Source organism: Zea mays, chromosome 1 (genome assembly GCF_902167145.1).
Source record: "Zea mays cultivar B73 chromosome 1, Zm-B73-REFERENCE-NAM-5.0, whole genome shotgun sequence".
NCBI lineage: Eukaryota > Viridiplantae > Streptophyta > Magnoliopsida > Poales > Poaceae > Zea > Zea mays.
The window spans coordinates 151,098,847-151,170,161 of NC_050096.1; the positions used below are offsets into that span (position 1 = coordinate 151,098,847).

Sequence of the window (71,315 nt, forward strand, 5' to 3'; positions counted from 1 at the left end):
ACGGTACCGAAGCGAGCAGCGGGGCAGACCTCGGTGGTACCCTCGGGGATCGAGGTTCGAGAGACCTCCCCACAGGCACGGTTGATCATGGCTCGGAGTGGGTAAGTATCTTAGGATATCTTCGTCCTGGCTCCTCCTTCGTATGTCCCGATCCTGATTTTCCTTTTCTCCTTAGCAAGCGGAGGCATGGTTCGACCAGTCTGGCTCCCCAGAAGGTCCTCAAGACGGCGTCGGCTTTCTGCAGCTAGTGCCGCGCCAGGCCTCGCCGGCCAGCTGACCTCCTCGCAAGACGCCCCACAGCGGGGGGCTCAGGCGGCACCAGTTGCCGTGGGGCGAGCTCCCGAGGCTGACTCCTCTGTCGAGGCGGCCATCGCGTTGGGGGAGGCTGCCGGCGCGGCTGTGGACTCGGGCCCACCAGGCATGCTGCCGGCGGTGGCGCCGGCTGCTGCCGAGGCCGTTGTCGTTCTGGCCGTGGAGCCACCCGTCGCCGCCGATGCTGAGATGGCCGAGGCGTCTCTACTTGGTGCCTCGGAGGAGGGGGGCGCGGAACCACGACCTGTCCCATCGAGTGATAGCCTTGTCCCTGCGCGGCGCGGTTCCGACGGGCGGCGCCAGTTGCTTCGGTTCAGGACCCGTGGGGCCTCGGATCCCCTCTTCGTTCTTGACGACGAGCGGGAGGAGCAGTCTTGGGACGGGCTTCGTGAGTGTGCCGAGGCAACGGTGGGGTCGCTCCGGTCGACCTTGGAGGTCCTTTGCAGGGACGTTCCCAAGATCCTCTAGGTAATGATTTCAGACATACCTTTCACGTGATTACGGTGCTCTTTGTGACTCCCCGCTTCCTTCCCTCAGGATCTGATGGATCTGAGCGCCGCCAAGTCATCGTTCATCCGCCGCGAGGTCGATGTCTAGGGTTCGCTGCGGTCCCTGAGGACCACGCTTGCCAGGGCTACCGCGCGCCTCTCCCAACAGAGCACCGAGGTGGCGGACCTTCGGTTGCTCTATGCCGATCTGGGAGCAGAGGCAGCAGCGGCACGCGCAGAGGCGCAGCGGCAGCAGTCGGAGCTTGACCAGGTCACCGGCGAGCGGGAACAATCTCGGGGCCGGGCAGCCGAGGCCGAAAGCCGGGCTGAGGCTCTTGGAGTCCAGTTAGCTGAGGCGTCTGCTCGGGCCGGAGCCCTTGCAGCAGACCTAGCCATGGCCCAAGCCGCATCCTCGGAGCAGCGTGCCCGAGCCGAAGGTATGTCTTGGCTGTTTTAAGATTCCGATTCGGCTTCGTTCCTCAACTCGTGTTTGAAGTCTTCCCCTTTGGCTGTTCGCAGAGCTCGAGTCTGCCCTTGATAAGTCCGCCAAGGCGCTTGCTCAGGCGGCCGAGCAGAGGGAGGCCGACCACGCGGCCATGTCCGAAGCCATCTCGGCCTCCTGCCGGGTCTTTGGCTTTGACGACGTCCCCTCAGGAAGTTCCCCTCAAAGTCGCCTGCAGGCCTTGGGTGACCATGCACGTGGCAGACTTTGCGAGGCGCTACATCACGACGTCAGGCGGGCCTTTGCCGTGCTCGCTTCCCACTATGACGTGGATCTGAAGCGGGTCAGCGAGGGGTATTGCCTCCCTGACGAAGATGAAGCCGCCCTGGCTGAAGTCCAGAGGCTCAACGTGGCCACCGCGGGCCCAAGCGCGGTGCTGGCAACCACCTTCGAGGCAGAGATCCTCCCGCTTGCGCCGTCGTCCGAGGCCGGGGCAGATCTTGCCGAGGGTGGGGACGAAGCCGAGGGCGCGACTCCTTCTCCGGGTGACGCCTGATTCTGCCGGAGCAGTTTTCTTTGAATGCATATGCGTCTTTTGCGGCCGTTGAGGCCCAAACACCTTATTATCGTAATATAAGGTTGTGTTTCTTTTCCTTCTGTTTTGCGTGTCTGGACCCGTTCGTCAGTAGCAAGGTAGCTTGCCCAAGTAAGAGTCATTTTTCGTGGTAGGCGACGAGTGAGGTATCCGTATCCCAGAGGCGTAGGAGTCCCTCGGCTCGGTCGGCCTTGCCACTTACATGCACCCTTATTCATTTCTTGGGGTCCTGTTACTGATATAGCCGGGAGACGCGAAAGTCTTTTTGATGGAAGACTTTTTTCGAGGAAAATTTTGACACAGAGGGGGTTCCCCCCTTCTAGCCCCCGAGGGAGGGTCGGGCTTTGACGAGGCAAGGTTGACCCTTCCTTGATGGTTAGACTTTGTACGCGGACGAGATGTACGAACAACTTGAAAGCATCTTAAGGGTAGAAGCGACGTAGCTGTCGGATGTTCCAAGCGTTGTTGTAGACCTCGCCTTGACTGTTGGCCAGCTTGTATGTCCCGGGCTTCAGAACCTTGGTGATGACGAACGGCCCTTCCCAGGGAGGCGTGAGCTTGTGCCGCCCTCGGGCGTCTTGTCGCAGCCGAAGCACCAAGTCGCCCACCTGGAGGTCTCGGGACCGAACCCCTCGGGCGTGGTAGCGTCGCAGGGACTGCTGATACCGCGCCGAGTGTAGTAAGGCCATGTCCCGAGCCTCTTCCAGCTGGTCCAGTGAGTCTTCTTGGTTTGTTCGATTGCTTTGGTCGTCGTAGGCCCTCACCCTCGGGGAACAGTATTCTAAGTCTGTGGGCAAGATGGCCTCAGCCCCATAGACTAGAAAGAACGGTGTGAAGCCCGTGGCTCGGCTCGGCGTTGTCCTCAGACTCCAGACCACCGAGGGGAGTTCCTTCATCCATCGCCTGCCGAACTTGTTGAGGTCGTTGTAGATGCTCGGCTTGAGTCCTTGCAGAATCATGCCGTTGGCACGTTCTACTTGCCCATTCGTCATGGGGTGAGCCACGGCGGCCCAGTCCACCCGGATGTGGTGATCCTCGCAGAAGTCCAGGAACTTTCTGCCGGTGAACTGGGTGCCGTTGTCGGTGATGATGGAGTTCGGGACCCCAAAGCGATGGATGATGTTGGTGAAGAACGCCACCGCCTGTTCGGACCTGATGCTGTTTAGGGGTCGGACCTCGATCCACTTGGAGAATTTGTCGATGGCGACCAGCAGGTGCGTGTAGCCCCCGGGTGCCTTCTGCAAGGGACCAACGAGGTCCAGACCCCACACAGCAAACGACCAGGTGATGGGTATCGTCTGCAGAGCCTGAGCGGGTAAGTGGGTCTGCCTTGCATAGAATTGACACCCCTGGCAGGTGCGGACAATTCTAGTGGCGTCGGCCACCGCGGTCGGCCAGTAGAAATCTTGTCGGAAGGCGTTTCCAACAAGGGCTCGAGGCGCTGCGTGATGACCGCAAGCCCCCGAGTGTATTTCTTGTAAGAGCTCCTGACCTTCGGCGATGGATATGCATCGCTGGAGGATGCCTGAGGGGCTACGGTGGTAGAGCTCCTTCCCGTCCCCCAGCAAGACGAACGACTTGGCGCGCCGCGCCAATCGCTGAGCTTCGGCTCGGTCGAGGGGCAGCTCTCCTCGGTGGAGATATTGCAGGTACGGGGTCTGCCAGTTTCAATTAGGCGTGACCCCGCTCCGCTCTTCCTCGACGCGCAGTGCCTCACCCTCGAGGGCCGAGGGTGCCTCGGGCTGAGCCAAGGGTGTCTCGGACTGAGCCGAGGGTGCCTCGGGCTGAGCCGAGGGTGCCTCGGGCTGAGCCGAGGCCTTCTCGGGCTCGAGCGTGTCGTCGGTCTTGACTGAGGGTTGATGTAGGTCTCGGGAGAAGACGTCTGGGGGAACCGTTGTTCGCCCCGAGGCTATCTTAGCCAGCTCGTCCGCAGTCTCGTTGTATCATCGGGCGACGTGGTTGAGCTCGAGCCCGTAGAACTTGTCTTCCAGGCGCCGAACCTCATCGCAGTAGGCTTCCATCTTCGGGCTGCGATAGTGGGAGTTCTTCATGACTTGGTCGATGACAAGCTGCGAGTCACCGTGAGCGTCGAGGCGTCGGACCCCTAGCTCGATGGCGATGTGCAACCTGTTAACCAGAGCCTCGTACTCAGCCACGTTGTTGGACGCCGGGAAATGGAGGCGCAACACGTAGCGAAGGTGCTTCCCAAGGGGCGAGATGAAGAGCAGGCCCGCGCCTGCCCCTGTTTTCATCAACGACCCGTCGAAAAACATGGTCCAGAGTTCCTGTTGGATCGGAGCTGCTGGAAGCTGGGTGTCGACCCATTCAGCCACAAAGTCCGCCAAGACTTGGGACTTGATGGCCTTCCGAGGGGCGAACGAGATTGTCTCGCCCATGATTTCCACCGCCCACTTTGCGATCCTACCCGAGGCCTCTCGGCACTGGATGATCTCCCCCAGGGGGAAGGATGACACCACAGTCACCGGATGAGACTCGAAGTAGTGTCGCAACTTCCGCCGCGTCAGGATCACCGCGTACAGCAGTTTCTGAATTTGTGGGTAGCGGATCTTGGTCTCAGACAGTACCTCACTGATGAAGTAGACCGGCCTGTGGACGGGCAATGCATGCCCCTCTTCTCGTCTCTCAACCACGATCGCGGCGCTGACCACCTGAGTGGTAGCGGTGACGTAGATCAAGAGGGCTTCTCCGGCAGCGGGGGGCACCAAGATGGGCGCGTTCGTGAGGAGCGCCTTCAGGTTCCCGAGGGCTTCTTCGGCCTCAGGTGTAACACCCCTGGTGTTACTGTAACTAAAACTTGAGCATGGCATCATGGGCATTGACATTGCATATGTTTGACACACCTAGAGTGCATTCACTAGGCAAAAATTTCAAACAAGTTGTATTGTTTTAAGTGTTTTGCAAGAAGAACCCTGGTCAAAGGACTTAACCCTAAATAGTGGTTAAAGGGGTAGAACTTAACCCAAGTTAAGAAAACCTAAATACTTTAGGGTAAAAGTCATAAAATGACCCTAAAAATAAACTTGAATCACTTTTGTACCCCTGAGATACCAGAAACCCTAATTGGAACCCTGGAAAACCCTGAAACCAAACCCTAGGGGCTTATATGCAAAATTAGTCCACTTTTGGGCTAAAGTGCAAAAACCAAGTCAAATAGGTTTCTTAAGTCCCTTGGTTCACAAAAATGTGTACTTGAAAGCAAAACCCAAGGTTTTGGACCTAAATGTAAAATGGACCTCATTTGAGTTTTGCTCTAAGTCTGAAAATCAGTGAATGGGCTCAACTTTGGGGCTTTGTAACTTACAAAGTATAGGGTTTTTGCCCTAGGTTACCACATCAAAGTTGAAGACCAATTATAGGAGAACAACTTTGCTAAAGAGTGTGAGCTTAGTTGTTAAGAGAAATTTGGAGAAAACCAAGCCTAAAGTTGGGTTGTCAGGCTGTTATGTCTGAATTTTCAGACTAGCAGTGAACTGACCTCGACTTCAAGCTAGGTTTTGAGCATGATCCAGTGCTCAAATGTGATCAAGTCCTATAGTTGAGTTGTAGCTGGTATGTAGCACTACAACTTTGGTACAGAGACTTGGACCTATTGTCACATGAAATCTGGAGAAAACTGACTCTAAAATCGCTCGGTCAGAAGCCCTGATGGAGCAATGCCATGGTACAGTACCCCGAGCTGATAAGGTCGCCAGCAAACCGCCGCCGATGGTTTTCCACCGTGATTCACGTCGCCGGCGTCACGATTCGCGCTCGGGTGTGTGGATAACTTCGCGGCGTCAAAAGATCTTCACCGCCCATGCGCTGGACGTCACTCCGGTGACTCACCGTCGTCGTCCTCTACTGCTTTGCGGCTTGCACGGATTACCTCGCCGGTGACCGCCGCCTCCCGGCCATGTGCCGCGTGGCTCTGTCTTTACACCGTGCCGTCGTGACTCCTCTAAGCCATCCCATCGTCGATGGGGAGCTCGCCACGCCATTTGCCACGAATTCACCGCACCCAGGTTCTTCTTCACCTCCGGCCGCCAGCACTGCTCGGTCAAATTCGCCACCGCCGCTTACCCTCGCTATAAATTGACCCCTCCCCGAACTCCGTAGGCTAGTAAGCTGTCCAGCCACCACGAATCAACCACAGTCATTCACTGGAATCCGCGAATTTGGAGTTCTCCCCAAATCAGGTTTCTGCCACCGCAAGAACACCTCACCGCGGCCAGCCCCTCTCCGGTCAGCCCCCGTCCCCTGCTTTCTTGTTTAAGCACTTGCATAGCTTCGTGATGCTTATCAAGTCATCAATTTGAACTGTGTGACCACCCATCACCGGGAACGCGTAGTTCTTGAATTCATCCGCACGGTTACCGTGGCCAGACCCAATTAGCTCGTCAATCTTGAAATTAACTTGGGGGAAATGATCAGTGGAGGTTCAATCTGGTGTATGTAGCTCGAAGGCACTGATCACAATATAAATCCGCCAGTACAACCTCGCCGGAGTTCGTTCCCCGCGCGGTCGCCGTCGCGGACTTGAAACAAAGAATAAAGAAAAGTACAGGGGTTTAGCTGCAATCTGTCAGTGACTTAGCACAATAGTAAACGGACCTATTCCTGTTTAGCCGTTAGGCCGAGGGCCTTCGTGCAAAGTCGCCAGCGCGGAGCGCGCGGGCGCGCTTTCCTCCCTGGTCTTGGGCCGCTGGGCTGAATCCGGCCCAGTTCCCCTTAACCTTTTTCTTTTTCTTTTTCCAGCAGAGCTTTAAAAATGTGTAGAAAAATGTAGAAAAAATGCTAAAATTGTGAAACTAATTTTCCTAGGTTTGTTATTTTCTATGGTATTTAACAAAAATAAGTTGGTGATTTTTAGTGGAAGTAAGAAATTTTAGGGTATTTAAAGTAGTTAAAAGTCTTGATTATAGATTTTTAGAAAATAATTGATAAGTCCTAAAATGCCCAAAATTTTTATATGAATATTATACATTATTTAGAAGCCTTGGGTAGAGTTTGAATTGATTTGGACCTTGTTTGATCACCAAACCCCAAAACACCCCCCCTGCCCTATGAACTCCTTTACCGACTCCGGAAACCCTAAGTTCCCGGAACTCCGTGAAGGCAAGTTGTATTCAAGACATAAATAATAAGTATATGTTGTCTTTGCATCCTCATGAGCATCCCATGGCATCCATTCTTATACATACGTATGGTTATGATTAGAACGAGAAGAAGAGATAGAAGTAACTGAAGAGCAAGTGCAACCACCTTTGGACACTCAGGCCAGGAATAGTTTCTGCTTCGACATTTGTGGATCCGAGCCTGAATCACCTGTTAACGAAGGCAAGCCCCGGTGCATTTGCCACCTCCCTTGATGTTTTTAAAATCTTTCTCACTTACTTGCTGCATTAAGTTATAGGAGTTGATTGTTAAACAATTCCTGCATTTCCTTCCTTGATTTTGATTACCCTCCTTGAAACCCTGTTTTTACAAAAAGGTTTTACTATGCTTAGTATTGCTTTAGAAAAACAAAAGGATTTGTTTTACAAAAGATGTTTGGCAAAAGTGGTTGGGATGTTTTCAAAAACAAAACTTGATGGTGGATCCATCATGGCCATGATGGGTCCAACATCGGAAAAGATGTACCTCTGTCAGGTACCAAGCTTTTGGGTTAAAAAGATTAAGCTGAGACCGGGCGGGTGACTTGCACGAGAAAGAGAGTCTCGATGTAGTGTCTCCGTCTGAGTCGATTAAGGACCGTCTCGATGTAGGCCTGCTGACCGAGGACCCTTTAACTGGTCACATGCCTCGTCATGGGTAAGCCTTGCCTCGGGCAGACTAAGGCCGGAATAAGATACCACGAAATGGGAGTGGAGCGGTGGCGAGAGTAGCGTGTACCCTCCGTGGCAAGAGGCTGGACGGTGGTGTATCTGTGCTCTCGGTTTGCGTGAACCTGATCCGGTCTTAAGAACCCCGGTGGCGGGTTGACATATGCAAGGGTTAAGTGCTACATATGTCGTGTGATTGGAGATCCTCAGCTGAGTATAATCGATTCGGATCGCCGTACCTCCGCGGTTATGGAGACTTGGCCACTGACTTACACGTAGCATTCCACTAAAGATGATGGGTTTTTGTTAAGAAATTGGCTAGTGCAGGACCAGTGATTGAACTAGGGTAGAAAGAACTCTAGTACAGGTAATTTTACTTAACTTGACAAATTAAAACTGGATTTTTAAGGATCCACTTTAGTAAGCATTTCTGCAAAACAGAGTCTTTGAATATTGAAAAGCCTTACCTTGACTCCCACATAACCAGCATACCCTTGAGAGTCTTTTCTTTAGTCGGGTAAGACTTGCTGAGTATTCCATACTCAGGGTTTATCCCTTTGTTGTTTTTAGGTGAGGAAGTAGCAGACTTTTGCTACTTCTGTGCCAAGGTGGTTCCAAAAGAAGAAAATCAAGACTGAAGTGCGGGAGGACTCGGTCCTCCGTTTAGGATCTTTTGCCTTTAGCTTATCGGGAGGAGTTTTTGCCTCCCTGGTTTGTATAATATTACTCCTATGCACTCACTTTTAGGCTGGTCTGTAATAATATAACTCAAGCTTACTTTTGAAATAAATGTAAAGTTTATGTAATTCGCTTCCGCATTTCTTCATCTCCAATGTTCTGTAATGTCTACAAGATGGGTGAGACGTTCCTGGTAAGGTAAGGAAAGATACCGAACTTGTCAAGTAGTTCAGGGGCACCTACAGGGTTGTCTGATGTCCGTTGGACAAGGACAACTGTAGGTGGGCCTAATTACTTGGGAGGTTCCGTCACAGCTGGTATCGGAGCGTAGCCCTTCTTGGCAGATATTATGAAGCATCTTCAAAAGGATTTTTAAGAGTCTTACCTAAAAATTCTTTTCTCTTCTTACCTAAGTACTCTGAAGAAGTCTATTTTAAAGACCAGATAGGAAGAGTGCAACATATAGAAGGTTGAATCGACTAAGGTTGATTCTGTAATTATACATGCATCATACTAAGAATCTTACTAATAACATTTTCCCCCTTAGAAAAGATGCCGCCACGTACCAGGCTAACGGCACGCAAGTCCACGGGACCAATTGGGGTGCCTCGGCATCAATTGGCTCCCCGACATGAAAGTAGCAGCAGTGGAAGCAACGACCCGATCGGAGACCTTGAAGCTCGTGTGAGTCGACTTCAAGCAGCACTTCAACATAGGACTGATGCTTGGGTCGCTGACGGTGATAGAATCAACGAACTACGAAGGGACATCCGACATCTGCAGGATCAACTCGCTGATCGAGACTTAGCTCTTGACTGGGCCGTCCAGTCTCGTTTGCTAATGTGTGCTAAGGAAGCAAGGGCTCAGGCCCGAGTTAAAGAACTTAGCTCGACTGTTGATAACCTGCAGGTTTACTGCAACACTTTGCACGAGGAAGTCCATATATTATACTCACAACTACACCCAAGTGAGCCAGCACCACCTGCTGAGGCAGAAGCTGGACCATCTCACGTTGCGGGACGTGCGCTGGGTGGGGAGTTAGACCTTTTTGAGCCTCCTCCTTCCTTGAGGTTGGTAGATGTCTGGACTCCCACACCTGACGATGAAGCCGCCAAGACTGATGGCAAGCAGGAATAAGGGTGTAATAGAAGTAGAGTAGTGTATGGTAGGGTGTACTGTTGTATAATGGGTATTGTATACTGTTAATAGGTTGAACTTTTGTATAATGGGTATTGTATCCTGTTATGTAATATTGAGTCTGTATCATTACTCTTCATAGTAATGTAAAACGGAAGGTTTCCTTGGGCATATTATGTTTATTCAAATGTTTTTGCCTCAGATGCCGACCAGGACTCGTGCACAGGATGCAGCCGGAACATCCGGGGGTCGGGACGTTACCCCGAATCCGCCTCCCGTTCCACCCACGCTTGCCGAGGCAATTGCTGCCTTGGTGAACGCCACAGCCGACAACACCCGCTTCCTGAGGGAGATGGCGGGTCAGCAACAGCTTCAACAACAAGCAGGAAGAGGATTCCAACAAGGCCCCCGTGAGACCACTTATTTGGATTTCTCTGAGACTCGTCCGCCTCTCTTCATCAAAGCAGAAGACCCGCTCGAGGCCGACGAATGGATACGGGTCATAGAGCAGAAGTTTGGCCTTCTACGCTGTTCGGAAGTACAGAAGCCACTATTTGCAGCACAGCAACTCCGAGGACCTGCCAGTACTTGGTGGGGGAACTTTGTGGCCATCCAGCCGGACAACCATCAAATTACATGGAACGAGTTCAAAGCAGCATTCCGCGAGCATTACATTCCTGAGGGAGTGCTGCACATGAAACAAGAAGAGTTTATGAAACAGAAGCAAGGGGGAGATACTGTTAATCAGTATCTCAACAAGTTCAATCACCTGTCACAGTACGCAATTGATCAGGTGAATACGGATTTGAAAAAGAAGAATTGTTTTATGAGAGGACTGAACGACCGGATGCAGCGAAAAATGGCTGCATGTATTGATCTTACTTATGGAAAGGCTGTCAGCACAGCCTTATCTGTGGAGGCCAAATATGCAAATTCTGGAAAGACTAAGGGATTCGGTGGTGAGCGGCCTAATCAGGGCCAGGCGAAGAAACCACGGTTTGTGATTCGACCCTCAAACCAAAATCGCCCTTTTTCTCGTCCACCTTCATTTCCCTTCAAGCAGCCTATTATTATCCGCCCCAACAATGCCCCCACTACCCCAAAACAGCCGGGTGCCCCAGGCACTCGATTCCCTGCGCTGCCAAGTTCTTCAACTGGATGTTTTAACTGTGGCAAATCTGGGCATTTTATTAAAGATTGTCCCTATCCAAGACAAAATCAGGCTAATAATCAGCAAGGATCGGGAAATTCAGCTCCAGGCAAGGGAAGTACTTCGGGCAAGAATACCAAGAAAACGGGGCGAGTATATTATACGCAAGTGGCTACCACACCGGAGGGAGAGCCGGTGATGATGGGTACGTTCCCTGTGGCCAGTCACCCAGCAATTATTCTTTTTGATTCTGGTGCTTCACATACATTTATTAGCAAGAAGTTTGTGGAACAACATCATATTGCATACCATGAATCAAAGGAGGGATTTAAAATTCATTCACCTGGGGGACACATTTATACTAAAGAAGTGGCCTATGGAGTGCCAGTAACAATGGCCGGACGGAACTTTCCTGCTAACATGATTGTTCTGAAGGGCCAGGATATAGATGTAATTTTGGGAATGAATTGGCTAACCCAATATAAGGCAATCCTCAACACTGAACTCAGAACCGTCAGGTTGAGCTATAACCAAGAAGAGATTCTTTTGACTCTCCCCGCAACCAATCCAGCCAAAGCTTCTGGTAGAGTCTATGAAGCCATTGTACCGGAGATCAAGAACATTCCGGTAGTATGTGAGTTTCCAGATGTATTTCCGGAAGATTTGCCTGGACTACCCCCTGAAAGAGAGGTAGAATTTGTGATTGAGCTAAAGCCCGGTACGGCTCCGATTTCCCGAAGATCGTACCGTATGCCCCCTAATGAATTGGCAGAATTGAAGATTCAATTACAAGACCTGCTGAATAAGGGATTTATCCGGCCAAGCTCGTCCCCGTGGGGTTGTCCCGCCATCTTTGTGAAGAAGAAGGATCAAACCTTGCGCATGTGCGTGGACTATCGGCCCCTGAATGAGGTCACCATCAAGAATAAGTACCCTCTTCCAAGAATCGACATCTTATTTGATCAACTAACTGGGGCGAGGGTATTTTCTAAAATTGATCTCAGGTCGGGCTATCATCAAATCCGTATTCGGCCCGAGGATATACCGAAGACCGCGTTTACTACGCGATATGGATTGTTTGAATACTTGGTAATGTCTTTCGGGCTCACAAATGCTCCTGCCCATTTCACTTATCTAATGAACTCGGTATTCATGTCTGAATTGGACAAGTTCGTGGTAGTCTTCATTGATGATATCTTGATATATTCCAAGAATGAAGAAGACCATGCTCAGCATTTACGGATTGTATTGACGCGCCTAAGGGAACACCAGCTATATGCCAAGTTCAGCAAGTGCGCGTTCTGGCTGGAAGAAATTCAATTTTTGGGGCACGTATTATCAGCTAAAGGAATTGCGGTAGATCCTAGCAAGGTCAAAGATATTCTGGAATGGAAACCCCCAACAACCGTTCACCAAGTCCGGAGTTTTCTTGGACTAGCTGGGTATTATCGCAGATTCATACCAGATTTCTCTAAGCTTGTGAAGCCAATCACAAGTTTGTTGAAAAATGACATCAAGTTCAATTGGTCTTCTAAGTGCAATGAAGCCTTTGAGCAACTGAAGACACTATTGACCACTGCTCCGGTATTAGCTCAACCGGACATCACTAAACCTTTTGACGTATATTGTGATGCATCTGGCAGTGGGCTCGGCTGTGTACTGATGCAAGAGGGCCGAGTGATTGCGTATGCTTCAAGGCAGTTGCGCCGACATGAGGAGCACTATCCAACTCATGATCTGGAGTTAGCTGCTGTGGTTCATGCCCTAAAGATCTGGCGTCACTATCTGCTGGGAAATATCTGTCACATATATACAGATCATAAATGTTTGAAGTACATCTTCACCCAGTCAGAGTTAAATATGAGGCAAAGACGATGGCTTGAGCTCATCAAAGACTATGAACTGGAGATCCATTATCACCCAGGCAAGGCCAATGTGGTGGCAGATGCATTGAGTCGTAAGACTTCCTGCCACTGTCTTATGGCAAAGATCTTCGAGAACACTTTATGTCATGAAATGGAAAAGCTAAACCTGGGGATCATTCAATAAGGAACTCTAAATCAGTTAAAGCTTGAGTCAATCATTTTGCAAAGAATAATTGATGCTCAAAAGGATAATCTGGGTATGAAGCACATACGAGAAAAGATAAGGGCTGGAACAGCCAAGTGTTTCAAAGAAGACGATCAAGGTGTGATATGGTTTAAAAACCGCATAGTAGTGCCAAAGAACGAAGAGCTCCGCCAGCAAATTCTGGATGAGGCACATCTTAGTCGCTATTCTATTCATCCCGGAAGCACTAAGATGTATCAAGACTTAAAGCAACATTACTGGTGGACTAAGATAAAGATTGAAATTGCACGCTATGTGGCTAAATGTGACACTTGTAGACGTGTCAAGGCCATACACATGAAAACTGCCGGTCCATTGCAGTCATTATCAATACCAACATGGAAATGGGAAGATATAAGCATGGACTTCATTGTGGGATTGCCCAGGACCGCAAAAGGATATGACTCTATCTGGGTGATTGTTGATCGACTTACTAAGATTGCTCACTTTCTGCCGGTCAAGACAAATTCCCCGGTTACTGTCTACGCCCAATTGTACATTGCTCGTATTCTTAGCCTGCATGGTGTTCCGAAGACCATTGTGTCGGATCGTGGACCCCAATTTGTAGCCAAGTTTTGGGAAGCGCTTCACAACTCCTTGGGTACTAAATTACTCCACAGTTCGGCTTATCATCCTCAAACCAGTGGGCAGACTGAGAGAGTGAACCAAATACTTGAAGATATGCTACGGGCATGTGTCCTGGATTTCTCACTAAAATGGGATGAATGTTTGCCCCTAGCAGAGTTTTCATACAATGATAGTTATCAAGAAAGTATTAAGATGGCACCCTTTGAAGCTTTATATGGACGACGGTGTCGGACTCCGCTAAATTGGTCTGAACCTGGAGAAAGATACTTCTTTAGACCTGATATGGTGAAAGAGGTTGAAGAAAAGGTTCAGAGAATTATCCATAATATGAAGAAAGCTCAAGCACGGCAAAAGAGTTATGCAGACAAACGGCGAATGCCCTTATATTTCCTGGAAGGAGACTATGTCTACTTGAAGGTCTCACCAATGAAGGGTGTATCGCGTTTCGGAGTTAAAGGAAAACTTGCACCACGATATATTGGTCCTTTTCTTATTCTGGAAAGATATGGGCCAGTGGCGTATCGACTTCAGCTCCCCGAAACATTGTCTGCTGTGCACAATGTGTTCCACGTGTCACAATTAAAGAAATGTCTTCGGGTTCCTGATCGAACCATTGAAATAACTGATGTTGTCCTGGAACCAGACTTAACATACTCGGAACATCCTCTTCGAGTTCTGGATCAAAAGGACAGGGTCACCCGAAGAAAGACTCTCAAATTCTACAAGATACAGTGGAACCAGCATTCGGAAGATGAGGCTACATGGGAAACCCAAGACTTCTTGAATAAGAATTTCCCAGGCTTTTTAGCCTCATGTAAGTTGTAAAGCTTGTATAGCTGTTGTAATAAAGAAGTAACCCCCACATCACCCCTGCCTTGTACCAAAAATAAGGAAATAAAAATGTGATGCGTTTCCTTTACCATTACTTACCCTAGGATTTTAATCTCGGGACGAGATTCTTTTATGGGGGGAAGGATGTAACACCCCTGGTGTTACTGTAACTAAAACTTGAGCATGGCATCATGGGCATTGACATTGCATATGTTTGACACACCTAGAGTGCATTCACTAGGCAAAAATTTCAAACAAGTTGTATTGTTTTAAGTGTTTTGCAAGAAGAACCCTGGTCAAAGGACTTAACCCTAAATAGTGGTTAAAGGGGTAGAACTTAACCCAAGTTAAGAAAACCTAAATACTTTAGGGTAAAAGTCATAAAATGACCCTAAAAATAAACTTGAATCACTTTTGTACCCCTGAGATACCAGAAACCCTAATTGGAACCCTGGAAAACCCTGAAACCAAACCCTAGGGGCTTATATGCAAAATTAGTCCACTTTTGGGCTAAAGTGCAAAAACCAAGTCAAATAGGTTTCTTAAGTCCCTTGGTTCACAAAAATGTGTACTTGAAAGCAAAACCCAAGGTTTTGGACCTAAATGTAAAATGGACCTCATTTGAGTTTTGCTCTAAGTCTGAAAATCAGTGAATGGGCTCAACTTTGGGGCTTTGTAACTTACAAAGTATAGGGTTTTTGCCCTAGGTTACCACATCAAAGTTGAAGACCAATTATAGGAGAACAACTTTGCTAAAGAGTGTGAGCTTAGTTGTTAAGAGAAATTTGGAGAAAACCAAGCCTAAAGTTGGGTTGTCAGGCTGTTATGTCTGAATTTTCAGACTAGCAGTGAACTGACCTCGACTTCAAGCTAGGTTTTGAGCATGATCCAGTGCTCAAATGTGATCAAGTCCTATAGTTGAGTTGTAGCTGGTATGTAGCACTACAACTTTGGTACAGAGACTTGGACCTATTGTCACATGAAATCTGGAGAAAACTGACTCTAAAATCGCTCGGTCAGAAGCCCTGATGGAGCAATGCCATGGTACAGTACCCCGAGCTGATAAGGTCGCCAGCAAACCGCCGCCGGTGGTTTTCCACCGTGATTCACGTCGCCGGCGTCACGATTCGCGCTCGGGTGTGTGGATAACTTCGCGGCGTCAAAAGATCTTCACCGCCCATGCGCTGGACGTCACTCCGGTGACTCACCGTCGTCGTCCTCTACTGCTTTGCGGCTTGCACGGATTACCTCGCCGGTGACCGCCGCCTCCCGGCCATGTGCCGCGTGGCTCTGTCTTTACACCGTGCCGTCGTGACTCCTCTAAGCCATCCCATCGTCGATGGGGAGCTCGCCACGCCATTTGCCACGAATTCACCGCACCCAGGTTCTTCTTCACCTCCGGCCGCCAGCACTGCTCGGTCAAATTCGCCACCGCCGCTTACCCTCGCTATAAATTGACCCCTCCCCGAACTCCGTAGGCTAGTAAGCTGTCCAGCCACCACGAATCAACCACAGTCATTCACTGGAATCCGCGAATTTGGAGTTCTCCCCAAATCAGGTTTCTGCCACCGCAAGAACACCTCACCGCGGCCAGCCCCTCTCCGGTCAGCCCCCGTCCCCTGCTTTCTTGTTTAAGCACTTGCATAGCTTCGTGATGCTTATCAAGTCATCAATTTGAACTGTGTGACCACCCATCACCGGGAACGCGTAGTTCTTGAATTCATCCGCACGGTTACCGTGGCCAGACCCAATTAGCTCGTCAATCTTGAAATTAACTTGGGGGAAATGATCAGTGGAGGTTCAATCTGGTGTATGTAGCTCGAAGGCACTGATCACAATATAAATCCGCCAGTACAACCTCGCCGGAGTTCGTTCCCCGCGCGGTCGCCGTCGCGGACTTGAAACAAAGAATAAAGAAAAGTACAGGGGTTTAGCTGCAATCTGTCAGTGACTTAGCACAATAGTAAACGGACCTATTCCTGTTTAGCCGTTAGGCCGAGGGCCTTCGTGCAAAGTCGCCAGCGCGGAGCGCGCGGGCGCGCTTTCCTCCCTGGTCTTGGGCCGCTGGGCTGAATCCGGCCCAGTTCCCCTTAACCTTTTTCTTTTTCTTTTTCCAGCAGAGCTTTAAAAATGTGTAGAAAAATGTAGAAAAAATGCTAAAATTGTGAAACTAATTTTCCTAGGTTTGTTATTTTCTATGGTATTTAACAAAAATAAGTTGGTGATTTTTAGTGGAAGTAAGAAATTTTAGGGTATTTAAAGTAGTTAAAAGTCTTGATTATAGATTTTTAGAAAATAATTGATAAGTCCTAAAATGCCCAAAATTTTTATATGAATATTATACATTATTTAGAAGCCTTGGGTAGAGTTTGAATTGATTTGGACCTTGTTTGATCACCAAACCCCAAAACACCCCCCCTGCCCTATGAACTCCTTTACCGACTCCGGAAACCCTAAGTTCCCGGAACTCCGTGAAGGCAAGTTGTATTCAAGACATAAATAATAAGTATATGTTGTCTTTGCATCCTCATGAGCATCCCATGGCATCCATTCTTATACATACGTATGGTTATGATTAGAACGAGAAGAAGAGATAGAAGTAACTGAAGAGCAAGTGCAACCACCTTTGGACACTCAGGCCAGGAATAGTTTCTGCTTCGACATTTGTGGATCCGAGCCTGAATCACCTGTTAACGAAGGCAAGCCCCGGTGCATTTGCCACCTCCCTTGATGTTTTTAAAATCTTTCTCACTTACTTGCTGCATTAAGTTATAGGAGTTGATTGTTAAACAATTCCTGCATTTCCTTCCTTGATTTTGATTACCCTCCTTGAAACCCTGTTTTTACAAAAAGGTTTTACTATGCTTAGTATTGCTTTAGAAAAACAAAAGGATTTGTTTTACAAAAGATGTTTGGCAAAAGTGGTTGGGATGTTTTCAAAAACAAAACTTGATGGTGGATCCATCATGGCCATGATGGGTCCAACATCGGAAAAGATGTACCTCTGTCAGGTACCAAGCTTTTGGGTTAAAAAGATTAAGCTGAGACCGGGCGGGTGACTTGCACGAGAAAGAGAGTCTCGGTGTAGTGTCTCCGTCTGAGTCGATTAAGGACCGTCTCGATGTAGGCCTGCTGACCGAGGACCCTTTAACTGGTCACATGCCTCGTCATGGGTAAGCCTTGCCTCGGGCAGACTAAGGCCGGAATAAGATACCACGAAATGGGAGTGGAGCGGTGGCGAGAGTAGCGTGTACCCTCCGTGGCAAGAGGCTGGACGGTGGTGTATCTGTGCTCTCGGTTTGCGTGAACCTGATCCGGTCTTAAGAACCCCGGTGGCGGGTTGACATATGCAAGGGTTAAGTGCTACATATGTCGTGTGATTGGAGATCCTCAGCTGAGTATAATCGATTCGGATCGCCGTACCTCCGCGGTTATGGAGACTTGGCCACTGACTTACACGTAGCATTCCACTAAAGATGATGGGTTTTTGTTAAGAAATTGGCTAGTGCAGGACCAGTGATTGAACTAGGGTAGAAAGAACTCTAGTACAGGTAATTTTACTTAACTTGACAAATTAAAACTGGATTTTTAAGGATCCACTTTAGTAAGCATTTCTGCAAAACAGAGTCTTTGAATATTGAAAAGCCTTACCTTGACTCCCACATAACCAGCATACCCTTGAGAGTCTTTTCTTTAGTCGGGTAAGACTTGCTGAGTATTCCATACTCAGGGTTTATCCCTTTGTTGTTTTTAGGTGAGGAAGTAGCAGACTTTTGCTACTTCTGTGCCAAGGTGGTTCCAAAAGAAGAAAATCAAGACTGAAGTGCGGGAGGACTCGGTCCTCCGTTTAGGATCTTTTGCCTTTAGCTTATCGGGAGGAGTTTTTGCCTCCCTGGTTTGTATAATATTACTCCTATGCACTCACTTTTAGGCTGGTCTGTAATAATATAACTCAAGCTTACTTTTGAAATAAATGTAAAGTTTATGTAATTCGCTTCCGCATTTCTTCATCTCCAATGTTCTGTAATGTCTACAAGATGGGTGAGACGTTCCTGGTAAGGTAAGGAAAGATACCGAACTTGTCAAGTAGTTCAGGGGCACCTACAGGGTTGTCTAATGTCCGTTGGACAAGGACAACTGTAGGTGGGCCTAATTACTTGGGAGGTTCCGTCACATCAGGGGTCCAGGTGAAGCACTCGGTCTTTCTTAAGAGGCGGTACAGGGGTAGGCCTCTTTCGCCGAGGCGCGAGATGAAGCGGCTCAGAGCCGCAAGGCATCCCATGACCCTCTGTACGCCTTTCAAGTCCTTGATGGGCCCCATGTTGGTGATGGCCGTGATTTTCTCCGGGTTGGCTTCGATGCCCCGCTCGGAGACGATGAACCCCAAGAGCATGCCTCGGGGGACTCCGAAGACGCACTTCTTGGGATTGAGTTTTACGCCTTTTGCCTTGAGACACCGGAATGTCGTTTCAAGGTCGGAAAGGAGGTCGGAGGCTTTCTTCGTCTTGACTACGATGTCATCGACGTAAGCCTCGACCGTTCGACCGATGTGTTGGCCGAACACGTGGTTCATGCACCTTTGGTATGTCGCACCCGCATTCCTCCAACCAAACGGCATAGTAACGTAGCAGTACATGCTGAAAGGTGTGATGAAAGAAGTCGCGAGCTGGTCAGACTCTTTCATCCTGATTTGGTGATACCCTGAGTAGGCATCGAGGAAAGACAGGGTTTCGCACCCAGCAGTGGAATCCACGATTTGATCGATGCGAGGCAGAGGATAGGGAACTTTCGGACATGCTTTGTTCAGACCAGTGTAGTCTACACACATCCACCATTTCCCTCCTTTCTTTCTCACAAGCACAGGGTTGGCAAGCCATTCGGGATGGAATACCTCTTTGATGAATCCTGCTGCCATCAGCTTGTGGATCTCCTCGCCTATGGCTCTGCGCTTTTCTTCGTCGAATCGGTGCAGAGGCTGCTTCACGGGTCGGGCTCCAGCTCGGATATCCAGCGAGTGCTCGGCGACATCCCTTGGTATGCCAGGCATGTCCGAGGGACTCCACGCGAAAACTTCGGCGTTTGCGCGGAGAAAGTCGACGAGCACTGCTTCCTATTTGGGGTCGAGCTCAGAGCCGATCCAGATCTGCTTGGAGGCGTAGTTGTTGGGGTCGAGAGGGACATATTTGACCGTCTCCGCTGGCTCGAAGTTGCCGGCATGGCGCTTCACGTCTGGCGCCTCCTTGGAGAGGCTCTCCAGGTTGGCGTTGAGGGCCTCGGATTCGGCGAGGGCCTCGGCGTACTCCACACACTCCATGTCGCATTCGTACGCGTGTCGATACGTGGGGCCGACGGTGATGACCCCGTTGGGGCCCGGCATCTTGAGCTTGAGGTAGGTGTAGTTGGGGACGGTCATGAACTTGGCGTAGCATGGCCTCCCCAGCACTGCGTGGTAGGTTCCTCGGAACCCGACCACCTCGAACGTGAGGGTTTCCCTTCGGAAGTTGGAGGGAGTCCCGAAGCAGACGGGCAGATCGAGTTGTCCGAGGGGCTGGACGCGTTTCCCGGGGATGATCCCGTGAAAAGGCGTCGCGCCCGCCCGGACCGAGGACAGATCGATCCGCAGGAGCCCGAGGGTCTCGGCATAGATGATGTTGAGGCTGCTGCCTCCGTCCATGAGGACCTTGGTGAGCCTGACGTTGCCGATGACGGGGTCGACAACGAGTGAATATTTCCCCGGGCTCGGCACGCGGTCGGGGTGGTCGCTCTGGTCGAAGGTAATGGGCTTGTCGGACCAGTCTAGGTAGACTGGCGCCGCCACCTTTACCGAGTAGACCTCCCGACGCTCTTGCTTGCTGTGCCGAGCCGAGGCATTCGCCACTTGCCCACCGTAGATCATGAAGCAGTCGTGGACCTCTAGGAACTCCCCTGCCTTGTGATCCTCCTTCTTATCGTTGTTGTGGGCCCTGCCACCTTCCGCAGGTGGCCCGGCCTTGTGAAAGTGGCGCCGAAGCATGGCGCACTCCTCAAGGGTGTGCTTGACGGGCCCCTGATGATAGGGGCACGACTCCTTGAGCATCTTGTCGAAGAGATTGGCGCCTCCAGGAGGTTTCCGAGGGTTCTTGTACTCAGCGACGGCGACAAGGTCCGCGTCAGCGGCGTCGCATTTCGCTTGCGACTTCTTCTTGCCTTTCTTCTTGGTGCCGCGCTGAGTGGACGCCTCGGGGACATCTTCCGACCGGCGGCCCTGGGGTTGCTTGTCCTTCCAGAAGATGGCCTCAACCGCCTCCTGGCCAGAGGCGAACTTGGTGGCGATGTCCATCAGCTCGCTCGCCCTGGTGGGGGTTTTGCGACCCAGCTTGCTCACCAGGTCACGGCAGGTGGTGCCGGCGAGGAACGCGCCGATGACATCTGAATCGGTGACGTTGGGCAGCTCGGTGCGCTGCTTCGAGAATTGCCGGATGTAGTCCCGGAGAGACTCTCCTGGCTGCTGGCGGTAGCTTCAGAGATCCTAGGAGTTCCCAGGGCACACGTATGTGCCCTGGAAGTTGTCGGCGAAGGCTTGGACCAGGTCGTCCCAGTTGGAGATCTGCCCCAGAGGCAGGTGCTCCAACCAGGCTCGAGCGGTGTCGGAGAGGAACAGGGGGAGGTTGCGGATGATGAGGTTGTCGTCGTCCGTTCCACCCAGTTGGTAGGCCAGCCGGTAGTCCGCGAGCCACAGTTCCGGCCTCGTCTCCCCCGAGTACTTTGTGATAGTAGTCGGGGTTCGGAACCGGGTCGGGAACGGCGCCCGTCGTATGGCCCAGCTGAAAGCCTGCGGACCGGGTGGTTCGGGCGAGGGACTCCAATCCTCCCCGCTATCGTAGCGTCCCCCACGCCTGGGGTGTTAGCCTCGGTGCACCCTCTCGTCGAGGTGGGTTCGACGGTTGCGGTGGTGGTGCTCGTTGCCAAGGCGACCCGGGGCCGCAGGCGCTGTGCTGCGCGTGCGCCCGGTGTGGATCGAGGCTTCCCGCATGAATCGGGAAGTCGCGGCGCGATGCTCCGAGGGGTACCCCTGCCTTCGGGAGGCAGAGCTTTCGGCCCGTCGGACCGCGGCATCCTCCAGGAGATTATTGAGCTCTCCCTAGATACGCCGCCCTTCGGTGGTTGATGGCTCCGGCATCGCGCGGAGAAGTATCGCTGCTGCAGCCAGGTTCTGGCCGACCCCACTGGAAGCCGGTGGCGGCCTTGCCCTGACATCATCGGCAAAGCGGTGCTGGATGCCCTGGGGTAGATGACGCGCTTCTCCGGCCTGAGCTCGGCCTGCCCATTCCTGCCCGATGTCCCGGCGGAACGGCTCAAGTGTTCCTGCTCCCTCGTCGAGCCTGGCCTGCATCTCGCGGATTTGCTCGAGCTGTGCGTCCTGACCCCCCGCAGGGACTGGGACCACAACTAGCTCCCGAAGGATGTCAACGCGAGGTGCAGGCCTAGGGGGATCACCGTTTTCCGGTATACCAAGATGGTTGCCTTCGCCGGGACCCCCTAGATCGACATGGAAACATTCACGACTTGGGCCACAGTCCTCATCCCCGAAGCTGCGGCTACCGTCGGAACAGTCGGAAAGGCAGTAGTCGCATGCGGTCATGAAGTCCCGCATGGCACTGGGGTTACCAAGTCCGGAGAAATCCCAACAAAAGTCGGGCTCGTCATCTTCCTCGGAACCCGAGGGCCCGTAGGTCGAGACGGCTGTTAGCCGGTCCCAGGGTGACCGCATACCGTACCCCGGAGGGTTTGGACACGCCTCTATGAAGGCTTCTACCGAAGCGAAGTCGCTTGGTGGGTCGAGGCTGAATCCAAAAGGCATGAGATGGGAATCGGTCGGTACCTCCTGGTCGACGGGCGGTGACAAAGTCGCGTCAGGGGCAGACTGCACCGTCGTCTCGGGTACGAGGGTGACGCCCAGCAAGTCCTTTGCGAGCGTGCTGGCGTCGCCCGTCCGCTTGGAGTTGGCGTGTTGCGGGGAAACGACGCTCGTCTTCGTCTCAGACGCGAGGTCGATGCCCGACGTGTCCCCCGTTGGGGCGCCGGCGCCGTCGACTCGCTCGACAGCCGACGAGGTGCCGCCTCCTGCTTAGCCTTGGTTGCCCCGCCTCCTCCTCCGTCGGCGGGGGAGGCTACGGGACAAACCCGAATGTTGTTCTTCCGCCATGTGGGGAAGACGTCGTCGATTCTGCCGCCAGCGGGCGGGTTGTCAGCCGCCATTGTCGCTGTCGCGCGGCGGGGGAAGGAGTATCATGTCATAGCTGCCGTCGAGGGACATGAACTCAAGACTCCCGAAACAGAGCACCGTCCCGAGCCGGAAAGGTTGCTGGAGACTACCCATCTGGAGCTTGACGGGAAGCTGTTCGTCAACACGCAGCAGGCCCCTACCTGGCGCGCCAACTGTCGGTGTTTCGACCCCGGGGGGTCCCTGGACCGAAGAGTAAATTGTCGCCGCGTGCCCCAGCCCAGATGGGTCGGCGCGAGACGGAGCACGGAGGGGGGAGAACAAGGAGACAGGCGTAAAGGGGAAACCTGCGGCCTTCGTGTTTGTCCCGCGCCCAGGTCGGGTGCGCTTGCAGTAGGGGGTTACAAGCGTCCGCGTGGGAGGGGGCGAGAGGCCTGCACGCGCCGTCCCGTCCTCCCGCGCGGCCAACCCTCTCGTACGAGTGCCCTAGGCCTTCCTTTTATAGGCGTAAGGAGAGGGCCCAGGTGTACAATGGGAGATGTAGCAGTGTGCTAACGTGTCTAGCAGAGAGGAGCTAGCGCCCTAAGTACATGCTGTTGTGGCAGCCGGAGAGGTTTTGGCACCCTTTTCATGTGATGTCGTGGCCGTCGGAGGAGCGCTGGAGCCTTGCGGAAGGACAGCTGTTGGGGCTGTCGAGTCCTTGCTGACGTCTCCTTGCTTCCGTAAGGGGCTGAGAGCCGCCGTCGTCACGGAGCACGCGGGGCGCCATCATTATTTGTTTACCGGGGCGAGCTAGATGGGACGCCGATCTTGTTCCCCGTAGCCTGAGCTAGCTAGGGGTAGGATAATGATGGCCCCTCTTGTGACGTGGTCGGTCCGAGCCCTGGGTCGGGCGAGACGGAAGCTCCTCCAAGGTCGAGGTCGAGTCTGTCTTCCGAGGTTGAGGTCGAGTCCGAACCTCGGGTCGGGCAAGGCGGAAACCGTCGTCCGAGGCCAAGGCTGAGTCCGAGCCCTGGGGTCGGGCGAGGCGGAGTTCGTCGTCTTCCGGGGCCGAGCCCGAGTCTGAGCCCTGGGGTCGGGCGAGGCGGAGTTCGTCGTCTTTCGGGGCCGAGCCCGAGTCCGAGCCCTGGGGTCGGGCAAGGCGGAGTTCGTCGTCTTCCGGGGCCGAGTCCGAGTCCGAACCCTAGGGTCGGGCAAGGCGGAGTTCGTCGTCTTCCGGGGCCGAGCCCGAGTCCGAGCCTTGGGGTCGGGCGAGGCGGAGTTCGTCGTCTTCCGGGGCCGAGCCCGAGTTCGAGCCCTGGGGTCGGGCGAGGCGGAGTTCGTCGTCTTCCGGGGCCGAGCCCGAGTCTGAGCCCTGGGGTCGGGCGAGGAAGAGTTCGTCGTCTTCCGGGGCAGAGCCCAAGTCCGAGCCCTGGGGTCGGGCGAGGCGGAGTTTCTATGGCGCCCGAGGCCGGACTTGGCCGCTGTCAGCCTCACTCTGTCGAGTGGCACAGCAGTCGTAGCGACGTAGGCGGCGCTGTCTTCTTGTCAGGTCGGTCAGTGGAGCGGCGAAGTGACTGCGGTCACTTCGGCTCTGTCGACTGAAGGGCGTGCGTCAGGATAAGGTGTCAGGCCACCTTTCATTAAATGCTCCTGCGATACGGTCGGTTGGCGTGGCGATCTGGCCAAGGTTGCTTCTTGGCGAAGACTGGGCCTCGGGCAAGCTGAAGGTGTGTCCGTCGCTTGAGGGGGTCCTCGGGCGAGACGTGAATCCTCCGGGGTCGGCTGCCCTTGCCCGAGGCTGGGCTCGGGCGAGGCGAGATCGTGTCCCGTGAGTGGACCGAGCCTTGACTTAATCGCACCCATCAGGCCTTTGCAGCTTAGTGCTGATGGGGGTTACCAGCTAAGGTTAGGAGTCTTGGGGGTACCCCTAATTATGGTCCCCGACAAAATTCTTCCAAGTTCACTAGTGGCCATAATTCAGTCTGCAGTAGCGACTGACAATCCAACTTTGAGTCCATTTTACTCCAAATTTTGTATGTGATCAAGGCTTAGTCACTTAAGCAAAGTTATACTCCTATCATAGCTCTACAAATTTTATGTGTTGACCTAGGGCAAAATCCTTGTAGATTTAGAGATATAGAGCTCCAAAGTTGACCCAAAACACTAAATTTCAGACTTAGCTATCTAGTGCTCATGTGACCCTTTTGCAAATAAGTCCAAATTTCCCCACAATACTAGAAAATCCTCCAATGTAAAAGTTACTTGGTTTGTGATGTTCTATCACATTTCTATTTGCAGTGTGGTCCAAAAGTGCCGAAAACTTACATTTACCCTCCTAGGGTTCCAATTAGGGGTTTTTAGGGTTTCTTTTAGGGTTTTGAGTACTTTAGGGTTTTTGTGCCACTGAAGTCCATCAACTTTGATATCTTCTGAACATTTCTAATGACTTTTGAGATTTTTACTCATTTTGGCTTCACTTTCATCCATAAGCCCTAATTCAGGGTTAAGTACCCTACCCTAGGCTTAATCACACATCAAGTCACCTCATCACAACTTCCTTTGAAATTTTTACCTAGTGAATGCATTTTAGGTGTTACAAGCAACATGAAATGTCAATGCACATGATGTTATGCTCATGTTTTAGTGCCAGTAACACCAGGGGTGTTACAGTGGGGGTCGGGGGGGCACTCGAACGTCGGGCGCGGTCTCCGGTGAGCGCGCCGCCGTGGGGGATGACTGCCCGCCGCCGTGGCGAGTTCCCAGGTTAGGAATAAGCGTGTGCGCCATCAGATCTTGATGGACGGTGTGGATTAGAAGTAGTGTGTCGGTTCGGCGTGGGCTTGTCCCGGCCGTTGGATCGTCGATGTGGGGGCGAGATCGGATCCCGCGCATAATAAATAGTAGCCCTTGATCATAGATCCGATGAACTAGATCACGTACCGATTCATTAAAGACCAGATCTAATCCTGAGCGCTGAACCCAGATCCAACGGTCAGAATAGATCCATACCCCTTCGTTGCGTGCACTTTCTAAAAGAAACCCTCGTCTTTCCCGTAATCAACCCGCCGTCTAGTGCAAAGTTCTCTGCGTCTAGGGTTTAATTGTGTCGTAGCCCTTGCACATTCCAGAAAAATGGTGCACAGTCCAGAGAGTTAATATAATAGGGAAATTGAATTAGAAATGGAATTTTAGTGTAAAAATAAATGCTAGAATTGTTTAATTCATAGAAAATTCATATGAACTCCAAATTGATCTATTCCAGTTTCTAAAATTTTGTAATATTATTGTTTATCACCTAGTGTCTCTGTTTTGACATGAAAACAGTAATAAGATTTATTTCTTAGTTAATCTTGTATCAAATACATAAAACCTTTAGAAATTCATAACTTAAAATCTATAACTCCAAAATTAATGATTCATGTTCCTAGAATCTTATTTTAATGTGTAGATTATTATTATGTATTTTGTTTACATGTTTGCTGTGATGTTAATTTTCTCTATATACTATGTATGTTTATATTGATGCGAGTAGACGAGCAAGCCACATCGGATCCAGGGCTTCAGCTGGTAGAGACTGCTGAGGAGGAGCTCGTTGAAGGCAAGTTGTGCCCTTGATCACTTCCTTTTTACCTAGTAATGTTTTTATTAATCATAATGATCTGCATAGGTTAATTTTGATGGGATCCAATAGGTGTGATATTTTGGCCCCTGGGATGGGATATCCTGGCCCAAGGCTTAATAGAATCAATAGAGTATTCATACCAATAAGGTGCATCTTCTTTTTCAGAAGCCTATCTCGAAAGAACCTCCAAGTTAAGTGTGCTTGGCTTGGAGCAATTTGGGATGGGTGACCGACCGGGAAGTTTTCTCGGGTGCGCATGAGTGAGGACAAAGTGTGCAAAAAAGACCTGTGTTGGTCTGTGGAGACAATATATGATCCTAGAGAGCTACCAGGAGTAAGTATCGCCGGTCCAGGGATTGGACGGGGAGTTACAAGTGGTATCAGAGCCGACCCTTGCGGTTTCACGGGCGTATGTGGGCTAGGGGGTTCGGGTATATGGCGCATGGCGCATGTGGGCCCGGAGTGGTCACATGGCATGGCATATGACGACACTAGACATACAGACGTGGCCAAGATGGGAGGTTCCTAGATTGGGGTTGACCGACGAGGACGTCGGTCTTCTAAGGGGGGTGGATTGTGATATCCTGGCCCCTCGGATGGGATATTTTGGCCCAAGGCTTAATAGAATCAATAGTGTATTCATACCAATAAGATGCATCTTCTTTTTCGGAAGTCTGTCTCGAAAGAACCTCCAAGTTAAGCGTGCTTGGCTTGGAGCATGTTGGGGCGAAGGCGAAGACGCTACCCTTCGCTCCAGCATTCGTCTATCCCGCTGCACCGACGGAAGCAAAACAACTGTCGAGGTCCACCCTTCGTCTTCTACACTACAAGACGAAGGCCCACGACGACGTCGCCCCGTCCCACGTCCTCACCCGACCTGGAGGCCCACGTGGGATTCGGTCCATTGTAACAGGCCCCGCACAGAGAAGTGTGTTACAGGCCCGATTTGTAATGGCTTTTCTGTAATGACAGTCTGTAACCCTCCTTTATAGGAATATTCCGGGGATAGTCCAGGTGCCTGAGGGTACATGCATCCTTACATCGAGACGTTGGGCACTCATGCACCTATAAATACCCCCATACAGTGCCCTTGAGAGGCTGGATCAACAGAGCAATTGCCATCTCAAGTCAAAACCTTGTTTACGTTACTTTCACTCCCCCGTTGGATCAACTTGCCCAGGAGAGCAAGTTCCAACAGAGCAATTTGGGATGGGTGACCGACCGGGAAGTTTTCTCGGATGCGCATGAGTGAGGACAAAGTGTGCACAAAACACCCGTGTTGGTCTGTGGGGACAATATATGATCCTAGAGAGCTACCAGGAGTAAGTATCGCCGGTCCAGGGATTGGACGGGGTGTTACAATAGGTTACCCTAGTTTTGGCTATCTTTATACCTTGTTTTACCACTGAATATTTTTGGGTAGTATATACCATTGCTTTATGTGGTTTTGGGTATAGAGATATACATCACTCATGATTACACTTTTTATTGTCAGTTTATTATTTATTGTTCATGATAAGATCATTATGTTAATGGGAACATGGAGAACCAACCGGGAAAACAGTGCTACCACAAGGGTGGTATGGGACGGCCATTAACTAGGAAAGCTAGTGGATGACTACCTTACCCGATAAGGGCAAGGGAAGTAGGGGAGTGGTCAGCATAGGAGGTCCTTGGGTTGATCTTACTGCGATGGCGGTCAGGCGAGGGATCCCTGCATTGGAGCTTCCTGTAGCGGGTTTTCTGAAGCCAGTGGAACTTTGTAAAGGCCTCGTAGTGGTACCTTGCCTCGCTTCCTTGGTAGAGGTGTATGAGGTTCGATCAACCCCGTGGCAAATGGGTAACAAGACTTGTGGGTAAAGATGCGTAACCTCTGCAGAGTGTAAAACTGGTATACTAGCTGTGCTCACGGTCATGAGCAGCTCGGACACTCACGTTATTAATTTATGGAATTAAATTTAATTTGTCATTTGCATCGCATTGAGATTATTTTATTATTACTTTTATTAATTATTACTATGGTTTGGTATTTAATTACACTTAGTAACTGGTAATAAAATTTTGACCAACTTATAAAAGCAATGCTCAGCTTCAACCTTTATTTTATTGTTCAGCCTTACACTTTACATGAACTCACACCATTGGTGAGTTCATACACATTATTCCCCACAACTTGTTGAGCGATGAACATATGTGAACTCACTCTTGTTGTCTCACACCCCCCACAGGAGAAGAATAGGTAGTCGAAGAGGAGCCGCCTAACACTGAGGCTTTCGACTTGATCTAGGTGGCGTCTCCCAGTCAGCTTTGTGGCGCCATGGAATAATATTTAGTTCGCTTTATTTTACCATTTATTTTGTAAGACTTCTGTTATGTAATAAGTATATCTATGATATTTGTGACATTTATCTCTATGCACTCTGTTATTATGTGCTGTTTTTACTTGGCGCATATATGAGACGTACACGACTTTATCCCTTAAATCCGAGTGTGACAAGTACCATATAAAAAATTGCCGAAACATATAAAGACCCATGGTGTAGAGAGGTATACTTGACAAATAAGAGCTAATCAAATAGGCCTGAAGTTTACAGAAATAGTGAGTACTTTTGTGATTATTTTGTAGATCACATTCAGTAAACAAATATGCCTGAATTGCTCAACAGTACTTGTAGATTTGACCGTAGGCAGGACCACAGGAGTAGGGCCCGATATGCTTCGGCGGGGAAGGTTTGCTGCTAGAATAAAAGATCTTTGGTCGAATGGTTCCCGCCTATTTGGAGAGCCATTTTTTTTGGAGTCTCTGAAACTATGATTAATATTTAAGACTCAAATTTTACAGAAACTCATAGGAGTTTCTCTAACATGATCAAGTTTTGCATCCATGTCACCTTCAGTCAACATTCAGTTCTTCGTGAAGATAGAAGGAATGAAGAGGAAAAAAGGAAACAGAATCAAGAAAGAAGGTACTGCAACGTTAGAACCGGAACGATTGCACTAACTACATCTTCTTCCTGGATATACAATTACAAGTGTGTTGCATGAGTGAAGCTTCTCTGATGCGTGGAGAGTTAATTATAGGGGCAGTATATGTTGTTGCTGCTGCCTAGGAGCTAGCACATGCACAGCTATGGATGACCGAACGATACATGGGGTCTAGCGCAAGCCGGCAGCGGTGGCAATGGCGAGGCAGTTGCTGGAGAGCTTGGCGAGCTCCGCGTCCTGCTTAGCCATGAGCGGCGTGAGCTCCTCGCGCTCCTCGAAGCCCTGGTCGCAGGTGTCAACGTCGGTGCGCACGGTGTCGAGCATGGTGCTCGTGGTGTCGCGGTCGCCGCCGGCGAGGGCCTTGTCGGCCTGGTCGAGGCTATAGGCGATGTCGTCGAACGACTCCACGCAGTCATGCAGCGGGCCGCGCGCCAGCTGCTGCGTCTTGGGGTCGTTGGCGAGCGCGCCCGCCGCGGCCTTGGCCTCGGCGGCCTTGGTGCGCACGGCGCCCATCGCCAGCCGCAGCACGCCGGCGCCGTCCAGCCGCTTCCCGCCGGGCAGCTGCGGCTGCGGCTGCTTCGCGATGGCCGACATGCACAGGTCCGGGTAGTCCGTCTTCAGGCACAGGCTCCTCACGATGTCGGCGCCCGGAGCGATCGGCGTCGGTTTCGGCGGCGCCGGCGCCTGCGTGGGCTTCGGCTTCGGCTTCGATGGCGCAGACTTGGCCGGTGCTCCTGGCTTGCTATGGCCTCCGGGCTTGCGCGGAACGCAGACGGCGCCCGCCGGTGGCGCCACCGCAGCGGCAAGGACGAGGGTGAGGAGGCAGGCGAGGAGCGGCGGCGGCGGCGTCATGGCGAAATGGAGGCAACAATATTAATTTTGTTTACTTAACGATGATTTAATTGAATGTGAGGGAAACGAGGGGATTGACTGGCCGCATTTTCCCAGGAAATGTGGCAGCGATAGTAGCCAGTGAGGCTTCCGGTGAGAAAATAGCATGGGCAAAAAATAGCAAATGATGAGTGGCGATGACTGTTATACCCCGTTTAGATGTAATTATTGGAGCATGGAATTAGAAATTGAAATTTGTTTTCCAAAATTATATTGTTTGGTTGCACATGAAATTATCTGTTACTCACTTTAAATTTCTGGAATACAAAATAACTAAAATGGAGAGGGGAAATATGGTGAAACTAATTGCGAGAATTATGAGTGGTGATGATTAGCTATTATCTGTTTCTCAGTTTGAATTTCTGAAAAATGGAGGGAGGAAATATAGTGAAACCAATTGTTGATCCTTGTTCTTCGATGTTATACATCAATAACAAAGCAACACAATTGTTAATGATTAAAGACCTTCGTCTTTCGAAGCATTATCTCCCCTGGGGTATAATGATTTTCAGACGAAGGTCATGATTGACATACCTTCATCATTTTAATGGGTGAAGATGTAAATAAATACATATAAAACATGAGAAGAATATAAACAATCATTTCAAATCATTAGATTATTTATACTCTTATTAAACATGAATAAACATCAATAATATTTATATTATATTTGTACTTTCGGCTTGATAAAAGATGAAAAGAAGCTAGAGTGACGCAAGAGTGATTACAATTCAGCGTGAACAGTACGAAGGTACTGTTCATCTATTTATAGGCACGGAACGCAGCCCGGACAAAATTACATTCGTGTCACTGATAACTAATTATAATCATAATACAAATTATCAGGGAGTATGTAGTCTTTTTCTCTTTAAGTCGGTGCCATCCTTCGTCTCTAGCATGCCACCATGCCGAAGCTCCTTCAATCGTAGCTTCGGCTTTCATCTTCATGACGCGTCTGCTTGCATATCGTCCTACCGAAGGTGTTTTTGCTTAGAGGACCTTCGACGGAGAAAAAGGCCCCCAACAGTAGCCCCTTCGCGGTGCTAGATCGTTTTTCGTAACGAGCTCGATCCACGAAAAACTCGAAAGCTTCAGAATGCCGAAGGTCCGAAAAACACCTTCCCTGAGCTCATTGTCGAGAAACGATTATAATATTTCAGGCGTCAGGCGGTCCACCGTTCAGCGAGTGCGAGCGGCCTGGCGGTTCACCTTCCCCCCTGTAGCACTATATAAACAGATGAGTTGGTGAGGAGTTATTCATTGCCATTGCACTGTTGTGCTGTTAAAAAATTTGACCATAGATGAAGCTTTCTGCATTGCGCTCTCGAACAAACGCTTCATCGTTTAAGGTTAGCTTCGTCAAAAGATGAAATTGAAATGGCCAGAGTGCAATCAACTGATACAGTGTCTCACGAGGGAGACGAGGTCAACACAGTTGAGACAGCACCAATTTCAGAGGTGATGAGGCAATCAGGTCTTGTTGTGCCAGAGGGGCCTGCTGCCGAAGTTACTCTGGCTGCCGAAGCTGAAGGAATCACATTTGAAGAGAGAAGTGGTGATGAAGACGAAGAAGATTACACCATCTTGATCCCAGAAAAACCTAGTCATCTTGACTTTGGCAGATCCACCGTGACGTCATATGATATGGTCATTATGAAGAAATTGGGTTACTTTGGTGAAGCTGAGAGCAGGCTTCTTCGCTTTGCTGGTGAAGAAGTGGTTCCAGAGCCAAAGGATGATGAGGTTGTTGTGTTTAAAAGCTTCTTCAGGGCCGGGCTTCGGTTTCCTCTCTATGATATGATAGGCGAAGTTTTGAAGCATTTTGAAATATACCTTCATCAGTTGACACCCAACGCGATTGTTAGACTTAGTGTCTACATCTGGGCCCTCCAAAGCCAGGGGATGAGCCCTAATGCCAAAGCTTTCTGTCGGGTGCACGAGTTGCATTACCAGACAAAGGCCAGGGCGGATGGTCTTCACGAAAATTTTGGCTGTTATAATTTTGTGTATCGAAAGGATACAAAGGCACCAGTTCTTAGCTACCGCACGAAGTGGCCAACTGGTTGGAAGAGTGAGTGGTAATATATGAAGGCTGACGAGAAAAAGAGGGAGAAGCTGATGACCATGGTTATGAGTTCACTGACTTTGAGCTTCAGAATGACAAGGCCTTTGTGCCATATGCAGCTTGGCTCTCCATGCCAGGTAGCTGAAGTTGAATTTAGAGTTGTGGCGGCAGAAATCAGCACTAGAAATCTAGTGCAAGAATTTTTGGCGAATAGAGTGTTCCCGACCTCTAGTGGCTGGGGGATGCCCAAGAAGAAGGATGGAAGTAAGAAGCATGAACTTATTCGGCTCCCCTACCGGTTCAAATTTGAGAAAGAATTCAATAAGCCATGCCAAGAGTGGCTGGAAATGATTGAAACTATGTGCAACGAAATCCTTGGTAACTATACCAAAAAGGAGGACCAACTAATGACTGCTGCCTTCGGCACCCGGCCAAAACGAAGGTTGAATCGCATAATGGACGCGCTAGATTTTGAATATCCGGATTATGAGACATTTGATAAGGGTGCCGAAGGTTTAAAGAGGAAGAGAATTGTTAGCATTTTAAATAGATAGGATGCCAGAATGGTTAAGGAGGATGAGAAGATTTCAAAGAAGGCAAAATCTGCTCCCGAGCCGAAGGCGACAGTCTCAAAAAAGAGGAAGCCTAAGAAGAAGCCTGAAGTAGCTGAGCCGAAGGTAACTGAGGCAAGAGAAGAAACTCTTTCAACGCCTCCTACTGCTGAAATAGCATAAATTCTAAAGGTAATGACTGAATCCTTACCCATCAAGCTGCTAAGTCCTCTGGGACCAGAACTGACGAAACTTTTACAGAAGAAGGATCAACCTTTAGCCATAAAGGAGAAGACTGAAGGTCAAAAACGAAGAATTGTTAATGTTATGCAAGCTATTGAGTGGACACCACCGCTGGCCTCGACATCCAAAATAGTGCCTGTTGCAACTGCCGAGGCTACTGCCGAAGCAGAAACCGCTGCCGAAGCTACCAATCTTGCGAGTACACTGTCGGGAATTGACAAACTTCTTTCGGATATGGCTGCGGAAGAGAAGGCTGCAACTACAGAGAAGGTCATGGACGCAGTGCCTAACAAAGGAAAAAAGGTTGCTGATGCTACTTCAGAAGAAAAAGATTTCGACCTTTGGAACCTGGTGGGTCAAGAATTGTCCGAGGCCGAGAAAAAGGAGCTAAAGGAATATGGAATATCCTGTGGCTACCAACCAGGATCAATGCTTTTTGGTGGAATTGACGAAGAAGCCTTGGGATGTATTCGCAATCGTGCTGGAGCAAAGATAATCAACACTCTATCAAAGAGTGTCGGTTTCCCGAAGCTTGAGTCTGATATTAGCAGCTACCGGCAGCAACATATCGTCGGCAGTCTCTTTTACTCCAATTTCAAGGTAAAATTCTTTTGCCTAGATTTCTGTTATCTTTGTGATGAATTAAAATTTTCTGAAGTCAACTTATTTTCACAGAGTATGTTGTTAAGCAAAGCATTAAGAATGCAACAAGACCTTGAGGATAAGAAAAATGAAATCATAATTGAGGGCTTGGAAAGCAAGATTAAAGATTACGAAGCTTCTCTTGAAAAGAAGGACTTCCTGCTTCAAGCAACAGAAGGTTCCCTTGCAGAGATTCAAGCTGAAAATGCTAAGTTAAACGAGGAGCTTCTCCAAGTTGAAACAGCCTTAAAAGAAAAATCAGAGTGCTTCAAACAAGAGAAGAAGGAACTGCAAGCAAAATATAAAGCCGAAGCTGATAAGAACACAAAGCTGCAAGAATCTTTGAGGGACCTTCAGAACAAATGCTTGGAATTTGGCAGCCGCTGCGTGCAACGGTTAAAAGGAGTCTTCAGTTCAGTTGGGGCTAGTTCTGAAGAAGTTCTCCCTTCGGCTGAAGATATATCAGATACCTTCAAGCACATTGAAAATGAAGTTGATGCACTCGATGAAGTAATAACTGGGCATGGTGACTTCTGTGCTCTATTAGCTTCTCGCGGCATAGCTGCTGCATTCTTGAAGGCCAGATGCACGCATGCGAAGACAGTAAACAAGCCAACCTTCAGCCTGTCGCCATCAGACCTGATTAATATTCCTGGTGAGGCTCGAAGTTTCGGAAATAGATTTAGAGGCGGACGAGAGTTGGCTGGAGACGAAGCTCGGAATCTGCTTAAATCAGTACGAAACTTATACATGATGTTTGCCTTGATTTTTATCATCACTTTTACCTTATATCATCGTTTGTCTATAGGATGGCGGTGTCGAAGGTTAATAATCCAAAGCACATTCCGAAGGTTGCTGGCCTGAAGCTTCCCTTTATGCCTTCCTGTATAGAGCTTAGGAAATATTTGCATTATTTTTGCAAAAAATTGTAATCGAGATTTGAACTCAATATTGTATATATCTATCCATACCTTGTAATATAATTTTACCTTTCCATCCGTGTATGAATTGCTTTGATGTGGACGAAATTCATGTCTTTTGAGCCGAAGGCGAAAAACACCTTCCCTTTGCGTACACATCGAAGCATTTCCTTACATAAAATGTTTGTATTTATATTTGAAACAAAGCTTCTTCGTGTTCAACGAAGCACTTTGTCGCCGAAGTCGGATTATCTCTGTCCAAACTATTGTTCGTGCTTCATGTCATCATGATGATAATCTTACGAATGTATAATGAATGTCTGTATGAATGCAATGAATGATGTAATGTAATATGCAAATGTATGAACCAAACGTACACGAAGCCACACCCAGACTCTGCATCCCCTTAGGAATGACTTTCGAGTCTTTAAGCTCTGCATTCCCTTAGGAACGACTTTGGAGCTTCTTCACCTTCTATTTCGGTGCCATTTAAGCTCTGCATCCCCTTAGGAACGACTTTGGAGCTTCTTCACCTTATATTTCAGTGGCATTTAAGCTCTGCATCCCCTTAGGAACGACTTTGGAGCTTCTTCACCTTCTATTTCGGTGGTATCTGGCTCTACATTCCCTTAGGAATGACTTTTGAGCTTTGGAACTTACTATGCGCTCCCTTAGGAATGACTTTTGCAGCTTCGGAACTTACTCTGTGCTGCCTTAGGAACGACTTTTGCAGCTTCGTCATCCTTGGAGTGATTACAGCTCTGCATCCCCTTAGGGACGTCTTTTGAGCTTTTCCCTATTCTCTTTTGCACTCGATGGTGCAGGTTATGATATTTACATGTTACATTTTTGGGGGATTTTGGCCCTTGTATTGCATAGGGCTAATTAAGAATGGAAATTACAAACTATGGCCCCATTAAAAACCTTTCTCCCCTCCTGAAAGGAAAATGGTGCCATAGGAAAAAAATAAATAAAAAAAAAAAAATTACATCAATTACACATAATATCGCCGAAGCTCATCTGCATTCCAAGATCTGGGTATGTCGTTGCCGTCCATATCCTTCAATCTCTAAGAACCGGGTCTTGACGAAGACACTACTAGAAAAGGACCTTCCTATTTCAGTTGTAGCTTGCCCACTGTATCTGGGTTGGCTACCCTCCGAAGCACCAAATGGCATGTCTTGATATTTTTCAATCGAACTTTCCTATCACACCATTTTATTGTTTTGGCCTGATACTTATTGATGTGCTCTATGACCTGAAGTCTGGTCCCTTCTATAGAGTCTTTTGTTATTTGAGAATTAGCTTCGTCCTCCGCTGATGTTGTGGTTCTTATTGATCCTGTTCTTGCTTCTTCTGGTGTTATTGCTTCGTCACCGAATAGGAGCTTGAAAGGTGTAAAACCTGTTGACCTTGAAACAGTTGTGTTATGGCTCCACACCACTTTGATAAACTCATCTGGCCACTTTCCTCTAGGCTGATTAAAGATTAACTTCATTATTCCTGTCATTATAATTTCATTTGCTCTCTCTACTAACCCATTTGATTCTGGATGCCTTACTGATGCAAAATGTATTTTTGTTCCAATTCAGTCACAAAAATCTTTGAACGTTTCAGCATCGAATTGAGTTCCATTGTCAACGGTTATTGCCTTCGGCATGCCGAAGCGACAAACAATATTTTGCCAAAAGATTTTTTGTACTGTGGCCGAAGTTATTGTGGCTAAGGGCTTTGCTTCGATCCACTTAGAGAAATATTCCACTGCTACGACAACATATTTCAAATTTCCTTGTGCTGGTGGAAGTGGTCCTAACAAATCGAGACCCCATATTTCAAATTTCTAATTCTTCCTGTAGCTTCTCTATTCCTCATTATGTCCTTCAGAGGTTGCGATGATATGCTTGAAAATAATGCCGAAGCTTCCTGGAGGCCATCAACACATCATACAATACCTTCTCCAATTCTATGTAGTTTTTCTTTGACAAACTGAGTACTTTGGTGATGAAGTATACCGGTGCTTGTCTTTTTACTTGGCCATCTTGCTTCTCCTGTACAAGTGTTGCACTGACCGCAGCATGGGAAGTAGCCACATATAGAAGTAGCGGAGTTCCTGATGAAGGTGGAGTTAGGGTTGCCAAATCTATCATATATTGATTTAACTCTTCGAAAGCCTTCTGTTCAGCCGGACCCCACTGAAAGACTTCAGCTGACTTCAGTATTTCAAAGAATGGTAAGTTTCCCTCTGCTGATCTTGATATAAATCTATTTGTCGGCGTTTCGAGAACGGGGGGTCCCTGGGCCGACGAGTGAAATGTCGCTGCGTGCCCCAGCCCAGATGGGTCGGCGCGAGGCCGAGCGCGAAGGGGGGAAAAAAGGAGGCCGGAGACGGGCGTGAGAGAGGTGGAAATCCCGCGGCCTTCGTGTTCGTCCCGCGCCTAGGTCGGGTGCGCTTGCAGTAGGGGGTTACAAGCGTCCACGCGGGAGAGGGAGCGAGTGGCCTCACGCGAGCGCCTGTCTCGTCCTCGTCCCCACGCGGCCAGCCCTCTATAAGAGGGCCCTGGTCCTTCCTTTTATAGGCGTAAGGAGAGGATCCAGGTGTACAATGGGGGGTGTAGCAGAGTGCTACGTGTCTAGCGGAGGAGAGCTAGCGCCCTAAGTACATGCCGTCGTGGCAGCCAGAGAGGTTTTGGCACCCGGTTCTTGTGGTGTCGTGGCCGTCGGAGGAGCGCTGGAGCCTGGCGGAAGGACAGCTGTCGGGGCTGTCGAGTCCTTGCTGACGTCCTCTTGCTTCCGTAAGGGGGCTGAGAGCCGCCGTCGTCACAGAGCGTGCGGGGCGCCATCATTGCCTATCTGGCGGAGCGAGCCAGATGGGACGCCGGTCTTGTTCCCCGTAGCCTGAGTCAGCTCGGGGTAGGGTAATGATGGCGCCTCCTGTCGACGTGGTCGGTCCGCGCCCTAGTTTGGGCGATGTGGAGGCTCCTCCGAGGTCGAGGTCGAGTCTGTCTTCCATGGCCGTGGTCGAGTCCGAGCCCCTGGGTCGGGCGAGGCGGAGACCGTTGGCTGAGGCTAGGGCTAAGTCCGAGCCCTAGGGTCGGGCGAAGCGGAGTTCGTCGTCTTCTAGGGCTGAGCCCAAGTCCGAGCCCTGGGTCGGGCGGAGCGGAGTTCGCCGTCTTCCGGGGCTAAGCCCAAGTCCGAGCCGTGGGTCGGGCAGAGCGGAGTTCGTCGTCTTCCGGGGTTGAGCCCAAGTCCGAGCCCTGGGTCGGGCGGAGCGGAGTTCACCGTCTTCCGGGGCTGAGCCCGAGTCCGAGCCCTGGGTCGGGCGGAGCGGAGTTCGCCGTCTTCCGGGGCTGAGCCCCAGTCCGAGCCCTGGGTCGGGCGGAGCGGAGTTCGCCGTCTTCCGAGGCTGAGCCCGAGTCCGAGCCCTGGGTCGGGCGGAGCGGAGTTCGCCGTCTTCCGGGGCTGAGCCCGAGTCTGAGCCCTGGGTCGGGCGAAGCGGAGCTTCCTATGGTGCCTGAGGTCGGGCCTGACTGCCTGTCAGCCTCACTCAGTCGAGCGGCACAGCAGTCGGAGCGGCGTAGGCGGCGCCGTCCTTCTGTCAGGCCGGTCAGTGGAGCGGCGAAGTGACTGCGGTCACTTCGGCTCTGTCGACTGGAGGACGCGTGTCAGGATAAAGGTGTCAGGCCACCTTTGCATTAAATGCTCCTGCGATTTGGTCGGTTGGCGCGGCGATTTGGTCAGGGTTGCTTCTTGGCGAAGACAGGGCCTCGGGCGAGCCGGAAGTATGTTCGTTGCTGGAGGGGGGCCTCGGGCGAGACGGAGATCCTCCGGGGTCGGCTGCCCTTGCCCGAGGCTAGGCTCGGGCGAGGCGTGATCGAGTCCCTCGAATGGACCAATCCCTGACTTAATCGCACCCATCAGGCCTTTGCAGCTTTGTGCTGATGGGGGTTACCAGCTGAGAATTAGGAGTCTTGAGGGTACCCCTAATTATGGTCCCTGACAGTAGCCCCCGAGCCTCGAAGGGAGTGTTAACACTCGCTTGGAGGCTTTTGTCGCACTTTTTTGCAAGGGGACCAGCCTTTCTCGGTTGCGTTTTGTTCCGGTGGGTGCGCGCGAGCGCACCCGCCGGGTGTAGCCCCCGAGGCCTCGGAGGAGTGGTTTGACTCCTCCGAGGTCTTAATGCCTCGCGCAATGCTTCGGCTGGCCTGGTTATTCCCTCATGCGAGCTGGCCGTAGCCCGGGTGCACGGTCGGGTTCCAAGTTCTCGGGCTGGTATGTTGACGCTGTCAACGGTTTGGCCGGAGCCGGGTTTGCGAGAGCAGCCCCCGAGCCTCTGCACAGGGCGAGAGGACGATCAGGGACAGACTCGACTTTTTTACATACGCCCCTGCGTCGCCTTTCCGCAAGGAGGAGGGGGAAAGCGCCATGTTGCCCTCGGTGGGCGCCAAACATGGTGTCTCCGGTGAGCTGCTGGCGGGTAATCCGAGCAGACGTCCGTGCCCCATTTGTTAGGGGTCGGCTAGAGGCCCAGAGGCGCGCCCAAAAGTACCTGCGGGTGATCTGCCGGACCCGGTCCCCTATCGACGGGGTCCGAGGGCTTGATGCCTCCCTCTGATGGGATTCCGTTACAAGATCGTTCCCGCTGGTCTCGGAAATGTCCTAGGGTACCTTGGGAGCGTAGCCCGAGCCTTGGTTATGTATCGAACGTACCCATGGTCATCCCTCACTCTGTGTCTGAGGCGGCTGTGAACCCTCCGAGGGCCAGCCTACGAACCCCTGATCAGTTGTGGGCGCGGAGCCTGAGCGGCCTGAGGCAGCCGTTGAACCCTTCCGAGGGGCCGGCCTTCGAACCTTTGACCAGTAGTGGGTGTGGAGCCCACGTGCTCTGAGGCGGCTGTTGAACCCCTCCGAGGGGCCAGCCTTCGAACCTCTGATTAGTAGGGAGGCTCAGAGCCTGTTTCCTTCACGGAGAAGGGTCCTTTTCGGGGTATCCCCCTTTCCCGGTCCCTATTGTAAGAGAGAGAAAGAGGAAAAGGAAAAGGACACGAAATCGAATGACGCGGCGTACCTTTTTTGACGCTGTCATTATGGCGAAGGCGAGGCGTCGCTCGCTTCCCCTGCCAGAGACGCCGCATGTCCCGCCGCGGAGTTAATGCGACGGGGCGAGTGGTTCGCGGGGCGGCCGTTGCGCGTGCGCGAGCCGTTCGAGGAACGGAACACGGGCACGTCGTCTTCACGCCGTGAGAGAGGGCTCTCTCACTGCCCCAGGATGGGACGTAAGCTTGGCTGACGACGTGACCGCCGCTCCCGCCCGCCTGCCACCGCCATCACTGCCGGCCCATTTTTGGCCGTATTGACCGTCGCGCCTGGCTGGCACTGCTGGGTCGTACGCAGGGTTGCCTCGAGTCGCGGTACTGGTTCCGCAGTCGAGGATGCGTGGCAGTGGTGCGAGTGGCGGTGCAGTTGCTTGCACGTAGCGACCAGCGCGCCGGTTGCATGACGCGTGGGCATGGGCTTCCATGCTGGGCGCGTTGGAAGTCAGAGAGGTGCGCCCACTTGGTGCGGTTGCATGCCGCCTGCATGGCTGCCCGCCCTTTCACCCGCTGTCTGGGCGAAAGTGGAGGGACGCTTGTAACCGCTGGACGGTTGCATGCACCGCGCGCGGCGTCATGGGCTGCCCGCCCTTTCACCGGCTTGCATGACATGTGGGACCCAGCCCCCGTGCCGTAGGGGGAGGACCTTCGAGCGTGTTGGAGAAGACTCAGCCCATGACGGCTGGGGACGCAAGTAGGGAGAGTCGGCTTTAAAAGGAGGGTGACCCCCTTGAAAGGCGGCCATGTCTTCGCGCTCCCTTATGCATCGTATCTTTCCACCTTCCGAGCCCCCGGATGGGGGATGCCCGCAGTCCTTCCGCCTTGTCGTTGGGGGGACGCAACTCCGTGGGAGTTGGTACCTTTCAGCCATCGTTCGGCTTCAAGGATTTTCATCAGTCAGCCCGGCTGCATCCCCTCGCCGGTGGTCACCCGAGATGGTGACCACCAGGCCCTGGGTGGGGAGAAGCAAGCCGGGCTGCGATCTTGGTCCCACCCTCAGCTTCAAGGATGTTCATCATCCTCGCTGGGGTGGAGGCCGGGCTGAGCCGGAGCTCTACCTCCCGCGCGGTTTTGTGGGTCAGCCTCTCCTTCAGCGTTCGAGGGAGAGGGCGCTCACTGGACCTGCGAGAGGGACGGACTTCGACAACGCGGGGCTGGTCGACGGCGGGCGACGTCAGCCTCGGCGCGTTAGGCTCGCCGGCTTGGCTCCCGGTGCCCCCTCCTGCCGCGAAGGCAGTTGTCGCGCCGTGCGCTCGGGAGGACCGCCCAAGATGTCGCGCGCTGCCAGGGCGGCGTTCGTGTTCTAGGGCGGTCCTGCCTTTGCACCTGTATGGCGCCTCCACGCGGAGGTCGGTGCCCCACTCGTCCGGGAGGATCTGAGTGGGGATCTACCGGAGGGCTGACGGCCCCTGTCGTCGGTGCCGAGGTGGAGGCGGCTCGAGAAGTCCCCGTTGCCGACGGGATCACCGCCACCATCCGCGCTTCGGGCCTCCGGCTCTTTGTACTTGTCCTCGCCCCTCGAGCATTGGCGTGGGCGAGGGCAAGGTTGTAGCAGCGTCCGCCTTGAGGCCATCGCTGCTGCAGTTCGGCCACCCGGAGCGAGGGCCGTTGTCGTTGCTGCCGGAGCGGGCGACGGCGAGCCGCCCGTCGGTCTTCTGTTGCTCCGCAGGCCCCCCAGTGAGTGGGGTTGTTCATACCTGCGGAGGTGGAACCGGAGTTCCGTTTGTAATGGCACCTTGAATGCCAGTGTTTTTGTTCATTGTGGCTGTCGAGGCCTGAACATGTTTGTGTTTTTGGCACGGAGCCGTGTTTTTTCCTCATTTTTGTGCACTAAGACTCGCCTGTTGGTTGTCTAAACCGCTTCACCAAGCGTGAGTCGCCCCGTGCAAAGGTGACGAGTGAGGTATCCGTATCCCGGAGGCGTAGGAGTCCCTCGGCTCGGTCGGCCTTGTTGTTCGAGGCTTCTCTTGCTTAGTTAAAGGAACCCCTCGACCGCTCTTCGATGAGCCGAGGCCAGGGGTAGCGGTGTCAGCACGGACAGAGGCAGAGTTGGCTCGAAAAGAAGACTTGGTCGGCCAGAGCCTGGCCGGGTCGTCCGTTAGCGGGACCGACGCCGGAGTCAATCTGCCAAGGCCTCGGGCCGGGCTGATGTCTTCTGGGGACAGCTGGCCAAGGCCTCGGGGTGACCAGCCGAGCCGCCTGCTCGAGCCGGATTCTTGGAGGAGACCCAGGCGGCGATGGCCCGGGCGTGATGTTGAAGTCGTCCTTCAGAGTGGAGATCCTCGGACCACGTCACCGTCGGAGGCTAGGTCGGACCTCGCCGAAGGTGTAGTCGACGCCGAGGGTGCTGCTGCTCCCTTCAGCCGTCAAGATCCGAGCCTACAGGATCGGGTCATCTTGTAGTGTGTGTTTTCTGCGGCCGCCGAGGCCCAAACACACCCTCGCCGTGTTGTAAAGCTGCGCTTCTTTTCCTCTTGTTTCGAGTATCTGGACTTTTTCGTCGGTAACAGAATTGTTTGTGCGAGCGAGAGTTGCTTTTCACGGAAGGTGATGAGTGAGGTATCCGTATCCCGGAGGCGTAGGAATCCCTCGGCTCGGTCGGCCTTGCCGCTTACGCGCGCTCTTGCCCGTCCATAGGATTCTGCCACCGACGCAGTCGAGAAGACCCGAAGAACCGCTTCGGCAGAGGAGCTTTCGAGCGTGAAGACTTGTTCGGTCCGCGGAATCACTTATCCGAACGTGAGTTACTTATCGCAGAAGGTGATGAGTGAGGTATCCGTATCCCGGAGGCGTAGGAGTCCCTCGGCTCGGTCAGCCTTGGCTGCTTACGTGTACTCCGTCGTTTTCAGGATCCACCTTCGAAGTAGTCAAAAAGCACGAAAGACATTCTGGCAGAAAGGATCTTTTTTCGAGGAAAAAATTCGACGCAGAGGGGGTTCCCCCCTTTTAGCCCCCAAGGGAGGGTCGGGCTTTGCCGAGGCAAGGCTGACCCTTCCTTGATGACTAAACTTTGCGTGGGAGCGAGGTATATGAACAACTTGAAAACATCTTAAGGGTAGAAGTGACGTAGCTGTTGGATGTTCCAAGCGTTGCTGTAGACCTCGCCTTGGTTGTTGGCCAGCTTGTACGTTCCGGGCTTCAGAACTTTGGCGATGACGAACGGCCCTTCCCAGGGAGGCTTGAGCTTGTGCCGCCCTCGGGCGTCTTGTCGCAGCCGAAGCACTAGGTCGCCCACCTGGAGGTCTCGGGACCAGACCCCTCGGGCATGGTAGCGTCGCAGGGACTGCTGGTACCGTGCCGAGTGTAGTAAGGCCTTGTCCCGAGCCTCTTCCAGCTGGTCCAGCGAGTCTTCTCGACTAGCTTGGTTGCTTTGGTCGGCATAGGCCCTCGTCCTCGGGGAACCGTATTCTAAGTCTGTGGGCAAGATGGCCTCGGCCCCATAGACTAGAAAGAACAGCGTGAAGCCCGTGGCTCGGCTCGGCGTTGTCCTCAGGCTCCAGACCACCGAGGGGAGTTCCTTCATCCATCGCTTGCCGAACTTGTTGAGGTCGTTGTAGATCCGAGGCTTGAGCCCTTGTAGAATCATGCCGTTGGCACGCTCCACTTGCCCATTCGTCATGGGGTGAGCCACGGCGGCCCAGTCCACCCGGATGTGGTGATCCTCGCAGAAGTCCAGGAACTTTCTGCCGGTGAACTGGGTGCCGTTGTCGGTGATGATGGAGTTTGGGACCTCGAAACGATGGATGATGTTGGTGAAGAACGCCACCGCCTGCTCGGACCTGATGCTGTTTAGGGGTCGGACCTCGATCCACTTGGAGAATTTGTCGATGGCGACCAACAGGTGCGTGTAGCCCCCGGGTGCCTTCTGCAAGGGGCCGACGAGGTCCAGACCCCACACAGCAAAAGGCCAGGTGATGGGTATCGTCTGTAGAGCCTGAGCAGGCAGGTGGGTCTGCCTCGCGTAGAACTGACACCCTTCGCAGGTGCGGACAATTCTAGTGGCGTCGGCCACCGCCGTCGGCCAGTAGAAACCTTGTCGGAAGGCGTTTCCAACAAGGACTCGAGGTGCTGCGTGATGGCCGCAAGCCCCCGAGTGTATCTCTTGCAGGAGTTTCTGACCTTCGGCGATGGGGATGCATCGCTGGAGGATGCCGAGGAACTGCGGTGGTAGAGCTCCTTCTCGTCTCCCAGCAAGACGAACGACTTGGCGCGTCTCGCCAACCGTCGAGCTTCGGCTCGGTCGAGGGGTAGCTCCCCTCGGTGGAGATATTGCAGGTACGGGGTCTGCCAGTTTCGATTAGGCGTGACCCCGCTTCGCTCCTCCTCGACGCGCAGTGCCTCTCCCTCGGGGGCCGAGGGTACCTCGGGCTGAACCAAGGATGCCTCGGGCCGAGCTGAGGGTGCCTCGGGCTGAGTCGAGGGTGCCTCGGACTGAGCCGAGGGTACCTCGGGCTGGGCCGAGGGTGCCTCGGGCTCGGGCGTGTCGTCGATCTTGACGGAGGGTTGATGCAGGTCTCGGGAGAAGACGTCCGGGGGAACCGTTGTTCGCCCCGAGGCTATTTTAGTCAGCTCGTCCGCAGTCTCGTTGTAGCGCCGGGCGATGTGGTTGAGCTCGAGCCCGTAGAAGTTGTCTTCCAGGCGCCGAACTTCATCGCAGTAGGCCTCCATCTTCGGGTCACGGCAGTGGGAGTTCTTCATGACTTGGTCGATGACGAGCTGCGAGTCACCGCGAGCGTCGAGGCGTCGGACCCCTAGCTCGATGGCGATCCGCAACCCGTTGACCAGAGCCTCGTACTCAGCCACATTGTTGGACGCCGGGAAATCGAGGCGTAGCACGTAGCGTAGGTGCTTCCCGAGGGGCGAGATGAAGAGTAGGCCTGCGCTGGCTCCTGTCTTCATCAGCGACCCGTCGAAGAACATGGTCCAGAGCTCTGGTTGGATCGGAGCTGTTGGGAGCTGGGTGTCGACCCATTCAGCCACGAAGTCCGCCAAGACCTGGGACTTGATGGCCTTCCGAGGGGCGAACGAGATTGTTTCGCCCATGATTTCCACCGCCCACTTTGCGATTCTACCCGAGGCCTCTCGGCACTGGATGATCTCCCCCAGGGGGAAGGATGACACCACAGTTACCGGATGAGACTCGAAGTAGTGTCGCAACTTCCGCCGCGTCAGGATCACCGCGTACAGCAGCTTCTGAACTTGTGGGTAGCGGATCTTGGTCTCGAACAGTACCTCGCTGATGAAGTAGACTGGCCTCTGGACGGGCGATGCATGCCCCTCTTCTCGTCTCTCAACTACAATCGCGGCGCTAACCACCTGGGTGGTCGCGGCGATGTAGATCAAGAGGGCTTCTCCGGCAGCGGGGGGCACCAAGATGGGCGCATTCGTGAGGAGCGCCTTCAGATTTCCGAGGGCTTCCTCGGCCTCAGGGGTCCAAGTGAAGCACTCGGCCTTCCTTAAGAGGTGGTACAGAGGCAGACCTCTTTCGCTGAGGCGTGAGATGAAGCGGCTCAGAGCCGCAAGACATCCCATGACTCTCTGTACGCCTTTTAAGTCCTTGATGGGCCCCATGCTGGTGATGGCTGCGATCTTCTTCGGGTTGGCTTCGATGCCCCGCTCGGAGACGATGAACCCCAAGAGCATGCCTCGAGGCACCCCGAAGACACACTTTTCGGGATTGAGCTTCACGCCTTTCACCTTGAGACATCGGAATGTCACTTCAAGGTCGGAAAGGAGGTCGGAGGCTTTCCTCGTCTTGACTACGATGTCATCGACGTAGGCCTCGACCGTCCGGCCAATGTGTTGGCCGAACACATGGTTCATGCACCGCTGGTACGTCGCGCCCGCATTCCTCAAGCCGAACGGCATGGTGACATAGCAGTACATGCTGAAGGGCATGATGAAAGAAGTCGCGAGCTGGTCGGACTCCTTCATCCTGATTTGGTGATACCCTGAGTAGGCATCGAGGAAAGACAGGGTTTCGCACCCAGCAGTGGAATCCACGATTTGATCGATGCGAGTCAGAGGGTAGGGAACCTTCGGACATGCTTTGTTTAGACCAGTGTAGTCTACACACATCCGCCATTTCCCTCCTTTCTTTCTCACAAGCACAGGGTTGGCAAGCCATTCGGGATGGAATACCTCTTTGATGAACCCTGCTGCCATTAGCTTGTGGATCTCCTCGCCTATGGCTCTGCGCTTTTCTTCGTCGAATCGGCGCAGAGGCTGCTTGACGGGTCGGGCTCCGGCTCGGATGTCCAGCGAGTGCTCGGCGACATCCCTCGGTATGCCGGGCATGTCCGAGGGACTCCACGCGAAGACGTCGGCATTCGCGCGGAGAAAGTCGACGAGCACTGCTTTCTATTTGGGATCGAGCTCGGGGCCGATCCGGATATGCTTGGAGGCGTCGCTGCCGGGGTCGAGGGGGACGGACTTAACCGTCTCCGCTGGCTCGAAGTTGCCGGTGTGACGCTTCACGTCTGGCACCTCCTTAGAGAGGCTCTCTAGGTCGGCGATGAGGGCCTCGGATTCGGCGAGGGCCTCGGTGTACTCCACGCACTCCATGTCGCATTCGAACGCGTGTTTGTACGTGGGGCCGACAGTGATGACCCCGTTGGGGCCCGGCATCTTGAGCTTGAGGTAGGTGTAGTTGGGGACGGCCATGAACTTCGCGTAGCATGGCCTCCCCAGTACCGCGTGGTAGGTTCCTCGGAACCCGACCACCTCGAACATGAGGGTCTCCCATCGGAAGTTGGAGGGCGTTCCGAAGCAGACGGGAAGGTCGAGTTGTCCGAGGGGCTGGACGCGCTTCCCGGGGATGATCCCGTGGAAAGGCGCAGCGCCTGCCCGGACCGAGGACAGATCGACACGCAGGAGCCCGAGGGTCTCGGCGTAGATGATGTTGAGGCTGCTGCCTCCGTCCATGAGGACCTTGGTGAGCCTGACGTCGCCGATGACGGGGTCGACGACGAGCGGGTATTTCCCCGGGCTCGGCACGTGGTCGAGGTGGTCGGCTTGGTCGAAGGTGATGGGCTTGTCGGACCAGTCTAGGTAGACTGGCGCCGCCACCTTCACCGAACAGACCTCCCGACGCTCTTGCTTGCGGTGCCGAGCCGAGGCGTTCGCCGCTTGCCCACCGTAGATCATGAAGCAGTCGCGGACCTCGGGGAACTCTCCTGCATGGTGATCTTCCTTCTTGTCGCCGTCGCGAGCCCTGCCACCCTTCGCGGGTGGCCCGGCCCTGTGGAAGTGGCGCCGAAGCATGGCGCACTCCTCAAGGGTGTGCTTGACGGGCCCCTGGTGATAGGGGCATGGCTCCTTGAGCATCTTGTTGAAGAGGTTGGCACCTCCGGGGGGTTTCCGAGGGTTCTTGTACTCGGCGGCGGCGACAAGGTCCGCGTCGGCGGTGTCACGTTTTGCTTGCGACTTCTTCTTGCCCTTCTTCTTGGCGCCGCACTGAGTTGACGCCTCGGGGGCATCTTTCGGTGGGCGGCCCTGGGGCTGCTTGTCCTTCCGGAAGATAGCCTCAATCGCCTCCTGGCCAGAGGCGAACTTGGTGGCGATGTCCATTAGCTCGCTCGCCCTGGTGGGGGTCTTGCGACCCAGCTTGCTTACCAGGTCGCGGCAGGTGGTGCCGGCGAGGAACGCGCCGATGACATCCGAATCGGTGATGTTGGGCAGCTCGGTGCGCTGCTTCGAGAATCGCCGGATGTAGTCCCAGAGAGACTCTCCCGGCTGCTGCCGGCAGCTTCGGAGGTCCCAGGAGTTTCCAGGGCGTACGTACGTGCCCTGGAAATTGCCGGCGAAGGCTCGGACCAGGTCGTCCCAGTTGGAGATCTGCCCCGGAGGCAGGTGCTCCAACCAGGCGCGAGCGGTGTCGGAGAGGAATAGGGGGAGGTTGCGGATGATGAGGTTGTCATCGTCCGTTCCACCCAGTTGGCAGGCCAGCCGGTAGTCCGCGAGCCACAGTTCCGGTCTCGTCTCCCCCGAGTACTTTGTGATAGTAGTCGGGGGTCGGAACCGGGTCGGGAACGGCGCCCGTCGTATGGCACGGCTGAAGGCCTGCGGACCGAGTGGTTCGGGCGAGGGACTCCGATCCTCCCCGCTGTCGTAGCGTCCTCCACGCCTGGGGTGGTAGCCTCGGCGCACCCTCTCGTCGAGGTGGGCCCAACGGTCGCGGTGATGGTGCTCGTTGCCGAGGCGTCCCGGGGCCGCAGGCGCTGTGTTGCGCGTGCGCCCGGTGTGGATCGAGGCTTCCCGCATGAATCGGGAAGTCGCGGCGCGATGTTCCGAGGGGTACCCCTGCCTTCGGGAGGCGGAGCTTTCGGCTCGTCGGACCGTGGCGCCCTCCAGGAGATTCTTGAGCTCTCCCTGGATTCGCCGCCCCTCGGTGGTTGATGGCTCCGGCATCGCGCGGAGAAGCATTGCTGCTGCAGCCAGGTTCTGGCCGACCCCACTGGAAGCGGGTGGCGGCCTCATCCTGACATCGTCGGCGATGCGGTACTGGATACCCTGGGGTAGATGACGTATTTCTCCGGCCAGAGGCTGGCCCGCCCATTCCTGCCCGACGTCCCGGCGGATCGGCTCAAGTGCTCCTGCTCCCTCGTCGAGCCTGGCCTGCACCCCGCGGATTTGCTCAAGCTGTGGGTCATGACCCCCCGCCTGAACGGGGACCACAGCTAGCTCCCGTAGGATGTCAACGCGAGGCACAGGCCTAGGGAGATCACCGTTCTCCGGCATACCGAGATGGTTGCCTTCGGAGGGACCCCCTAGATCGACCTGGAAACATTCACGACTTGGGCCGCAGTCCTCGTCGCCGAGGCTGCGGCTACCATCGGAACAGTCGGAAAGGCAGTAGTCGCATGCGGTCATGAAGTCCCGCATGGCACCGGGGTTGCCAAGTCCAGAGAAATCTCAACAGAAGTCGGGCTCGTCATCTTCCTCAGACCCCGAGGGCCCGTAGGTCGAGACGTCCGTCAGCCGGTCCCAGGGTGACCGCATACAATACCCTAGAGGGTTTGGACTCGCCTCTACGAGAGCGTCCGCCAAAGCGAAGCCGCTTGGCGGGTCGAGGCTGAATCCAAGGGGCGTGAGATGGGAATCGGTGGGTACCTCTTGGTCGACGGGCGGTGACGAAGTCACGTCAGGGACTGACTGCACCGTCGTCTCAGGTACGAGGGTGACGCTCAGCAAGCCTTTCGCGAGTGTGCTGGCGTCGTCCGTTTGCTTGGGATTGGCGCGTTGCGGGGAGACGACGCTCGTCTTCGTCTCAGACGCGAGGTCGATGCCCGACGCGCCCCCCGTTGGGGCGCCGACGCCATCGACTTGCTCGACAGCCGACAAGGTGCCGCCTCCTGCTTGGCCTTGGTTGCCCCGCCTCCTCCTCCGTCGGTGGGGGAGAGGGCGGGGTGAGCTCGAATGTTGTTCTTCCACCGCGCGAGGAAGACGTCGTCGATTCCATCGCCGACGGGCGGGCTGTCGGCCACCATTGTCGCTGGCGCGCCAACTGTCGCACGGCGGGGGAAGGAGTATCATGTCGTAGCTGCCTTCGAGGGAGATGAACTCAAGACTCCCGAAACGGAGCACCGTCCCAGGCTGGAGAGGTTGCTGGAGACTGCCCATCTGGAGCTTGACGGGAAGCTGTTCGTCAACACGCAGCAGGCCCCTACCTGGCGCGCCAACTGTCAGCGTTTCGAGACCGGGGGGTCCCTGGGCCGACGAGTGAAATGTCGCTGCGTGCCCCAGCCTAGATGGGTTGGCGCGAGGCCGAGCGCGAAGGGGGGAAAAAGGCGGCCGGAGACGGGTGTGAGAGAGGTGGAAATCCCGCGGCCTTCGTGTTCGTCCCGCGCCCAGGTCGGGTGCGCTTGCAGTAGGGGGTTACAAGCGTCCACGCGGGAGAGGGAGCGAGTGGCCTCACGCGAGCGCCTGTCTCGTCCTCGTCCCCGCGTGGCCAACCCTCTGTAAGAGGGCCCTGGTCCTTCCTTTTATAGGCGTAAGGAGAGGATCCAGGTGTACAATGGGGGGTGTAGCAGAGTGCTACGTGTCTAGCGGAGGAGAGCTAGCGCCCTAAGTACATGCCGTCGTGGCAGCCGGAGAGGTTTTGGCACCCGGTTCGTGTGGTGTCGTGGCCGTCGGAGGAGCGCTGGAGCCTGGCGGAAGGACAACTGTCGGGGCTGTCGAGTCCTTGCTGACGTCCTCTTGCTTCCGTAAGGGGGCTGTGAGCCGTCGTCGTCACAGAGCGTGCGGGGCGCCATCATTGCCTATCTGGCAGAGCGAGCCAGATGGGACGCCGGTCTTGTTCCCCGTAGCTTGAGTCAGCTCGGGGTAGGGTAATGATGGCGCCTCCTGTCGACGTGGTCGGTCCGCGCCCTAGTTTGGGCGATGTGGAGGCTCCTCCGAGGTCGAGGTCGAGTCTGTCTTCCGTGGCCGTGGTCGAGTCCGAGCCCCTAGGTCGGGCGAGGCGGAGACCGTTGGCTGAGGCCAGGGCTGAGTCCGAGCCCTGGGGTCGGGCGAAGCGGAGTTCGTCGTCTTCTGGGGCTGAGCCCAAGTCCGAGCCCTAGGTCGGGCGGAGCGGAGTTCGTCGTCTTCCGGGGCTGAGCCCAAGTCCGAGCCCTGGGTCGGGCGGAGCGGAGTTCATCGTCTTCCGGGGTTGAGCCCAAGTCCGAGCCCTGGGTCGGGCGGAGCGGAGTTCACCGTCTTCCGGGGCTGAGCCCAAGTCCGAGCCCTGGGTCAGGCGGAGCGGAGTTCGCCGTCTTCCGGGCTGAGCCCGAGTCCGAGCCCTGGGTCGGGCGGAGTGGAGTTCGCCGTCTTCCGGGGCTGAGCCCGAGTCCGAGCCCTAGGTCGGGCGAAGCGGAGCTTCCTATGGTGCCTGAGGTCGGGCCTGACTGCCTGTCAGCCTCACTCTGTCGAGCGGCACAGCAGTCGGAGCGGCGCAGGCGGCGCTGTCCTTCTGTCAGGCCGGTCAGTGGAGCGGCGAAGTGACTGCGGTCACTTCGGCTCTGTCGACTGGAGGACGCGTGTCAGGATAAAGGTGTCAGGCCACCTTTGCATTAAATGCTCCTGCGATTTGGTCGGCTGGCGCGGCGATTTGGTCAGGGTTGCTTCTTGGCGAAGACAGGGCCTCGGGCGAGCCGGAAGTATGTTCGTTGCTGGAGGGGGGCCTCGGGCGAGACAGAGATCCTCCGGGGTCGGTTGCCCTTTCCCGAGGCTAGGCTCGGGCGAGGTGTGATCGAGTCCCTCGATTGGACCGATCCCTGACTTAATCGCACCCATCAGGCCTTTGCAGCTTTGTGCTGATGGGGGTTACCAGCTGAGAATTAGGAGTCTTGAGGGTACCCCTAATTATGGTCCCCGACACTATTCAATGATGCCAGCCTTCCTGTCAATCGTTGAGCTCCCTTCTTTGAATTTGGTGGTTCCATCCGAAGGATAGCTTCGATCTTGCTTGGATTTGCTTTGATACCCTTTGTTGATACCAGACAGCCAAGAAACTTGCCCTTCTTCACTCCAAAAACACATTTTTCTGGGTTCAACTTGAGACCAGCTTGTCTGAAGTTGGCAAACGTCTCTTGCAAATCGGCAACATGATTTTCTTGTTTTGTGCTTTTCACTATGATGTCATCAACATAAGTCAGCACATTCCTACCAATTTGAGAGTGAAGGACCTTGGCAGTCATCCTGCTGAAGCTTCCTCCAGCATTCTTGAGCCCCTCGGGCATCCGAAGGTAGCAATAAGTACCACTAGGAGTTATGAAGCTTGTCTTTGGCTCATCCTCTTTCTTCATCCAAATTTGGTGATAGCCCGAGTAGCAGTCCAATAAGCTCATGAGTTCCGAAGAAGTTGCTGCATCTACAAGCTAGTCTATTATTGGTAAAGGGAACTTATCCTTCGGACATGCCTTGTTGAGGTCTATGAAATCAATACACATTCTCCATTTCCCATTAGCCTTCTTCACCATAACAATGTTAGCCAGCCACTCTGGATATGTTACTTCTCTGACAACACCGGCACTGAGAAGCCTCTTTACTTCATTTCATGCACCTTCGGCTTTATCCTTAGACATTTTCTAAAGCCTCTGCTTTCTTGGTCTGAAAGATGGGTCCACATTGAGTGAATGCTCAATGACGTCTCTATTAACACCACATAGATCGTTAGCTGTCCAAGCGAAGACATCTTTGTTGTTAAACAAGATCCTTAGCAGAGTCTTTTCTTGTTCACCAGATAACTGAGATCCCAGCAATACCTTTTGGTCTGCTATGTCTTCACACAGGAGCATAGGCTTCGGCTGATCCGCTGAAGCAGCCTTCTCTCTTTTGTACTTATACTGCTGATAAGCTTCGGCTTCATCTATGTTATGGATAGTCTTTGAATCCGTCCTACTCCCTTTAGCCCTCCTGCAGCTTCTTGACTCCCGTGAACAGCAATAGGCCCTTTCCGAAGGTATCTTCATGCATAAATATGCTGGATGAAGTATTGCTTCGAAGGCATTAAGCGTCCCTCGACCAATGATTGCATTGTATGGATACTCCATATCAACAATGTCAAAGACAACCTATTCAGTTCTTGTGTTGTGGACGTAGTCGAAGGTCACTGACATAGTTATCTTGCCAAGTGCCACAATCTGTCTTCCTCCAAAGCCACAAAGAGGGTGTGTTGCATCATGTATCTTGTCTTCTGGCTCTTGGATTTGCATGAAAGCCTTTGCAAAGATGATGTTCGCTGCGCTGCCTGTGTCAACCAGAATATTGTGGACCAGAAATCCCATGATGACACAAGCTATAACCATGGCATCATTGTGAGGATAATCTTTGAGCTGAAGATCTTCCTAGAAGAAGGTAATTGGAATGTGAGACCACTTGGATTTGATGAAGGGTCCTTACACCCCAACATGCTGCACTCTTCTTTGTGCTTCCTTCTTCTGCTTCTTGTTGGCTGGTTCTGAGCTTGAACCACCTGTGATTGGGAGCACCAGCTTCATGGCTGAAGGTGCTACAGCTTGGTTGTTGTAAGAAGCCATCGTTACAACTGTGGAAGTGAGTTCACCAGAGGTGGGCGCCAATGTTGGTCCTTGTTCTTGGATGCTATACACCAAGAACAAAGAAACACAATTGTTAATGATAAAAGACCTTCGTCCTTCGAAGCATTATCTCCCTTGGAGTATAATGATCTCCAGACGAAGGTCATGAAGGGCATACCTTCATCATTTTAATGGGTGAAGATGTAAATAGATACATATAAAACATGAGAAGAATATAAACAATCATTTCAAATCATTAGATTATTTATACTCTTATTAAACATGAATAAACATCAATAATATTTATATTACATTTGTACCTTCGGCTTGACAGAAGATGAAAAGAAGCAGGAGTGACACAAGAGTGATTACAATTCAGCGTGAACAGTACGGGGGTACTGTTCATCTATTTATAGGCACGGGACGCAGCCCGGACAAAATTACATTCGTGTCCCTGATAACTAATTATAATCATAATACAAATTATCAGGGACTATGTAGTATTTTCCTCTTTAAGTCGGTGCCATCCTTCGTCTCTAGCATGCCACCATGCCGAAGATCCTTCAATCGTAGCTTCGGCTTTTATCTTCATGTCGTGCCTGCTTGCATATCGTCCTTCCAAAGGTGTTTTTGTTAGAGGACCTTCGATGGAGAAGAAGGCCCCCAACACCAATTGCGAGAATTTCTGGAATACAAAAAAAAACGGTGAAACCCATTGAACTCGACTAAAATTATTATTAATGAGTAAAGGAAATCGGATACGAGTAATTTGGCACAGAGGGTCGATTTGGTGACTAAAGAAATAAAATGGATCCATGGAAAGAACCTCTTTGTTATTCAATTTTGAATAGAAAGGTGATTCCTTCTCTATTAATCCTTCCATTTTCCTGGTCATCAAATCGGCCCGGAGGATAGAGATAGATGTTTTGGTTCCCTTAATTAAAGTTTATTTCATGCCTAATCAAATGTTTGAGTATCAATTATAAATATTAAATATAGGATTAATTAAGTTTAATAAATTTATCTCGTCTTTTAGTCTTTATATATGTAATTTGTTTTATAATTAAATTATACTTAATATTGTAATTATTATTCAAGCATTTGATGTGGTAGGAACATACTTCAGTTGAGTGAAAACAAACAATCTTTTAGGGTTTATTCGGTTGCGTCTAGATTCGAGAAATTTGGAATGGTGTCATTATCAAAACTGGGTTTTGCCACTTTGCCATCAAACGGATGGGCTTCGTTTGATTGCCATTATGAAATTTGACATGAACGTTGTAATGACATTTAGCTGTTTAATAAAATAAAAAAAGACATAAGAGAGGTAGACAGACAATTTTACCCTCGATCCGTGAACTCTGAGCGCGTTGGAGCTTTGCAATCGCAGAAGCAAGACAAGGAGAGGGGCTCCCATGCTGTCGCCACCGGCGCCAGCGCTCTCTTGCCGCTCAAGACTAGCGTGGGCTCCGGTGCACTGGCGTTCGTGCCGCTCTGCTTGAGAATGGACGACAAGGCCACCGGGCGCGTCAGGATGTGCGACCTGTCCATGCTGTCGCTGCCGGCGACCAGGAGCGGCGCTGGCGCCGCCGAGGAGGGCCGGTGCCAGGTGGTGGGGTTTGCGCAGGCGGCGACGAAGGAGGCCGCCGCCACGGTGCCAGCAGCCCCTGCGCTTGGCGTTGGCCTCTAGTCCTAATCGCAACAGCAGCAGGCAAGGAAGGCCCGGCGCTGCTGGTCCACAGAGCTGCATCGCCAGTTCGTAGCCGCCTTGAATCAGCTCGGCGGCCCCCAGGGTGAGCCTTGCTCTTCAGATGCAAATTTTCTCGCCGATTTTGGGCCACCAGCATGTTCTTACCTAGTTTCTTGCCATATCAGTTGCCACAACAAAGCAAATCAGGGAGCTGATGAAGGTGGACGGCCTAACAAACGACCAAGTGAAAAGCCATCTTCCGGTTAGCACAACCCCCTTGCCATTCATCCATCCCCTTGACATTTATCCATCCATCTTAGCTCCGGGAGATGAAGACTCACTGCCCTTGTTTGTTGTGACATGGATCTGTCATATGTCTGACGATGCTGTTGGTTCTTCAGAAATACCGGCTGCACAACCGGAGGAGGGCAAAACAGTCTGTTGATCTTCTATAGTTAAATCAAAGCTGTTTTATTTTTTTAAATAGCTAAATGGTATTTTAACGTTTAGCGCATGGTTTATAATGGTTTATAGACGAAAGCCATTCATTTAATGGCAATTTAACTAAACCCGTGTTTGATAATGGCAAGATTCCAAATTTCTCTCTAGATTCAAAGGCATTGGAGAGGATTAAATCCCTTCTTAATCAAAATTGATTAGAAAGTGATTGTATCTCCCTCAATCCATTTCGATATAGACGCAACCGAACAAGTCCTTAAGAGCATATATATATCTAGAATAATATTACGTGTGTGGAAAATCATAGATAAAACAATATTGTTTATATTTACTTAAGTAAACAAATAGATATCATAATATATGCTAGTAGATGATTTTAGCGTGGTGATATAGAAAATTAAATTTATGTCCGTGAATGATGTGGTTTGTTGATTTAAATAGTTTGAATGAAGTTATTATTGTATTTGCTAGTGTACGTGCTACTGAATACTAATATAGACAATTTGCATTATAAGCTAAAATAGTAGTGAAATTTAAAAATATAAGATACATACATAAAGACTAGCAAAGTGTCCGTATGTTGATACGATTTCTATTTATGTTTGACTGTAGAGTATAAAATACAAAGAAGTGTGTTTTATTGTCTAGGTGGGTGTGAATGTGTGATTGGAGCCAACAACCATGGTTCAAATTCTCATTTGTGCATTGTTGGGGCCTTCTCCTTCCAAAGGTCATCAAAAACATAATTAACCATTTATTTTTAGCATAAGCTATTACAGAAAACTTCGTTTCCAAGATACAAGCTTCTCCCTTATGACGAAGCCACACAAGATGAAGACAGATCCAAAAAGGATAAGAGTGAACGCCGAAGCTATCACCAGATGGGCAGCTTCGACTCGCAATGAAGATGATGAATAATGATGATGACTGAAAGAGGAAAAGACCACTTAGTCCTTAATAACTTGTATTACGATCATGTGTAATGTCGAGGACATAAATATACTTTTGCTCGGGCTACGCCCCGTGCCTATAAATAGATAAACAGTAACACCGTACTATTCACGCTGGATTGTATTCACTTTCTCGCATCCTCACCTTCGAGCAAGCCGAAGGTATCTGAAAGAGAATTAGGCTTACACCTATTTCCTAATTAATTTTGGTGGTTGAATTGCCCAACACAAATAATTGGACTAACTAGTTTGCTCTAGTCTATAAGTTATACAGGTGCCAAAGGTTCACACTTAGCCAATAAAAAGATCAAGAAATGGGTTCAACAAAGAGAGCAAGGGATAACCGAAGGCTGCCCTAGTCTGGCGCACCGGACTGTCCGGTGTGCCACCGGACAGTGTCCGGTGCACCAGGGGACTCCAAGCCAAACTCCGCACCTTCGGGAATTTTTAGAGGCGCTTCGCTATAATTCACCGGATATGTCCGGTGCACCACCGGACAGTGTCCGGTGCTCCAGAGGAGAGCGACTCTGAACTCGCCAGCTTCGGGAATCCGCTCCGCTATAATTCACCGGACATGTCCGGTGCACACCGGACTGTCCGGTGAGCCAGCGGAGCAACGACTACTTCGCGCCAACGGTCGTCTGCAACACGATAAATGCGCGCCAGCGCGCGCAGAGGAGCAGAGCACGCGCGGGTGGCACACCAGACAGTCTACAGGACTTGTCCGGTGCACCACCGGACAGCTAGGCGGGCCCACACGTCAGAGCTCCAACGGTCGGAACCCAACGGCCTGGTGACGTGGCTGGCGCACCGGACAGTGTCCGGTGGCGCATCGGACTGTCCGGTGCGCCATGCGATAGCAGCCTCCACCAAACGGCTAGTTTGGTGGTTGGGGTTATTGAAAGTCGCCTAGAGGGGGGGTGAATATGTCGAAACTAAATTTATAAAGTTAATCACAACTACAAGCCGGGTTAGCGTTAGAAATATAATCGAGTCCGCGAGAGAGGGTGCAAAACAAATCGCAAGCGAATAAAGAGTGTGACACGCGAATTTGTTTTACCGAGGTTCGGTTCTCGCAAACCTACTCCCCGTTGAGGAGGCCACAAAGGCCGGGTCTTTTTCAACCCTTTCCCTCTCTCAAACGGTCCCTCGGACCGAGTGAGCTTTCTCTTCTCAAATCAACCGGGAACGAAACTTCCCCGCAAGGACCACCACACAATTGGTGTCTCTTGCCTCGGTTACAAGTGAGTATTGATCTCAAGAAAGAATGAGAAAGAAGAAAGCGATCCAAGCACAAGAGCTCAAAGAAACACAACAAATCACTCTCACTCGTCAATAAAGCTTTTGTGGAATTTGGAGAGGATTTGATCACTTGGGTATGTCTTGTATTGAATGCCTAGCTCTTGTAAGTGGTTGGAAGGTTGAAAACTTGGATGTCTTGAATGTGGGGTGGTTGGGGGTATTTATAACCCCAACCACCAAACTAGCCGTTTGGTGGGGCTGTCTGTCGCATGGTGCACCGGACAGTCCGGTGCACACCGGACAGTGTCCGGTGCGCCAGCCACGTCACTAGGCCGTTGGGTTCCGACCGTTGGAGCTCTCACTGCTGGGCCCGCCTTGATGTCCGGTGGCACACCGGACATGTACTGTAGAGTGTCCGGTGCGCCACTTCGCGCGTGCCGACTTCTGCGCGCTCTGGCGCGCATTTAATGCTTCTGCAGGTGACCGTTGGCGCGAAGTAGACGTTGCTCCGCTGGCTCACCGGACAGTCCGGTGTACACCAGACATGTCCGGTGAATTATAGCGGAGCGAATTCCCGAAGCTGGCGAGTTCCAGAGTCGCTCTTCCCTGGGGCACCGGACACTGTCCGGTGTACACCGGACAGTCCGGTGAATTATAGCAGAGCACCTCTGGATTTTCCCGAAGGTGAAGAGTTCAGCGTGAAGTCCCCTGGTGCACCGGACACTGTCCGGTGGCACACCGGACAGTCCGGTGGGCCAGACCAGGGCTGCCTTCGGTTATCCCTTGCTCTCTTTGTTGAACCCAATACTTGGTCCTTTTATTGGCTAAGTGTGAACCTTTGGCACCTGTATAACTTATACACTAGAACAAACTAGTTAGTCCAATTATTTGTGTTGGGCAATTCAACCACCAAAATAAATTAGGAAAATAGGTGTAAGCCTAATTCCCTTTCAATCTCCCCCTTTTTGGTGATTGATGCCAACACAAACCAAAGCAAGTATAGAAATGCATAATTGAACTAGTTTGCATAATGTAAGTGCAAAGGTTGCTTGGAATTGAGCCAATATAAATACTTATAAGATGCGCATGGATTGTTTTCTTCATTTTTAACATTTTGGACCACGCTTGCACCACATGTTTTGTTTTTGCAAATTATTTTGTAAATCCTTTTCAAAGTCTTTTTGCAAATAGTCAAAGGTAAATAATAAGATTTTGCAAAGCATTTTCAAGATTTGATATTTTCTCCCCCTGTTTCAAATGCTTTTCCTTTGATTAAACAAAACTCCCCCTAAATGAAATCCTCCTCTTAGTGTTCAAGAGGGTTTTAGGATATTGATTTTGAGGATACTATTCTCTCCCTTTTTTTGAACACAAGAAGATACCAAATTGAAAAATCATACCAATTGAAAAACTCATTTTAAAATTAGGTGGTGGTGCGGTCCTTTTGCTTTGGGCTAATACTCTCTCCCCCTTTGGCATGAATCGCCAAAAACAGAGTCATTAGAGCCCTTAGAATTACTTTCTCCCCCTTTGGTCATAAATAAATGAGTGAAGATTATACCAAAGATGGAGTCCTTCTCCCCTAAAGATGGAGAGTGGCTTGGAGCGACAGCGAAGGATGAGTTACGGAGTGGAAGCCTTTGTCTTCGCCGAAGACTCCAATTCCCTTTCAATACACCTATGACTTGGTTTGAAATAGACTTGAAAACACATTAGTCATAGCATATATAAAAGAGACATGATCAAAGGTATATGAATGAGCTATGTGTGCAAATCAACAAAAGAAGTTCCTAGAATCAAGGATATTTAGTTCATGCCTAAGTTTGTTAAAAGTTTGTTCATCAAGAGGCTTGGTAAAGATATCGGCTAATTGATCTTTAGTGTTAATGTATGAAATCTCGATATCTCCCTTTTGTTGGTGATCCCTTAAAAAGTGATACCGAATGGCTATGTGTTTAGTGCGGCTATGCTCAATGGGATTATCCACCATGTGGATTGCACTCTCGTTATCACATAGAAGAGGAACTTTGGTTAATTTGTAACCATAGTCCCTAAGGGTTTGCCTCATCCAAAGTAGTTGCGTGCAACAGTGGCCTACGGCAATATACTCGGCTTCTGCGGTAGAAAGAGCTACGGAATTTTGCTTCTTTGAAGCCCAAGACACCAAGGATCTTCCCAAGAACTGGCAAGTCCCCGATGTGCTCTTTCTATTGATTTTACACCCCGCCCAATCGGCATCCGAATAACCAATCAAATCAAAAGTGGATCCCCTAGGATACCAAAGCCCAAACTTAGGAGTATAAACTAGATATCTCAAGATTCGTTTTACGGCCGTAAGGTGAGCTTCCTTAGGGTCGGCTTGGAATCTTGCACACATGCATACGGAAAGCATAATATCCGGTCGAGATGCACATAAATATAGTAAAGAACCTATCATCGACCGGTATACCTTTTGATCGACAGATTTACCTCCCTCGTCGAGGTCGAGATGCCCATTGGTTCCCATGGGTGTCTTGATGGGTTTGGCATCCTTCATCCCAAACTTGCTTAGAATATCTTGAGTATACTTCGTTGGCTTAGGAAGGTGCCCTCTTGGAGTTGCTTCACTTGAAATCCTAAGAAGTACTTCAACTCCCCCATCATAGACATCTCGAATTTTTGTGTCATGATCCTACTAAATTCTTCACATGTAGACTCGTTAGTAGACCCAAATATAATATCATCAACATAAATTTGGCATATAAACAAGTCATTTTCAAGAGTTTTAGTGAAGAGTGTAGGATCGGCTTTTCCGACTTTGAAGCCATTTGCAATAAGAAAATCTCTTAGGCATTCATACCATGCTCGTGGGGCTTGCTTAAGCCCATACAGCACCTTAGAGAGTTTGTAAACATGGTTAGGGTACTCACTATCTTCAAAGCCGGGAGGTTGCTCAACATAGACCTCTTCCTTGATTGGTCCATTGAGGAAGGCACTCTTCACGTCCATTTGATAAAGCTTGAAGCCATGGTAAGTAGCATAGGCCAATAATATACGAATTGACGTAAGCCTAGCTACGGGTGCATAGGTTTCACCAAAATCCAAACCTTCGACTTGGGAGTATCCTTTGGCCACAAGTCGTGCTTTGTTCCTTGTCACCACACCATGCTCGTCTTGCTTGTTGCGGAATACCCATTTGGTTCCTACAACATTTTGATTAGGACGTGGAACCAAATGCCATACCTCATTTCTCGTGAAGTTGTTGAGCTCCTCTTGCATTGCCACCACCCAATCCGAATCTTGAAGTGCTTCCTCTACCCTGTGTGGCTCAATAGAGGAAACAAAGGAGTAATGCTCACAAAAATGTGCAACACGAGATCTAGTGGTTACCCCCTTATGAATATCGCCAAGGATGGTGTCGACGGGGTGATCTCGTTGGATTGCTTGGTGGACTCTTGGGTGTGGCGGCCTTGGTTCTTCATCCTCCTTGTCTTGATCATTTGCATCTCCCCCTTGATCATTGCCGTCATCTTGAGGTGGCTCATTTGATTGATCTTCTCCTTCATCAACTTGAGCCTCGTCCTCATTTTGAGTCGGTGGAGATGCTTGCGTGGAGGAGGATGGTTGATCTTGTGCATTTGGAGGCTCTTCGGATTTCTTAGGACACACATCCCCAATGGACATGTTCCTTAGCGCGATGCATGGAGCCTCTTCATCACCTATCTCATCAAGATCAACTTGCTCTACTTGAGAGCCGTTAGTCTCATCAAACACAACATCACAAGAAACTTCAACTTGTCCAGTGGACTTGTTAAAGACTCTATATGCCCTTGTGTTTGAATTATATCCTAGTAAAAAGCCTTCTACAGTCTTAGGATCAAATTTAGATTTTCTACCTCTTTTAACAAGAATAAAGCATTTGCTACCAAAGACTCTAAAATATGAAATATTGGGCTTTTTACCGGTAAGGAGTTCGTATGATGTCTTCTTGAGGATTCGGTGTAGATACAACCGGTTGATGGCATAGCAGGCGGTGTTGACCGCCTCAGCCCAAAACCGATCCGATGTCTTGTACTCATCAAGCATGGTTCTTGCCATGTCCAATAGTGTTCGGTTCTTCCTCTCCACTACACCATTTTGTTGTGGTGTGTAGGGAGAAGAGAACTCATGCTTGATGCCCTCCTCCTCAAGGAAGCCTTCGATTTGTGAGTTCTTGAACTCCGTCCCGTTGTCGCTTCTAATTTTCTTGATCCTCAAGCCAAACTCATTTTGAGCCCGTCTCAAGAATCCCTTTAAGGTTTCTTGGGTATGAGATTTTTCCTGCAAAAAGAATACCTAAGTGAAGCGAGAATAATCATCCACAATGACTAGACAATACTTACTTCCGCTGTTGCTTATGTAAGCGATCGGGCCGAATAGATCCATATGTAGGAGCTCCAGTGGCCTGTCGGTCGTCATGATGTTCTTGTGTGGATGGTGGGCACCAACTTGCTTCCCTTCTTGGCATGCGCTACAAATCCTGTCTTTCTCAAAATGAACATTTGTTAGTCCTAAAATGTGCTCTCCCTTTAGAAGCTTGTGAAGATTCTTCATTCCAACATGGGCTAGTCGGCGGTGCCAGAGCCAACCCATGTTAGTCTTAGCAATTAAGCATGTGTCGAGTTCAGCTCTATCAAAATTTACCAAGTATAGCTGACCCTCTAACACACCCTTAAATGCTATTGAATCATCACTTCTTCTAAAGACAGTGACACCTACATCAGTAAATAGACAGTTGTAGCCCATTTGACATAATTGAGAAACAGAAAGCAAATTGTAATCTAAAGAATCTACAAGAAAAACATTGGAAATAGAATGGTCAGGAGATATAGCAATTTTACCCAATCCTTTGACCAAACCTTGATTTCCATCCCCGAATGTGATAGCTCGTTGGGGATCTTTGTTTTTCTCGTAGGAGGAGAACATCTTCTTCTCCCCTGTCATGTGGTTTGTGCACCCGCTATCGATGATCCAACTTGAGCCCCCGGATGCATAAACCTACAAAACAAGTTTAGTTCTTCACTTTAGGTACCCAAATGGTTTTGGGTCCTTTGGCATTAGATAAAATAATTTTGGGTACCCAAACACAAGTCTTTGACCCCTTGTGCTTGCCCCCAACGTACTTGGCAACTACCTTGCCGGATTTGTTAGTTAAAACATACAATGCATAAAAAGTTTTAAATGAAATGTCATGATCATTTGATGCACTAGGAGTTTTCTTCTTAGCCAACTTAGCACGGGTTGGTTGCCTAGAACTAGATGTCTCACCCTTATACATAAAAGCATGATTAGGGCCAGAGTGAGACTTCCAAGAGTGAATTCTCCTAATTTTGCTCTCAGGATAGCCGACAGGGTATAAAATGTAACCCTCGTTATCCTGAGGCATGGGAGCCTTGCCCTTAACAAAATTAGACAATTTCTTAGGAGGGGCATTAAGTTTGACATTGTCCCCCTTTTGGAAGCCAATGCCATCCTTGATGCCAGGGCGTCTCCCACTATAGAGCATACTATGAGCAAATTTAAATTTTTCATTTTCAATTTCATGCTCGGCAATTTTAGCATCTAATTTTGCTATATGATCATTTTGTTGTTTAATTAAGGTCATGTAATCATGTATAGCATTAATATCAACATATCTACATCTAGTACAAATAGAAGTGTGCTCAACGGTAGATGTAGAGGGTTTGCAAGATTTCAATTCTACAACCTTAGCATGCAATATGTCATTTTTAGTTCTAAGGTCCGAAATTGTAACATTGCAAACATCTAATTCTTTAGCCTTAGCAAGCAATTTTTCATTTTCAATCCTAAGGCTAGCAAGAGACATGTTTAATTCTTCAATCTTGGCAAGTAAATTATCATTATCATTTCTAAGATTGGGAATTGAAACATTACAAGCAATAGAATCAACCTTAGCTAACAAATTAGCATTCTCATTTCTAAGGTTGTCTATAGTCTCATGGCAAGTGCTTAGCTCACTAATAATTTTTCGCACTTTTCAACTTCTAGAGCATAAGCATTTTTTATTTTAACATGCTTCTTGTTTTCTTTTATAAGGAAATCCTCTTGAGAGTCCAAGAGATCATCCTTCTCATGAATAGCACTAATCAATTCATTTAATTTCTCCTTTTGTTGCATGTTTAAGTTGGCAAAAAGAGTACGTAAATTATCTTCCTCATCACTAGCATTATCATCGCAAGAAGACTCATATCTAGTGGAGGATTTAGATTTAACCTTCTTCTTTTTGTCGTCCTTTGCCATGAGGCACTTGTGGCCGACGTTGGGGAAGAGAAGGCCCTTGGTGACGGCGATGTTGGCGGCGTCCTCGTCGTCGGAGGAGTCGCTAGAGCTTTCGTCGGAGTCCCACTCGCGACAAACATGGGCATCGCCGCCCTTCTTCTTGTAGTACCTTTTCTTCTCCTTTCTTCTCCCCTTCTTGTCGTCGCCCCTGTCACTATCACTAGAAATAGGACATTTTGCTATAAAGTGACCGGGCTTACCACACTTGTAGCAAACCTTCTTGGAGCGGGCCTTGTAATCTTTCCCCCTCCTTTGCTTGAGGATTTGGTGGAAGCTCTTGATGACGAGCGCCATTTCCTCATTGTCGAGCTTGGAGGCGTCGATGGGTGTTCTACTCGGTGTAGACTCCTCCTTCTTTTCTTCCGTCGCTTTGAATGCGACCGGTTGAGCTTCAGACGTAGAAGGACCGTCAAGCTCGTTGATCTTCCGTGAGCCCTTGATCATAAATTCAAAGCTCACAAAATTCCCAATTACTTCCTCGGGAGTCATTAGTGTATATCTTGGATTGCCATGAATTAATTGTACTTGAGTAGGGTTAAGGAAAATAAGTGATCTCAAAATAACCTTAACCACCTCGTGGTCATCCCACTTTTTGCTCCCGAGGTTGCGCACTTGATTCACCAAGGTTTTGAGCCGGTTGTACATGTCTTGTGGCTCCTCCCCTTGGCAAAGACGGAAGCGACCGAGCTCCCCCTCGATCGTTTCCCGCTTGGTGATCTTGGTGAGTTCATCACCCTCGTGCGCGATTTTGAGCACGTCCCAAACTTCCTTGGCGCTCTTCAATCCTTGCACCTTGTTGTACTCCTCCCTAATTAGAGAGGCGAGGAGTATGGTTGTGGCTTGGGAGTTGAAGTGCTCGATTTGGGCCACTTCATCCACATCATAGTCTTCATCCCCTACAGACGGTACCTGTACACCAAACTCAACAACATCCCATATACTTTTGTGGAGTGAGGTTAGATGAAATCACATTAAATCACTCCACCTAGCATAATCTTCACCATCAAAAGTTGGTGGTTTGCCTAATGGGACGGAAAGTAAAGGTGTATGTTTAGGAATGTGAGGGTAACGTAGGGGGATCTTACTAAACTTCTTGCGCTCATGGCGCTTAGAAGTTATGGAGGGTGCGTCGGAACCGGAGGTGGAAGGTGATGAAGTGTCGGTCTCGTAGTAGACCACCTTCCTCATTTTCTTTTTGTTGTCGCCACTCCGATGCGACTTGTGGGAGGAGGCTTTCTTCTCCTTCCCTTTCTTTTTGTTGCGGGACTCTTCCGATGAAGCCTTCCCGTGGCTTGTAGCGGGCTTGTCGCCGGTCTCCATCTCCTTCTTGGCATGTTCTCCCGACATCACTTCGAGCGGTTAGGCTCTAATGAAGCACCGGGCTCTGATACCAATTGAAAGTCGCCTAGAGGGGGGGGGGTGAATAGGGCGAAACTGAAATTTACAAAGTTAATCACAACTACAAGCCGGGTTAGCGTTAGAAATATAATCGAGTCCGCGAGAGAGGGTGCAAAACAAATCGCAAGCGAATAAAGAGTGTAACACGCGGATTTGTTTTACCGAGGTTCGGTTCTCGCAAACCTACTCCCCGTTGAGGAGGCCACAAAGGTCGGGTCTTTTTCAACCCTTTCCCTCTCTCAAACGGTCCCTCGGACCGAGTGAGCTTTCTCTTCTCAAATCAATCGGGAACAAAACTTCCCTGCAAGGACCACCACACAATTGGTGTCTCTTGCCTCGGTTACAAGTGAGTATTGATCTCAAGAAAGAATGAGAAAGAAGAAAGCGATCCAAGCGCAAGAGCTCAAAGAAACACAACAAATCACTCTCACTCGTCACTAAAGCTTTTGTGGAATTTGGAGAGGATTTGATCACTTGGGTGTGTCTTGTATTGAATGCCTAGCTCTTGTAAGTGGTTGGAAGGTTGAAAACTTGGATGTCTTGAATGTGGGGTGGTTGGGGGTATTTATAACCCCAACCACCAAACTAGCCGTTTGGTGGGGCTTTCTGTCGCATGGTGCACCGGACAGTGTCCGGTGCGCAAGCCACGTCACCAGGCCGTTGGGTTCCGACCGTTGTAGCCCTGACTGCTGGGCCTGCCTTGATGTCCGGTGGCACACCGGACATGTACTGTAGAGTGTCCGGTGTGCCACTTCGCGCGTGACGACTTCTGCGCGCTCTGGCGCGCATTTAATGCTTCTGCAGGTGACCGTTGGCGCGAAGTAGTCGTTGCTCCGCTGGCTCACCGGACAGTCCGGTGTACACCAGACATGTCCGGTGAATTATAGCGGAGCGAATTCCCGAAGCTGGCGAGTTCTAGAGTCGCTCTTCCCTGGGGCACCGGACACTGTCCGGTGTACACCGGACAGTCCGGTGAATTATAGCGGAGCGCCTCTGGATTTTCCCGAAGGTGAAGAGTTCAGCGTGAAGTCCCCTGGTGCACCGGACACTATCCGGTGGCACATCGGATAGTCCGGTGCGCCAGACCAGGTCTGCCTTCGGTTATCCCTTGCTCTCTTTGTTGAACCCAATACTTGGTCCTTTTATTGGCTAAGTGTGAACCTTTGGCACCTGTATAACTTATACACTAGAACAAACTAGTTAGTCCAATTATTTGTGTTGGGCAATTCAACCACCAAAATAAATTAGGAAAATAGGTGTAAGCCTAATTCCCTTTCAGTTATAAATACCCGCAACCACCCCACATTCAAGTTATCCATGTTTTCCAACTTCCAACCACTTACAAGAGCTCTAGCATTCAATTCTAGACACACCCAAGTGATCAAATCCTCTCCCAATTCCACAAAAGCTTTAGTGTTAAGTGAGAGAGATTTGTTGTGTTCTTTTGAGCTCTTGCGCTTGGATTGCTTTCTTTCTCATTCTTTCTTGAGATCAAACTCACTTGTAATTGAGGCAAGAGACACCAATCGTGTGGTGATCCTTGTGGGAACTTTGTGTTCCGAGTGATTGAGAAGAAAAGCTCACTCGGTCCGAGGGATCGTTTGAGAGAGGGAGAGGGTTGAAAGAGACCCGGTCTTTGTGACCACCTCAACGGGGAGTAGGTTTGCAAGAACCGAACCTCGGTAAAACAAATCCTTGTGTCACACTCTTTATCCGCTTGCGATTTGTTTTACGCCCTCTCTCTCGGACTCGTTTCTATTTCTAACGCTAACCCGACTTGTAGTTGTGATTAATTTTGTGAATTTCAGTTTCGCCCTATTCACCCCCCTCTAGGCGACTTTTAATTGGTATCAGAGCCCGGTGCTTCATTAGAGCCTAACCGCTCGAAGTGATGTCGGGAGAACACGCCATGAAGGAGATGGAGACCGGCGACAAGCCCACTACAAGCCACGAGAAGGCTTCATCGAAAGAGTCCCGCAAAAAGGGGAAAGGGAAGGAGAAGAAAGCCTCCTCCCACAAGTCGCATCGGAGTGGCGACAAGAAAAAGAAGATGAAGAAGGTGGTCTACTACGAGACCGATACTTCATCACCTTCCACCTCCGGCTCCGACTCGCCCTCCGTAACTTCTAAGCGCCATGAGCGCAAGAAGTTTAGTAAGACCCCCCTACGCTACCCTCGCATTCCTAAACATACGCCTTTACTTTCCGTCCCACTAGGCAAACCACCAACCTTTGATGGTGAAGATTATGTTAGGTGGAGTGATTTAATGCGGTTTCACCTAACCTCACTCCACAAAAGTATATGGGATGTCGTTGAGTTTGGTGTACAGGTACCATCCGTAGGGGATGAGGATTACGATGAGGACGAAGTGGCCCAAATCGAGCACTTCAACTCCCAAGCAACTACTATACTCCTCGCCTCTCTAAGTCGAGAGGAGTATAACAAGGTGCAAGGATTAAAGAGCACCAAGGAAGTTTGGGACGTGCTCAAGACCGCGCACGAGGGAGATGAACTAACCAAGATCACCAAGCGGGAGACGATCGAGGGGGAGCTCGGTCGCTTCCGGCTTCGCAAAGGGGAACAACCACAAGACATGTACAACAGGCTCAAAACCTTGGTGAACTAAGTGCGCAACCTCGGGAGCAAAAAATGGGATGACCACGAAATGGTTAAGGTTATTCTTAGATCACTCAGTTTCCTTAACCCTACTCAAGTTCAATTAATTCGTGGTAATCCTAGATATACACTAATGACCCCCGAGGAAGTAATCGGGAATTTTGTCAGCTTTGAGTATATGATCAAGGGCTCAAAGAAAATCAATGAGCTAGATGATCCCACCACATCCGAAGCACAACCGGTTGCATTCAAGGCAACGGAGGAGAAGAAGGAGGAGTCTACATCAAGTAGACAACCAATCGACGCCTCAAAGCTCGACAATGAGGAAATGGCGCTCGTCATCAAGAGCTTCCGCCAAATCCTCAAGCAAAGGAGAGGGAAAGATTACAAACCCCGCTCCAAGAAGGTTTGCTACAAGTGTGGTAAGCCCGGTCACTTTATAGCAAAATATCCTATTTCTAGTGACAGTGACAGGGGCGACGACAAGAAGGGGAGAAGAAAGGAGAAGAAGAAATACTACAAGAAGAAGGGTGGCGACGCCCACATATGCCGTGAGTGGGACTCGGACAAGAGCTCCTCCGAATCCTCCTCCGACGAGGACGCCGCCAACATCGCCATCAACAAAGGCCTTCTCTTCCCCAACGTCGGCCACAAGTGCCTCATGGCAAAGGACGGCAAAAAGAAGAAGGTTAAATCTAAATCCTCCACTAAATATGAGTCCTCTAGTGATGATAATGCTAGTGATGAGGAAGATAATTTGCGTACTCTTTTTGCCAACCTAAACATGCAACAAAAAGAAAAATTAAATGAATTGATTAGTGCTATCCATGAAAAGGATGATCTCTTGGACTCTCAAGAGGACTTCCTTATTAAAGAAAACAAAAAGCATGTTAAGGTAAAAAAATGCTTATGCTCTAGAAGTAGAAAAGTGCGAAAAATTATCTAGTGAGCTAAGCACTTGCCATGAGACCATTGACAACCTTAGAAATGAAAATGCTAGTTAGAGTGCTAAGGTTGATTCAAATATTTGTGATGTTTCAATTCCCAATCTTAGAAATGATAATGATGATTTGCTTGCTAAGATTGAAGAATTAAACATTTCTCTTGCTAGCCTTAGAAATGAAAATGAAAAATTAATTGCTAAGGCTAAAGAACTAGATGTTTGCAATGTTACAATTTCCGATCTTAGAGATAAAAATGATATATTGCGTGCTAAGATTGTTGAACCTAATTCTTGCAAACCCTCTACATCCACCACTGAGCATGTCATTATTTGCACTAGATGTAGAGATGTTGATATTGATGCTATTCATGATCATATGGTATTAATTAAGCAACAAAATGATCATATAGCAAAATTAGATGCTAAAATTGCCGAGCATGAACTTGAAAATGAAAAATTTAAATTTGCTCGTAGTATGCTTTATAGTGGGAGACGCCCTGGCATTAAGGATGGCATTGGCTTCCAAAAGGGGGACAATGTCAAAATTAATGCCCCTCCTAAGAAATTGTCCAACTTTGTTAAGGGCAAGGCTCCCATGCCTCAAGATAACGAGGGTTACATTTTGTACCCTGCCGGTTATCCTGAGAGCAAAATTAGGAGAATTGATTCTAGGAAGTCTCACTCTGGCCCTAACCATGCATTTATGTATAAGGGTGAGACATCTAGTTCTAGGCAACCAACCCGTGCTAAGTTGCCTAAAAAGAGAACTCCTAGTGCATCAAATGAACATAGCATTTCATTTAAGACTTTTGATGCATCTTATGTGTTAACTAACAAATCCGGCAAGGTAGTTGCCAAGTATGTTGGGGGCAAGCACAAGGGGTCAAAAACTTGTGTTTGGGTACCCAAAGTTCTTGTGTCTAATGCCAAAGGACCCAAAACCATTTGGGTACCTAAAGTCAAGAACTAAACTTGTTTTGTAGGTTTATGCATCCGGGGGCTCAAGTTGGATCATCGACAGCGGGTGCACAAACCACATGACAGGGGAGAAGAAGATGTTCTCCTCTTACGAGAAAAACCAAGATCCCCAAAGAGCGATCACATTCGGGGATGGAAACCAAGGTTTGGTCAAAGGATTGGGTAAAATTGCTATATCACCTGACCATTCCATTTCCAATGTTTTTCTTGTAGATTCTTTAGATTACAATTTGCTTTCCGTTTCTCAATTATGTCAAATGGGCTACAACTGTCTTTTTACTGATGTAGGTGTCACTGTCTTTAGAAGAAGTGATGATTCAATAGCATTTAAGGGAGTGTTAGAGGGTCAGCTATACTTGGTAGATTTTGATAGAGCTGAACTCGACACTTGCTTAATTGCTAAGACTAACATGGGATGGCTCTGGCACCGCCGACTAGCCCATGTTGGGATGAAGAATCTTCATAAGCTTCTAAAGAGAGAGCACATTTTAGGATTAACAAATGTTCATTTTGAGAAAGACAGGGTTTGTAGCGCATGCCAAGCAGGGAAGCAAGTTGGTGCTCATCATCCACATAAGAACATCATGGCGACTGACAGGCCACTGGAGCTCCTACACATGGACCTATTCGGCCCGATAGCTTACATAAGCATCGGCGGGAGTAAGTACTATCTAGTTATTGTGGATGATTATTCTCGCTTCACTTGGGTATTCTTTTTGCAGGAAAAATCTCATACCCAAGATATCTTAAAGGGATTCTTGAGACAGGCTCAAAATGAGTTCGGCTTGAGGATCAAGAAAATTAGAAGCGACAACAGGACGGAGTTCAAGAACTCACAAATTGAAGGCTTCCTTGAGGTGGAGGGCATCAAGCATGAGTTCTCCTCTCCCTACACGCCACAACAAAATGGTGTAGTGGCGAGGAAGAATAGAACTCTATTGGACATGGCAAGAACCATGCTTGATGAGTACAAGACTTCGGATCGGTTTTGGGCCGAGGCGGTCAACACCGCTTGCTACGCCATCAACCGGTTATATCTACACCGAATCCTCAAGAAGACATCATATGAACTCCTAACCGGTAAAAAGCCCAATATTTCATATTTTAGAGTCTTTGGTAGCAAATGCTTTATTCTTGTTAAAAGAGGTAGAAAATCTAAATTTGCTCCTAAGACTGTAGAAGGCTTTTTACTATGATATGATTCAAACACAAGGGCATATAGAGTCTTTAACAAGTCCTCTGGACAAGTTGAAGTTTCTTGTGACGTTGTGTTTGATGAGACTAATGGCTCTCAAGTAGAGCAAGTTGATCTTGATGAGATAGGTGATGAAGAGGCTCCATGCATCGCGCTAAGGAACATGTCCATTGGGGATGTGTGTCCTAAAGAATCCGAAGAGCCTCCAAATGCACAAGATCAACCATCCTCCTCCACACAAGCATCTCCACCAACTCAAAATGAGGATGAGGCTCAAGTTGATGAAGGAGAAGATCAAGCAAATGAGCCACCTCAAGATGACGGCAATGATCAAGGGGGAGATGCAAATGATCAAGACAAGGAGGATGAAGAACCAAGGCCGCCACACCCAAGAGTCCACCAAGCAATCCAACGAGATCACCCCGTCGACACCATCCTCGGCGACATCCATAAGGGGGTAACCACTAGATCTCGTGTTGCACATTTTTGTGAACATTACTCTTTTGTTTCCTCTATTGAGCCACACAGGGTAGAGGAAGCACTACAAGATTCGGATTGGGTGGTGGCGATGCAAGAGGAGCTCAACAACTTCACTACGAACGAGGTATGGCATTTAGTTCCACGTCCTAATCAAAATGTTGTAGGAACCAAATGGGTGTTCCGCAACAAGCAAGATGAGCATGGTGTGGTGACAAGGAACAAAGCCCGACTTGTGGCCAAAGGATACTCCCAAGTCGAAGGTTTGGATTTCGGTGAAACTTATGCACCCGTAGCTAGGCTTGAGTCAATTCGTATATTATTAGCCTATGCTACTTACCATGGCTTCAAGCTTTGTCAAATGGACGTGAAGAGTGCCTTCCTAAATGGACCAATCAAGGAAGAGGTCTATGTTGAGCAACCTCCCGGCTTTGAAAATAGTGGGTACCCTAACCATGTTTATAAACTCTCTAAGGCGCTTTATGGGCTCAAGCAAGCCCCAAGAGCATGGTATGAATGCCTTAGAGATTTCCTTATAGATAATGGCTTCAAAGTCGGAAAGGCCGATCCTACTTTATTCACTAAAACTCTTGAAAATGACTTGTTTGTATGCCAAATTTATGTTGATGACATTATATTTGGGTCTACTAACGAGTCTACATGTGAAGAATTTAGTAGGATCATACA

At 50.6% G+C, this 71,315-nt stretch overlaps 2 protein-coding genes across 2 annotated transcripts; one reads left to right on the forward strand and one right to left on the reverse strand.

The window, feature by feature from the left end:
• Positions 1-28,929: 28,929 nt before the first annotated feature.
• Positions 28,930-29,796, reverse strand: LOC103644961 (pectinesterase 3). Its single transcript, XM_008668103.2, has one exon. The coding sequence runs from the start codon at positions 29,794-29,796 to the stop codon at positions 29,116-29,118; it is 681 nt and encodes a 226-aa protein (XP_008666325.1). The 3' UTR covers positions 28,930-29,115.
• A 3,132-nt stretch (positions 29,797-32,928) lies between these two features.
• LOC109941404 (transcription factor NIGTH1-like) lies at positions 32,929-54,507 on the forward strand. Its single transcript, XM_020542322.1, is given in 4 exon segments — positions 32,929-33,210; positions 53,753-54,155; positions 54,238-54,314; positions 54,454-54,507. Coding segments are annotated over 4 exon segments (816 nt in total).
• The last annotated feature ends 16,808 nt before the right edge of the window (positions 54,508-71,315 follow it).

Excerpts from the sequence above, each read along its gene's own strand:
- LOC103644961 (XM_008668103.2), bottom strand. The coding sequence starts at position 29,796 with ATGACGCCGCCGCCGCCGCTCCTCGCCTGCCTCCTCACCCTCGTCCTT.